Source organism: Schistocerca gregaria, chromosome 5 (assembly GCF_023897955.1).
Source record: "Schistocerca gregaria isolate iqSchGreg1 chromosome 5, iqSchGreg1.2, whole genome shotgun sequence".
NCBI classification, from domain to species: Eukaryota; Metazoa; Arthropoda; class Insecta; order Orthoptera; family Acrididae; genus Schistocerca; species Schistocerca gregaria.
Genome location: NC_064924.1, coordinates 19,141,156 through 19,213,244, shown reverse-complemented (window position 1 = coordinate 19,213,244; position 72,089 = coordinate 19,141,156).

Sequence of the window (72,089 nt, the reverse complement as noted above, 5' to 3'; positions counted from 1 at the left end):
TTGTGTTCAATCCCGATGCAATTTCTGTTTTTCATCAACACTGTGATAGTCCACAGATTACAGAACGCCTCCAGATGTTCATCGAAAACTACTACTGGTCTCCCAGGGAACGAACAAACCGTAGACTGTTTCAGACATTACTCCCATGGAGGAAAGTGCGTACGGTGACTGTTGTATTCAATCCCGATGCAATTTCTGTGTTTCATCAACAGTCTGATTGTCCACAGATTACAGAATGCCTTCAGATGTGCGTCGGAAACTACTACTGGTCTTCCAGGGAACGATCAAAGCGTAGCCTGCTTGAGAATTACTCCCATGGAGGAAAGTGCAGATGGTGACTGTTGTATTCAATCCCGATGCAATTTCTGTGTTTCATCAAGACTCTGATAGTCCACAGATTACAGAATGCCTCCAGATGTGCATCGGAAACTACTACTGGTCTTCCAGGGAACGATGAAAGCGTAAACTCTTTGAGACATTACTCCCATGGAGAAAAGTGCGCACGGTGACTGTTGTATTCAATCGCGATGCAATTTCTGTGTTTCATCAACACTCTGATAGTCCACAAATTACAGAATTTATCTAGATGTGCATCGTTAACTACTACTGGTCTTCCAGGGAACAATAAAGGCGTAGACTCTTTGAGACATTACTCCCACAGAGGAAAGTCCGCATGGTGACGGTTGCATTCAATCCCGAGGCAATTTCTGTGATTCATCAACACTTTGAAGGTCCACAGATTACAGATTGTCTCCATATGTGCGTCGGAAACTACTACTGATCTTCCTAGGAACGATCAAAACGTAGACTGTTTGAGAATTACTTCCATGGAGGAAAGAGCGCATGGTAACTGTTGTATTCAATCCCGATGCAATTTCTGTTTTTCATCAACACTGTGATAGTCCACAGATTACAGAACGCCTCCAGATGTTCATCGAAAACTACTACTGGTCTCCCAGGGAACGAACAAACCGTAGACTGTTTCAGACATTACTCCCACGGAGGAAAGTGCGTATGGTGACTGTTGTATTCATTCCCGATGCATTTTCTGTGTTTCATTAACACTCTGATAGTCCACAGATTACAGAATGCCTCCAGATGTGCATCGGAATCTACTACTGGCCTTACAGGGAACGATCAAAGCGTAGACTGGTTGAGACATTTCTCACATGGAGGAAAGGGCGCATGGTCACTGTTGTATTCCATCCCGATGCAATTTCTGTGTTTCATCAACACTCTGATAGTCCACAGGTTACAGATTGCCTCCAGATGTGCAACGGAAACTACGAATGGTCTTCCTGGGTACGATCACAGCGTAGACTGTTTGAGACATTACTCCCATGGAGAAATGTGCGGATGGTTACTGTTGTATTCAATCACGATGCAATTTCTGTGTTTCATTAACAGTCTGATAGTCCACAGGTTACAGAATGCCTCCAGATGTGCAACGGAAACTACTACTGGTCTTCCTGGGAACGATCACAGCGTAGACTGTTTGAGACATTACTCCCATGGAGAAAAGTGCGAATGGTGACTGTTGTATTCAATTCCGATGCAATTTCTGTGTTTCGTCAACAGTCTTATAGTCCACAGATTACAGAATGCCACCAGATGTGAATCGGAAACTACTACTGGTCTTCCAGGGAACGATCAAAGCGTAGACTGTTTGAGACATTACTCCCATGGAGAAAAGTGCGCATGGTGACTGTTGTAATCAATTCCGAAGCAATTTCTGTGTTTTGTCAACAGTCTGATAACCACAGATTACAGAATGCCTCCAGATGTGCATCGGAAACTTCTAGTGGACTTCTATTGAACGATCAAAGCGTAGACTGTTTGAGACATTACTCCCATGGAGGAAAGTGCGCATGGTGACTGTTGTTTTCAATCCTTATGCAATTTCTGTGTTTCATAAACACTCTGACAGTCCACAGAATACAGATTGCCACCAGATGTGCATCTAAACTACTACTGGTCTTTCTGGGAAAGATCAAAGCGTAGACTGAGACATTACTCACATGGAGGAATGTGTGTATGGTGACTGTTATATTCAATCGCGATGCAATTTCTGTGTTTCATTAACACTCTGATAGTCCACAGATTACTGATTGCCTCCAGATGTGCATCGGAAGTTACTACTCGTCTTCCTGGGAACGATCAAAGCGTAGACTGTTTCAGACATTACTGCCATGAAGGAAAGTGCGCATGGTGACTATTGTATTCAGTCATTGTACAATTTCTGTGTTTCATCAACAATCTGATAGTCCACAGAATACAGATTGCCTCCAGATGTGCATCGAAAACAACTACTGGTCTTTCTGGGAACGATCAAAGCGTAGACTGTTAGACACATTACACCCATGGAGGAAAGTGTGCATGGTGACTGTTATATTCAATCGCGATGCAATTTCTGTGTTTCATCAACACTCTGATAGTCCACAGATTACTGATTGACTCCAGATGTGCATCGGAAACTACTACTGGTCTTCAAGGGAACGATCAAATCGTAGCCTGCTTGAGAATTACTCACATGGAGGAAAGTGCGGATGGTGATTGTTGTATTCACACCCGATGCAATTTCTGTGTTACTTTAACACTTTGAAGGTCCACAGATTACAGAATGCCTCCAGATGTGCATCGGAAACTACTACTGGTCTCCCAGGGAACGAACAAATCGTAGACTGTTTCAGACATTACTCCCATGGAGGAATGTGCGCATAATGACTGTTGTGTTCAATACCGAGGCAATTTCTGTGTTTCATCAACACTTTGAAGGTCCACAGATTACAGAATGCCTCCAAATGTGCATCGGAAACTACTACTGGTCTTACAGGGACCGATCAAAGCGTAGACTGTTTGAGAATTACTCCCATGGAGGAAACTGCGCATGGTGACAGTTGTATTCAGTCCCGATGCAATTTTTGTGTTTCATCAACACTCTGATACGCCACAGATTGCAGAATGCCTCCAGATGTGCTTCGGAAGTTACTACTGGTCTTCAAGGGAACGATCAAAGAGTAAACTCTTTGAGACATTACTCCCATGGAGGAAAGTGCCTATGGAGACTGTTGTATTCAATCCCGATGCATTTTCTGTGTTTCATCAACACTCTGATAGTCCACAGGTTACAGAATGCCTCCAGATGTGCAACGGAAACTACTACTGGTTTTCCTGGGAACGATCACAGCGTAGGCTGCTTGAGACATTACTCCCATGGAGAAAAGTGCGAATGGTGACTGTTGTATTCAATTCCGATGCAATTTCTGTGTTTTGTCAACAGTCTGATATTCCACAGATTACAGAATGCCTCCAGATGTACATCGGAAACTACTACTGAACTTCTATTGAACGATCAAAGCGTAGACTGTTTGAGACATTACTCACACGGAGGAAAGTGCGCATGGTGACTGTTGTATTCAATCCCGATGCAATTCTAGTGTTTCATCAACACTCTGATAGTCCACAGATTACAGAATGCCTCCAGACGTGCATAGGAGACTACTACTGGTCTTCCAGGGAACGATCAAATAGTAGACTGTTAGAGACATTACTCCCATGGAGGAAAGTGTGGATGGTGATTGTTGTATTCATCACGAGGCAATTTCTGTGTTTCATCAACACTTTGAAGGTTTACAGATATAGAATGACTCCAGATGTGCATCGGAAACTACTTCTGGTCTTCCAGGGAACGATCAAAGCGTAGACTGTTTCAGACATTACTCAAATGGAGGAAAGTGCGCATGGTGACTGTTGTATTCAATACCGATGCAATTTCTGTGTTTCATCGACACTTTGAAGGTCCACGGATTACAGAATGCCTCCAGATGTGCATCAGAAACTACTACTGGTCTTGCAGATAACGATCAAATCGTAGCCTGCTTGAGAATTACTCCCAAGGAGGAAAGTGCGGATGGTGACTGTTGTATTCACTCCCGATGCAATTTCTGTGTTACATCTACACTTTGAAGATCCACAGATTACAGAATGCCTCCAGATGTGCATCGGAAACTACTACTGGTCTCCCAGGGAACGAACAAATCGTAGACTGTTTCAGACATTACTCCCATGGAGGAAAGTGCGCATGGTGACTGTTGTATTCAATACCGAGGCAATTTCTGTGTTTCATCAACACTTTGAAGGTCCACATATTACAGAATGCCTCCTGATGTGCATCGGAAACTACTACTGGTCTTCCAGGGACCGATCAAAGCGTAGACTGTTTGAGAATTACTCCCATGGAGGAAAGTGCGCATAGTGACTGTTGTGTTCAATCCCGATGCAATTTCTGTGTTTCATCAACACTCTGATAAGCCACAGATTGCAGAATGCCTCCAGATGTGCATCGGAAGTTACTACTGGTCTTCCAGGGAACGATCAAAGAGTAAACTCTTTGAGACATTACTCCCATGGAGGAAAGTGCCCATGGAGACTGTTGTATTCAATCCTTATGCATTTTCTGTGTTTCATCAACACTCTGATAGTCCACAGGTTACAGATTGCCTCCAGATGTGCAACGGAAACTACTACTGGTTTTCCCTGGTACGATCACAGCGTTGACTGTTTGAGACATTACTCCCATGGAGAAATGTGCGCATGGTGACTGTTGTATTGAATTCCGATTAAATTTCTGTGTTTCTTCAACAGTCTGATAGTCCACAGATCACAGAATGCCTAAAGATGTGAATCGGAAACTTTTACTGGTCTTCCAGCCAACGATCAAAACGTAGACTGTTTAAGACATTACTCCCATGGAGAAAAGTGCGCATGGTGACTGTTGTATTCAATTCCGATGCAATTTCTGTGTTTCATCAACATTCTGATAGTCCACAGATTACAGAATGCCTCCAGATGTGCATCGGAAAGTAATACTGGTCTTCCAGGGAACGATCAAAGCGTGTACCGTTTGATACATTACTCCCATGGAGGAAAGTTCGCATGGTGACTATTGTATTCAATCCTTGTACAATTTCTGTGTTTCATCAACAATCTGATAGTCCACAGAATACAGATTGCCTCCATATGTGCATCGAAAACTACTACTGGCCTTTCTGGGAACGATCAAAGCGTAGACTGTTTGAGACATTACTCCCATGGAGTAAAGTTTGCATGGTGACTGTTATATTCAGTCGCGATGCAATTTCTGTGTTTCATCAACACTCTGATAGTCCACAGATTACTGATTGCCTCCAGATGTGCATCGGAAACTACTACTCGTCTTTTGGGAACGATCAAAGCGTAGACAGTTTGAGACATTACTCCCATGGAGGAAAGTGCGGATGGTTACTGTTGTATTCAATCCCGATGCAATTTCTGTGTTTCATCAACAGTCTGATAGTCCACAGGTTACAGAACGCCTCCAGATGTGCAACGGAAACTACTACTGGTCTTCCATGGAACGATCAAAGCGTAGACTGTTTGAGACATTACTCCCATGGAGAAAAGTGCGCATGGTGACTGTTGTATTCAATTCCGGTGCAATTTCTGTGTTTTGTCAACAGTCTGATAATCCACAGATTGCAGAATGCCTCCAGATGTGCATCGGAAACTACTAGTGGACTTCTATTGGACGATCAAAGCGTAGACTGTTTGAGACATTACTCCCATGGAGGAAAGTGCGGATGGTTACTGTTGTATTCAATCCCGATGCAATTTCTGTGTTTAATCAACAGTCTGATAGTCCACGGATTACAGAATGCCTCCAGATGTGCATCGGAAACTACTACTGGTCTTCCAGGGAACGATCAAATCGTAGCCTGCTTGAGAATTACTCACAAGGAGGAAAGTGCTAATGGTGACTGTTGTATTCACTCCCGATGCAAGTTCTGTGTTACATCAACACTTTGAAGGTCCACAGATTACAGAATGCCTCCAGATGTGCATCTGAAACTACTACTGGTCTCCCAGGGAACGAACAAATCGTAGACTGTTTCAGACATTACTACCATGGAGGAAAGTGCGCATGTTGACTGTTGTATTCAATACCGAGGCAATTTCTGTGTTTCATCAACACTTTGAAGGTCCACAGATTACAGAATGCCTCCTGATGTGCATCGGAAACTACTACTGGTCCTCCAGGGACCGATCAAAGCGTAGACTGTTTGAGAATTACTCCCATGGAGGAAAGTGCGCATGGTGACTGTTGTGTTCAATCCCGATGCAATTTCTGTGTTTCATCAACACTCTGATAAGCCACAGATTGCAGAATGCCTCCAGATGTGCATCGGAAGTTACTACTGGTCTTCCAGGGAACGATCAAAGAGTAAACTCTTTGAGACATTACTCCCATGGAGGAAAGTGCCCATGGAGACTTTTGTATTCAATCCCGATGCATTTTCTGTGTTTCATCAACACTCTGATAGTCCACAGGTTACAGAATGCCTCCAGATGTGCAACGGAAACTACTACTGGTTTTCCTGGGTACGATCACAGCGTTGACTGTTTAAGAAATTACTCCCATGGAGAAAAGTGCGCATGGTGACTGTTGTATTCAATTCCGATGCAATTTCTGTGTTTCATCAACATTCTGATAGTCCACAGATTACAGAATGCCTTCAGATGTGCATCGGAAAGTAATACTGGTCTTCCAGGGAACGATCAAAGCGTGTACCGTTTGAGACATTACTCCCATGGAGGAAAGTGCGCATGGTGACTATTGTATTCAATCCTTGTACAATTTCTGTGTTTCATCAACAATCTGATAGTCCACAGAATACAGATTGCCTCCATATGAGCATCGAAAACTACTACTGGTCTTTCTGGGAACGATCAAAGCGTAGACTGTTTGAGACATTACTCCCATGGAGTAAAGTGTGCATGGTGACTGTTATATTCAATCGCGATGCAATTTCTGTGTTTCATCAACACTCTGATAGTCCACAGATTACTGATTGCCTCCAGATGTGCATCGGAAACTACTACTCGTCTTTTGGGAACGATCAAAGCGTAGACTGTTTGAGAAATTACTCCCATGGAGAAAAGTGCGCATGGTGACTGTTGTATTCAATTCCGATGCAATTTCTGTGTTTTGTCAACAGTCTGACAATCCACAGATTGCAGAATGCCTCCAGACGTGCATCGGAAACTACTAGTGGACTTCTATTGGACGATCAAAGCGTAGACTCTTTGAGACATTACTCCCATGGAGGAAAGTGCGCATGGTGACTGTTGTTTTCAATCCTTATGCTATTTCTGTGTTTCATCAACAATCTGATAGTCCACAGAATACAGATTGCCTCCAGATGTGCATCGAAAACTACTACTTGTCTTCCTGGGAACGATAAAAGCGTAGACTGTTTGAGACATTACTCCCATGGAGGAAGTGCGGATGGTGATTGTTGTATTCAATCCCGATGCAATTTCTGTGTTTCATCAACATTATGATAGTTCACAGTTTACGGAATGCCTTCAGATGTGCATCGGAAACTACTACTGGTCTTCCAGGGAACGATCAAATCGTAGCCTGTTGAGAATTAATCCCAAGGAGGAAAGTGCGGATGGTGACTGTTGTATTCACTCCCGATGCAATTTCTGTGTTACATCAACCCTTTGAAGATCCACAGATTACAGAATGCCTCCAGATGTGCATCGGAAACTACTACTGGTCTCCCAGGGATCGAACAAATCGTAGACTGTTTCAGACATTACTCCCATGGAGGAAAGTGCGCATGGTGACTGTTGTATTCAATACCGAGGCAATTTCTGTGTTTCATCAAAACTTTATAGGTCCACAGATTACAGAATGCCTCCTGATGTGAATCGGAAACTACTACTGGTCTTCCAGGGACCGATCAACGCGTAGACTGTTTGAGAATTACTCCCATGGAGGAAAGTGCGCATGGTGACTGTTGTGTTCAATCCCGATGCAATTTCTGTGTTTCATCAACACTCTGATACGCCTCAGATTGCAGAATGCCTCCAGATGTGCAACGGAAACTACTACTGGTCTTCCTGGGTACGATCACAACGTAGACTGTTTGAGACATTACTCCCATGGAGAAATGTGCGTATGGTTACTGTTGTATTCAATCACGTTGCAATTTCTGTGTTTCATCAACAGTCTGATAGTCCACAGGTTACAGAATGCCTCCAGATGTGCAACGGATACTACTACTGGTCTTCCTGGGAACGATCACAGCGTGGACTGTTAGAGACATTACTCCTATGGAGAAAAGTGCGCATGGTGACTGTTGTATTCAATTCCGATGCAATTTCTGTGTTTCATCAACAGTCTGATAGTCCACAGATTACAGAATGCCTTCAGATGTGCATCGGAAACTACTACTGGTCTCCCAGGGAACGAACAAATCGTAGACTGTTTCAGACATTACTCCCATGGAGGAAAGTGCGGATGGTGACTGTTGTATTCAATCCCGATGCAATTTCTGTGTTTCATCAACAGTCTGATAGTCCACAGATTACAGAATGCCTTCAGATGTGCATCGGAAACTACTACTGGTCTTCAAGGGAACGATCAAATCGTAGCCTGCTTGAGAATTACTCACATGGAGGAAAGTGCGGATGGTGATTGTTGTATTCACTCCCGATGCAATATTTGTGTTACTTTAACACTTTGAAGGTCCACAGGTTACAGAATGACTCCCGATGTGCAACGGAAACTACTACTGGTTTTCCTGGGAATGATCACATCGTAGGCTGTTTGAGACATTACTCCCATGGAGAAAAGTGCGCATGGTGACTGTTGTATTCAATTCCGATGCAATTTCTGTGTTTCGTCAACAGTCTTATAGTCCACAGATTTCAGAATGCCTCCAGATGTGAATCGGAAACTACTACTGGTCTTCCAGGGAACGATCAAAGCGTAGACTGTTTGAGACATTACTCCCATGGAGAAAAGTGCGCATGGTGACTGTTGTATTCAATTCCGATGCAATTTCTGTGTTTTGTCAACAGTCTGATAATCCACAGATTACAGAATGCCTCCAGATGTGCATCGGAAACTACTACTGGACTTCTAATGAACGATCAAAGCGTAGACTGTCTGAGACATTACTCCCATGGAGGAAAGTGCGCATGGTGACTGTTGTATTGAATCCCGATGCAATTCTAGTGTTTCATCAACACTCTGATAGTCCACAGATTAGAGAATGCCTCCAGATGTGCATAGGAAACTACTACTGGTCTTCCAGGTAACGATCAAATAGTAGACTGTTTGAGACTTTACTCCCATGGAGGAAAGTGCGGATGGTGATTGTTGTATTCATCACGATGCAATTTCTGTGTTTCATCAACACTTTGAAGGTCCACAGATATAGAATGACTCCAGATGTGCATCGGAAACTACTTCTGGTCTTCCAGGGAACGATCAAAGCGTAGACTGTTTCCGACATTACTCCCATGGAGGAAAGTGCGCATGGTGACAGTTGTATTCAATACCGATGCAATTTCTGTGTTTCATCGACACTTTGAAGGTCCACGGATTACAGAATGCCTCCAGATGTGCATCGGAAACTACTACTGGTCTTCCAGGGAACGATCAAATCGTAGCCTGCTTGAGGATTACTCCCAAGGAGGAAAGTGCGGATTGGACTGTTGTATTCACTCCCGATGCAATTTCTGTGTTACATCAACACTTTGAAGACCTACAGATTACAGAATGCCTCCAGATGTGCATCGGAAACTACTACTGGTCTCCCAGGGAACGAACAAATCGTAGACTGTTTCAGACATTACTCCCATGGAGGAAAGTGCGCATGGTGACTGTTGTATTCAATACCGAGGCACTTTCTGTGTTTCATCAACACTTTGAAGGTCCACAGATTACAGAATGCCTCCTGATGTGCATCGGAAACTACTACTGGTCTTCCAGGGACCGATCAACGCGTAGACTGTTTGAGAATTACTCCCATGGAGGAAAGTGCGCATGGTGACTGTTGTGTTCAATCCCGATGCAATATCTGTGTTTCATCAACACTCTGATAAGCCACAGATTGCAGAATGCCTCCAGATGTGCTTCGGAAGTTACTACTGGTCTTCCAGGGAACGATCAAAGAGTAAACTCTTTGAGACTTTACTCCCATGGAGGAAAGTGCCCATGGAGACTGTTGTATTCAATCCCGATGCATTTTCTGTGTTTCATCAACACTCTGATAGTCCACAGGTTACAGAATGCCTCCAGATGTGCAACGGAAACTACTACTCGTTTTCCTGGGTACGATCACAGCGTTGACTGTTTGAGACATTACTCGAATGGAGAAATGTGCGCATGGTGACTGTTGTATTCAATTCCAAATCAATTTCTGTGTTTCTTCAACAGTCTGATAGTCCACAGATCACAGAATGCCTAAAGATGTGAATCGGAAACTACTACTGGTCTTCCAGGGAACGATCAAATCGTAGACGTTTTAAGACATTACTCCCATGGAGGAAAGTGCGCATAGTAACTGTTGTATTCAATCCCGATGCAATTTCCGTGTTTCATCAACTCTCTGATACTCCACAGATTACAAAATGCCACCAGATGTGCATCGGAAACTACTACTGGTCTTCCAGGGAACGATCAAAGCGTAGAATGTTTGAGACATTACTCCCATGGAGTAAAGTGTGCATGGAGACTGTTATATTCAATCGCGATGCAATTTCTGTGTTTCATCAACAGTCTGATAGTCCACAGAATACAGATTGCCTCCATATGTGCAACGGAAACTACTACTGGTCCTCCTGGGAACGATCACAGCGTAGACTGTTTGAGACATTACTCCCATGGAGGAAAGTGCGGATGGTGATTGTTGTATTCATCACGATGCAATTTCTGTGTTTCATCAACACTTTGAAGGTCCACAGATATAGAATGACTCCAGATGTGCATCGGAAACTACTTCTGGTCTTCCAGGGAACGATCAAAGCGTAGACTGTTTCCGACATTACTCCCATGGAGGAAAGTGCGCATGGTGACAGTTGTATTCAATACCGATGCAATTTCTGTGTTTCATCGACACTTTGAAGGTCCACGGATTACAGAATGCCTCCAGATGTGCATCGGAAACTACTACTGGTCTTCCAGGGAACGATCAAATCGTAGCCTGCTTGAGGATTACTCCCAAGGAGGAAAGTGCGGATTGGACTGTTGTATTCACTCCCGATGCAATTTCTGTGTTACATCAACACTTTGAAGACCTACAGATTACAGAATGCCTCCAGATGTGCATCGGAAACTACTACTGGTCTCCCAGGGAACGAACAAATCGTAGACTGTTTCAGACATTACTCCCATGGAGGAAAGTGCGCATGGTGACTGTTGTATTCAATACCGAGGCACTTTCTGTGTTTCATCAACACTTTGAAGGTCCACAGATTACAGAATGCCTCCTGATGTGCATCGGAAACTACTACTGGTCTTCCAGGGACCGATCAACGCGTAGACTGTTTGAGAATTACTCCCATGGAGGAAAGTGCGCATGGTGACTGTTGTGTTCAATCCCGATGCAATATCTGTGTTTCATCAACACTCTGATAAGCCACAGATTGCAGAATGCCTCCAGATGTGCTTCGGAAGTTACTACTGGTCTTCCAGGGAACGATCAAAGAGTAAACTCTTTGAGACTTTACTCCCATGGAGGAAAGTGCCCATGGAGACTGTTGTATTCAATCCCGATGCATTTTCTGTGTTTCATCAACACTCTGATAGTCCACAGGTTACAGAATGCCTCCAGATGTGCAACGGAAACTACTACTCGTTTTCCTGGGTACGATCACAGCGTTGACTGTTTGAGACATTACTCGAATGGAGAAATGTGCGCATGGTGACTGTTGTATTCAATTCCAAATCAATTTCTGTGTTTCTTCAACAGTCTGATAGTCCACAGATCACAGAATGCCTAAAGATGTGAATCGGAAACTACTACTGGTCTTCCAGGGAACGATCAAATCGTAGACGTTTTAAGACATTACTCCCATGGAGGAAAGTGCGCATAGTAACTGTTGTATTCAATCCCGATGCAATTTCCGTGTTTCATCAACTCTCTGATACTCCACAGATTACAAAATGCCACCAGATGTGCATCGGAAACTACTACTGGTCTTCCAGGGAACGATCAAAGCGTAGAATGTTTGAGACATTACTCCCATGGAGTAAAGTGTGCATGGAGACTGTTATATTCAATCGCGATGCAATTTCTGTGTTTCATCAACAGTCTGATAGTCCACAGAATACAGATTGCCTCCATATGTGCAACGGAAACTACTACTGGTCCTCCTGGGAACGATCACAGCGTAGACTGTTTGAGACATTACTCCCATGGAGAAAAGTGCGCATGGTGACTGTTGTATTCAATTCCGATGCAATTTCTGTGTTTCGTCAACAGTCTTATAGTCCACAGATTTCAGAATGCCTCCAGATGTGAATCGGAAACTACTACTGGTCTTCCAGGGAACGATCAAAGCGTAGACTGTTTGAGACATTACTCCCATGGAGAAAAGTGCGCATGGTGACTGTTGTATTCAATTCCGATGCAATTTCTGTGTTTTGTCAACAGTCTGATAATCCACAGATTACAGAATGCCTCCAGATGTGCATCGGAAACTACTACTGGACTTCTAATGAACGATCAAAGCGTAGACTGTCTGAGACATTACTCCCATGGAGGAAAGTGCGCATGGTGACTGTTGTATTGAATCCCGATGCAATTCTAGTGTTTCATCAACACTCTGATAGTCCACAGATTAGAGAATGCCTCCAGATGTGCATAGGAAACTACTACTGGTCTTCCAGGTAACGATCAAATAGTAGACTGTTTGAGACTTTACTCCCATGGAGGAAAGTGCGGATGGTGATTGTTGTATTCATCACGATGCAATTTCTGTGTTTCATCAACACTTTGAAGGTCCACAGATATAGAATGACTCCAGATGTGCATCGGAAACTACTTCTGGTCTTCCAGGGAACGATCAAAGCGTAGACTGTTTCCGACATTACTCCCATGGAGGAAAGTGCGCATGGTGACAGTTGTATTCAATACCGATGCAATTTCTGTGTTTCATCGACACTTTGAAGGTCCACGGATTACAGAATGCCTCCAGATGTGCATCGGAAACTACTACTGGTCTTCCAGGGAACGATCAAATCGTAGCCTGCTTGAGGATTACTCCCAAGGAGGAAAGTGCGGATTGGACTGTTGTATTCACTCCCGATGCAATTTCTGTGTTACATCAACACTTTGAAGACCTACAGATTACAGAATGCCTCCAGATGTGCATCGGAAACTACTACTGGTCTCCCAGGGAACGAACAAATCGTAGACTGTTTCAGACATTACTCCCATGGAGGAAAGTGCGCATGGTGACTGTTGTATTCAATACCGAGGCACTTTCTGTGTTTCATCAACACTTTGAAGGTCCACAGATTACAGAATGCCTCCTGATGTGCATCGGAAACTACTACTGGTCTTCCAGGGACCGATCAACGCGTAGACTGTTTGAGAATTACTCCCATGGAGGAAAGTGCGCATGGTGACTGTTGTGTTCAATCCCGATGCAATATCTGTGTTTCATCAACACTCTGATAAGCCACAGATTGCAGAATGCCTCCAGATGTGCTTCGGAAGTTACTACTGGTCTTCCAGGGAACGATCAAAGAGTAAACTCTTTGAGACTTTACTCCCATGGAGGAAAGTGCCCATGGAGACTGTTGTATTCAATCCCGATGCATTTTCTGTGTTTCATCAACACTCTGATAGTCCACAGGTTACAGAATGCCTCCAGATGTGCAACGGAAACTACTACTCGTTTTCCTGGGTACGATCACAGCGTTGACTGTTTGAGACATTACTCGAATGGAGAAATGTGCGCATGGTGACTGTTGTATTCAATTCCAAATCAATTTCTGTGTTTCTTCAACAGTCTGATAGTCCACAGATCACAGAATGCCTAAAGATGTGAATCGGAAACTACTACTGGTCTTCCAGGGAACGATCAAATCGTAGACGTTTTAAGACATTACTCCCATGGAGGAAAGTGCGCATAGTAACTGTTGTATTCAATCCCGATGCAATTTCCGTGTTTCATCAACTCTCTGATACTCCACAGATTACAAAATGCCACCAGATGTGCATCGGAAACTACTACTGGTCTTCCAGGGAACGATCAAAGCGTAGAATGTTTGAGACATTACTCCCATGGAGTAAAGTGTGCATGGAGACTGTTATATTCAATCGCGATGCAATTTCTGTGTTTCATCAACAGTCTGATAGTCCACAGAATACAGATTGCCTCCATATGTGCAACGGAAACTACTACTGGTCCTCCTGGGAACGATCACAGCGTAGACTGTTTGAGACATTACTCCCATGGAGAAAAGTGCGCATGGTGACTGTTGTATTCAATTCCGATGCAATTTCTGTGTTTCGTCAACAGTCTTATAGTCCACGGATTACAGATTGCCACCAGATGTGAATCGGAAACTACTACTGGTCTTCCAGGGAACGATCAAAGCGTAGACTGTTTGAGACATTACTCCCATGGAGAAAAGTGCGCATGGGGACTGTTGTATTCAATTCCGATGCAATTTCTGTGTTTTGTCAACAGTCTGATAATCCACAGATTACAGAATGCCTCCAGATGTGCATCGGAAACTACTACTGGACTTCTATTGGACGATCAAAGCGTAGACTGTTTGAGACATTACCCCCATGGAGGAAAGTGCGCATGGTGACTGTTGTTTTCAATCCCTATGCAATTTCTGTGTTTCATCAACACTCTGATAGTCCACAGATTACTGATTGCCTCCAGATGTGCATCGGAAACTACTACTCGTCTTCCTGGGAACGATCAAAGCGTAGACTGTTTCAGACATTACTGCCATGGAGGAAAGTGCGGATATTGACTGTTGTATTCAATCCCGATGCAATTTCTGTGTTTCATCAACATTCTGATAGTCCACAGATTACAGATTGCCTCCAGATGTGCATCGGAAAGTAATACTGGTCTTCCAAGGAACGATCAAAGCGTGTACCGATTGAGACATTACTCCCATGGAGGAAAGTGCGCATGGTGATTATTGTATTCAATCATTGTACAATTTCTGTGTTTCATCAACAATCTGATAGTCCACAGAATACAGATTGCCTCCAGATGTGCATCGAAAACAACTACTGGTCTTTCTGGGAACGATCAAAGCGTAGACTGTTTGAGACATTATTCCCATGGAGGAAAGTGCGGATGGTGACTGCTGTATTCAATCCCGATGCAATTTCTGTGTTTCATCAACAGTCTGATAGTCCACAGTTTACAGAATGCCTTCCAATGTGCATCGGAAACTACTACTGGTCTTCAAGGGAACGATCAAATGGTAGCCTGCTTGAGAATAACTCCCATGGTGGAAAGTGTGCATGGTGACTGTTGTATTCATTCCCGATGCAATTTCTGTGTTTCATCAACACTCTGATACGCCACAGATTGCAGAATGCCTCCAGATGTGCATCGGAAGTTACTACTGGTCTTCCAGGGAACGATCAAAAAGTAAACTCTTTGAGACATTACTCCCATGGAGGAAAGTGCCTATGGAGACTGTTGTATTCAATCCCGATGCATTTTCTGTGTTTCATGAACACTCTGATAGTCCACAGATTACGCAATGAATCCAGATGTGCATCGGTAACTACTACTGGTCTTCCAGGGAACGATCAATGCTTCGACTGTTTCAGACATTACTCCCATGGAGGAAAGTGCGCATGGTGACTGTTGTATTCAATCCCGATGCAAATTCTGTGTTTCATCAACACTCTGATATGCCACAGATTGCAGAATGCCTCCAGATGTGCATCGGAAGTTACTACTGGTCTTCCAGTGAACGATCAAAAAGTAAACTCTTTGAGACATTACTCCCATGGAGGACAGTGCCTATGGAGACTGTTGTATTCAATCCCGATGCATTTTCTGTGTTTCACCAACACTCTGATAGTCCACAGGTTACAGAATGCCTCCAGATGTGCAACGGAAACTACTACTGGTCTTCCTGGGAACGATCACAGCGTAGACTGTTTGAGACATTACCCCCATGGAGCAAAGTGCGCATGGTGACTGTTGTATTCAATTCCGATGCAATTTCTGTGTTTTGTCAACAGTCTTATAGTCCACAGATTACAGAATGCCTCCAGATGTGAATCGGAAACTACTACTGGTCTTCCATTGAACGATCAAAGCGTAGACTGTTTGAGACATTATTCCCATGGAGAAAAGTGCGCATGGTGACTGTTGTATTCAATTCCGATGCAATTTCTGCGTTTTGTCAACAGTCTGATAATCCACAGATTACAGAATGCCTCCTGAAGAGCATCTGAAACTACTACTGGACTTCTATTGAACGATCAAAGCGTAGACTGTTTGAGACATTACTCACATGGAGGAAAGTGCGCATGGTGACTATTGTATTCAATCCCGATGCAATTCTAGTGTTTCATCAACACTCTGATAGTCCACAGATTACAGAATGCCTCCAGATGTGGATCGGTAACTACTACTGGTGTTCAAGGGAACGATGAAAGCGTAGACTGTTTGAGACACTACTCCCATGGAGGAAAGTGCGCATGGTGAATGTTGTATTCAATCCCAATGCAATTTCTGTGTTTCATGAACACTCTGATAGTCCACAGATTACGCAATGAATCCAGATGTGCATCGGTAACTACTACAGGTCTTCCAGGGAACGATCAAAGCTTAGACTGTTTCAGACATTACTCCCATGGAGGAAAGTGCGCATGGTGACTGTTGTATTCAATCCCGATGCAATTTCTGTGTTTCATCGACACTTTGAAGGTCCACGCATTACAGAATGCCTCCAGATGTGCATCGGAAACTACTACTGGTCTTCCAGGGAACGATCAAAGCGTAGACTGTTTGAAACATTGCTCCCATGGAGGAAAGTGCGCATGGTGACTGTTGTATTCAATCCCGATGCAATTTCTGTGTTTCATGAACACTCTGATAGTCTACAGATTACAGAATGAATCCAGATGTGCATCGGTAACTACTACTGGTCTTCCAGGGAACGAACAAAGCGTATATTGTTTGAGACATTACTGCCATGAAGGAAGGTGCACATGGTGACTGTTGTATTCAATCCCGATCCAATTTCTGTGTTTCATCAACACTCTGATAGTCCGCAGATTACAGAATGCCTCCAGATGTGCAGCGGAAACTGCTACTAGACTTCCAGGGAACGATCAAAGCGTAGACTGTTTGAGACATTACTCCCATTCAGGAAAGTGCGCATGGTGACTGTTGTATTCAATCCCGATGCAATTACTGTGTTTCATCAATACTCTGATAGTCCACAGATTACAGAATGCCTCCAGATGTGCATCGGAAACTACCACTGGTCTTCCAGGGAACGATCAAAGCGTAGACTGTTTGAGACATTACTCCCATGGAGGAAAGTGCGCATGGTGACTGTTGTATTCAACCCCGATGCAATTTCTGTGTTTCATCAACACTCTGATAGTCCACAGATTACAGAATGCATCCAGATGTGCAGCGGAAACTGCTACTAGTCTTCCAGGGAACGATCAAAGCGTAGACTTGTTTGAGACATTTCTCACGTGGAGGAAAGTGCGCATGGTGACTGTTGTATTCAATCACGATGCAATTTCTGTGTTTCATCAATACTCTGATAGTCCACAGATTACAGAATGCCTCCAGATGTGCAACGGAAACTACCACTGGTGTTCTAGGGAACGATCACAGCGTAGACTGTTTGAGACATTACTCACATGGAGGAAAGTGCGCATGGTGACTGTTGTATTCAATCCCGATGCAATTCTAGTGTTTCATCAACACTCTGATAGTCCACAGATTACAGAATGCCTCCAGATGTGGATCGGTAACTACTACTGGTGTTCAAGGGAACGATGAAAGCGTAGACTGTTTGAGACATTACTCCCATGGAGGAAAGTGCGCATGGTGACTGTTGTATTCAACCCTGATGCAATTTCTGTGTTTCATCAACACTCTGATAGTCCACAGATTACAGAATGCCTCCAGATGTGCAGCGGAAACTGCTACTAGTCTTCCAGGGAACGATCAAAGCGTAGACTTGTTTGAGACATTTCTCACGTGGGGGAAAGTGCGCATGGTGACTGTTGTATTCAATCACGATGCAATTTCTGTGTTTCATCTATACTCTGATAGTCCACAGATTACAGATTGCCTCCAGATGTGCAACGGAAACTACCACTGGTCCTCTAGGGAACGATCACAGCGTAGACTGTTTGACACATTACTCACATGGAGGAAATTGTGCATGGTGACTCTTGTATTCAATCCCGATGCAATTCTTGTGTTTCATCAACACTCTGATAGTCCACAGATTACAGAATGTCTCCAGATGTGGATCGGTAACTACCACTGGTCTTCCAGGGAACGATCAAAGCTTAGACTGTTTCAGACATTACTCCCATGGAGGAAAGTGCGCATGGTGACTGTTGTATTCAATTCCGATGCAATTTCTGTGTTTCATCGACACTTTGAAGGTCCACGGATTACAGAATGCCTCCAGATGTGCATCGGAAACTACTACTGGTCTTCCAGGGAACGATCAAAGCGTAGACTGTTTGAAACATTGCTCCCATGGAGGAAAGTGCTTATGGTGACTGTTGTATTCAATCCCGATGCAATTTCTGTGTTTCATGAACACTCTGATAGTCCACAGATTACAGAATGAATCCAGATGTGCATCGGTAACTACTACTGGTCTTCCATTGAACGATCAAAGCGTATATTGTTTGAGACATTACTGCCATGAAGGAAAGTGCAAATGGTGACTGTTGTATTCAATCCCGATCCAATTTCTGTGTTTCATCAACACTCTGATAGTCCACAGATTACAGAATGCCTCCAGATGTGCAGCGGAAACTGCTACTAGTCTTCCAGGGAACGATCAAAGCGTAGACTGTTTGAGACATTTCTCCCATTCAGGAAAGTGCGCATGGTGACTGTTGTATTCAATCCCGATGCAATTACTGTGTTTCATCAATACTCTGATAGTCCACAGATTACAGAATGCCTCCAGATGTGCATCGGAAACTACCCCTGGTCTTCCAGGGAACGATCAAAGCGTAGACTGTTTGAGACATTACTCACATGGAGGAAAGTGCGCATGGTGACTGTTGTATTCAACCCCGATGCAATTTCTGTGTTTCATCAACACTCTGATAGTCCACAGATTACAGAATGCCTCCAGATGTGCAGCGGAAACTGCTACTAGTCTTCCAGGGAACGATCAAAGCGTAGACTTGTTTGAGACATTTCTCACGTGGAGGAAAGTGCGCATGGTGACTGTTGTATTCAATCACGATGCAATTTCTGTGTTTCATCAATACTCTGATAGTCCACACATTACAGAATGCCTCCAGATGTGCAACGGAAACTACCACTGGTCTTCTAGGGAACGATCACAGCGTAGACTGTTTGAGACATTACTCACATGGAGGAAAGTGCTCATGGTGACTGTTGTATTCAATCCCGATGCAATTCTAGTGTTTCATTAACACTCTGATTGTCCACAGATTACAGAATGCCTCCAGATGTGGATCGGTAACTACTACTGGTGTTCAAGGGAACGATGAAAGCGTAGACTGATTGAGACATTACACCCATGGAGGCAAGTGCGCATGGTGAATGTTGTATTCAATCCCAATGCAATTTCTGTGTTTCATGAACACTCTGATAGTCCACAGATTACGCAATGAATCCAGATGTGCATCGGTAACTACTACTGGTCTTCCAGGGAATGATCAATGCTTAGACTGTTTCAGACATTACTCCCATGGAGGAAAGTGCGTATGGTGACTGTTGTATTCAATCCCGATGCAATTTCTGTGTTTCATCAACACTCTGATATGCCACAGATTGCAGAATGCCTCCAGATGTGCATCGGAAGTTACTACTGGTCTTCCAGTGAACGATCAAAAAGTAAACTCTTTGAGACATTACCATCATGGAGGACAGTGCCTATGGAGACTGTTGTATTCAATCCCGATGCATTTTCTGTGTTTCACCAACACTCTGATAGTCCACAGGTTACAGAATGCCTCCAGATGTGCAACGGAAACTACTACTGGTCTTCCTGGGAACGACCACAGCGTAGACTGTTTGAGACATTACCCCCATGGAGAAAAGTGCGCATGGTGACTGTTGTATTCAATTCCGATGCAATTTCTGTGTTTTGTCAACAGCCTTATAGTCCACAGATTACAGAATGCCTCCAAATGTGAATCGGAAACTACTACTGGTCTTCCATTGAACGATCAAAGCGTAGACTGTTTGACACATTACTCCCATGGAGAAAAGTGCTCATGGTGACTGTTGTATTCAATTCCGATGCAATTTCTGCGTTTTGTCAACAGTCTGATAATCCACAGATTACAGAATGCCTCCTGAAGAGCATCTGAAACTACTACTGGACTTCTAGTGAACGATCAAAGCGTAGACTGTTTGAGACATTACTCACATGGAGGAAAGTGCGCATGGTGACTGTTGTATTCAATCCCGATGCAATTCTAGTGTTTCATCAAAACTCTGATAGTCCACAGATTACAGAATGCCTCCAGATGTGGATCGGTAACTACTACTGGTGTTCAAGGGAACGATGAAAGCGTAGACTGTTTGAGACATTACTCCCATGGAGGAAAGTGCGCATGGTAAATGTTGTATTCAATCCCAATGCAATTTCTGTGTTTCATGAACACTCTGATAGTCCACAGATTACGCAATGAATCCAGATGTGCATCGGTAACTACTACTGGTCTTCCAGGGAACGATCAAAGCTTAGACTGTTTCAGACATTACTCCCATGGAGGAAAGTGCGCATGGTGACTGTTGTATTCAATCCCGATGCAATTTCTGTGTTTCATGAACACTCTCATAGTCCACAGATTACAGAATGAATCCAGATGTGCATCGGTAACTACTACTGGTCTTCCAGGGAACGATCAAAGCGTATATTGTTTGAGACATTACTGCCATGAAGGAAAGTGCACATGGTTACTGTTGTATTCAATCACGATCCAATTTCTGTGTTTCATCAACACTCTGATAGTCCACAGATTACAGAATGCCTCCAGATGTGCAGCGGAAACTGCTACTAGTCTTCCAGGGAACGATCAAAGCGTAGACTGTTTGAGATATTACTCCCATTCAGGAAAGCTCGCATGGTGACTGTTGTATTCAATCCCGATGCAATTACTGTGTTTCATCAATACTCTGATAGTCCACAGATAACAGAATGCCTCCAGATGTGCATCGGAAACTACCACTGGTCTTCCAGGGAACGATCAAAGCGTAGACTGTTTGAGACATTACTCCCATGGAGGAAAGTGCGCATGGTGACTGTTGTATTCAACCCCGATGCAATTTCTGTGTTTCATCAACACTCTGATAGTCCACAGATTACAGAATGCCTCCAGATGTGCAGCGGAAACTGCTACTAGTCTTCCAGGGAACGATCAAAGCGTAGACTTGTTTGAGACATTTCTCACGTGGAGGAAAGTGCGCATGGTGACTGTTGTATTCAATCACGATGCAATTTCTGTGTTTCATCAATACTCTGATAGTCCACAGATTACAGAATGCCTCCAGATGTACATCGGAAACTACCACTGGTCTTCTAGGGAACGATCAAAGCGTAGACTGTTTGAGACATTACTCCCATGGAGGAAAGTGCACATGTTGACTGTTGTATTCAATCACGATGCAATTTCTGTGTTTCATCAACAGTCAGATAGTCCACAGATTAAAGATTGCCTCCAGATGTGCATCGGAAACTACTACTGGTCTTCCAGGAACGATCAAAGCGTAGACTGTTTCATACATTACTCCCATGGAGGAAAGTGCGGATGTTGACTGTTGTATTCAATCCCGATGCAATTTCTGTGTTTCATCAACACTCTGATAGTCCACAGATTACAGATTATCTCCAGATGTGCATAGGAAACTACTACTGGTCTTCCTGTCAACGATGAAAGCGTAGACTGTTTCAGACAATAACTCCCATGGAGGAAAGTGCGGATGGTGACTGTTGTATTCAATCCCGATGCAATTTCTGTGTTTCTTCAACACTTTTAAGGCCTACAGAGTACAGAATGACTCCAGATGTGCAACGGACACTACTACTGGTCTTCCAGGAAACGATCAAAGCGTAGACTGTTTCAGACATTACTGTCATGGAGGAAAGTGCGGATGGTGACTGTTGTATTCAATACCGATGCAATTCTAGTGTTTCATCATCACTCTGATAGTCCACAGAATACAGATTGCCTCCAGATGTGCATAGAAAACTATTACTGGTCTTTCTGGGAACGATCAAAGCGTAGACTGTTTGAGACATTACTCTCATGGAGGAAAGTGTGCATGGTGACTGTTATATTCAATCGCGATGCAATTTCTGTGTTTCATCAACACTCTGATAGTCCACAGATTACTGATTGCCTCCAGATGTGCATCGGAAACTACTACTCGTCTTACTGGGAACGATCAAAGCGTAGACTGTTTGAGACATTAGTCCCATGGAGGAAAGTGCGGATGGTGACTGTTGTATTGAATCCCGATGCAATTTCTGTGTTACATCAACAGTCTGATAGTCCACAGATTACAGAATGCCTTCAGATGTGCATCGGAAACTACTATTGGTCTTCAAGGGAATGATCAAATCGTAGCCTGCTTGAGAATTACTCCCATGGAGGAAAGTGCGGATGGTGATTGTTGTATTCACTCCCGATGCAATTTCTGTGTTACATCACCACTTTGAAGGTCCACAGATTACAGAATGCCTCCAGATGTGCATCGGAAACTACTACTGGTCTCCCAGGGAACGAACAAATCCTAGACTCTTTCAGACATTACTCCCATGGAGGAAAGTGCGCATGGTGACTGTTGTATTCAATACCGAGGCAATTTCTGTGTTTCATCAACACTTTGAACGTCCACAGATTACAGAATGCCTCCAGATGTGCATCGGAAACTACTACTGGTCTTTCAGGGACCGATCAAATCGTAGACTGTTTGAGAATTACTCCCATGGAGGAAATTGCGCATGGTGACTGTTGTATTCAATCCCGATGCAATTTCTGTGTTTCATCAACACTCTGATACGCCACAGATTGCAGAATGCCTCCAGATGTGCATCGGAAGTTACTACTGGTCTTCCAGGGAACGATCAAAGAGTAAACTCTTTGAGACATTACTCCCATGGAGGAAAGTGCGCATGGTGACTGTTGTATTCAATTCCGATGCAATTTCTGTGTATCGTCAACAGTCTTATAGTCCACAGATTACAGAATGCCTCCAGAAGTGAATCGGAAACTACTACTGGTCTTCCAGCGAACGATCAAAGCGTTGACTGTTTGAGACATTACCCCCATGGAGAAAAGTGCGCATGGTGACTGTTGTATTCAATTCCGATGCAATTTCTGTGTTTTGTCAACAGCCTTATAGTCCACAGATTACAGAATGCCTCCAGATGTGAATCGGAAACTACTACTGGTCTTCCAGGGAACGATCAAAGCGTAGACTGTTTGAGACATTACTCCCATGGAGGAAAGTGCGCATGGTGACTGTTGTATTGAATCCCGATGCAATTCTAGTGTTTCATCAACACTCTGATAGTCCACAGATTAGAGAATGCCTCCAGATGTGCATAGGAAACTACTACTGGCCTTCCAGGGAACGATCAAATGGTAGACTGTTTGAGACATTACTCCCATGGAGGAAAGTGCGAATGGTGACTGTTGAATCAATCACTATGCAATTTCTGTGTTTCATCAACACTTTGAAGGTCCATAGACAAAGAATGACTCCAAATGTGCATCGGAAACTACTTCTGGTCTTCCAGGGAACGATCAAAACGTAGACTGTTTCAGACATTACTCCCATGGAGGAAAGTGCGCATGGTGACTGTTGTATTCAATACCGATGCAATTTCTGTGTTTCATCGACACTTTGAAGGTCCACGGATTACAGAATGCCTCCAGATGTGCATCGGAAACTACTACTGGTCTTCCAGGGAACGATCAAAACGTAGACTGTTTGAAACATTGCTCCCATGGAGGAAAGTGCGCATGGTGACTGTGGTATTCAATCCCGATGCAATTTCTGTGTTTCATCAACACTCTGATAGTCCAAAGATTACAGAATGCCTCCAGATGTGCATCGGTAACTACTACTGGTGTTCAAGGGAACGATCAAATCGTAGACTGTTTGAGAATTACTCCCATGGAGGAAATTGCGCATGGTGACTGTTGTATTCAATCCCGATGCAATTTCTGTGTTTCATCAACACTCTGATACGCCACAGATTGCAGAATGCCTCCAGATGTGCATCGGAAGTTACTACTGGTCTTCCAGGGAACGATCAAAGAGTAAACTCTTTGAGACATTACTCCCATGGAGGAAAGTGCCCATGGAGACTGTTGTATTCAATCCCGATGCATTTTCTGTGTTTCATCAACACTCTGATAGTCCACAGGTTACAGAATGCCTCCAGATGTGCATCGGTAACTACTACTGGTCTTCCTGGGAACGATCACAGCGTAGACTGTTTGAGACATTACTCCCATGGAGAAAAGTGCGCATGGTGACTGTTGTATTCAATTCCGATGCAATTTCTGTGTATCGTCAACAGTCTTATAGTCCACAGATTACAGAATGCCTCCAGAAGTGAATCGGAAACTACTACTGGTCTTCCAGCGAACGATCAAAGCGTTGACTGTTTGAGACATTACTCCCATGGAGAAAAGTGCGCATGGTGACTGTTGTATTCAATTCCGATGCAATTTCTGTGTTTTGTCAACAGTCTGATAATCCACAGATTACAGAATGCCTCCAGATGTGCATCGGAAACTACTACTGGACTTCTAATGAACGATCAAAGCGTAGACTGTCTGAGACATTACTCCCATGGAGGAAAGTGCGCATGGTGACTGTTGTATTGAATCCCGATGCAATTCTAGTGTTTCATCAACACTCTGATAGTCCACAGATTAGAGAATGCCTCCAGATGTGCATAGGAAACTACTACTGGCCTTCCAGGGAACGATCAAATGGTAGACTGTTTGAGACATTACTCCCATGGAGGAAAGTGCGAATGGTGACTGTTGAATCAATCACAATGCAATTTCTGTGTTTCATCAACACTTTGAAGGTCCACAGATTACAGAATGCCTCCAGATGTGCATCGGAAACTACTACTGGTCTCCCAGGGAACGAACAAATCCTAGACTCTTTCAGACATTACTCCCATGGAGGAAAGTGCGCATGGTGACTGTTGTATTCAATACCGAGGCAATTTCTGTGTTTCATCAACACTTTGAACGTCCACAGATTACAGAATGCCTCCAGATGTGCATCGGAAACTACTACTGGTCTTCCAGGGACCGATCAAATCGTAGACTGTTTGAGAATTACTCCCATGGAGGAAATTGCGCATGGTGACTGTTGTATTCAATCCCGATGCAATTTCTGTGTTTCATCAACACTCTGATACGCCACAGATTGCAGAATGCCTCCAGATGTGCATCGGAAGTTACTACTGGTCTTCCAGGGAACGATCAAAGAGTAAACTCTTTGAGACATTACTCCCATGGAGGAAAGTGCCCATGGAGACTGTTGTATTCAATCCCGATGCATTTTCTGTGTTTCATCAACACTCTGATAGTCCACAGGTTACAGAATGCCTCCAGACGTGCATCGGAAACTACTACTGGTCTTCCTGGGAACGATCACAGCGTAGACTGTTTGAGACATTACTCCCATGGAGAAAAGTGCGCATGGTGACTGTTGTATTCAATTCCGATGCAATTTCTGTGTATCGTCAACAGTCTTATAGTCCACAGATTACAGAATGCCTCCAGAAGTGAATCGGAAACTACTACTGGTCTTCCAGCGAACGATCAAAGCGTTGACTGTTTGAGACATTACCCCCATGGAGAAAAGTGCGCATGGTGACTGTTGTATTCAATTCCGATGCAATTTCTGTGTTTTGTCAACAGCCTTATAGTCCACAGATTACAGAATGCCTCCAGATGTGAATCGGAAACTACTACTGGTCTTCCAGGGAACGATCAAAGCGTAGACTGTTTGAGACATTACTCCCATGGAGGAAAGTGCGCATGGTGACTGTTGTATTGAATCCCGATGCAATTCTAGTGTTTCATCAACACTCTGATAGTCCACAGATTAGAGAATGCCTCCAGATGTGCATAGGAAACTACTACTGGCCTTCCAGGGAACGATCAAATGGTAGACTGTTTGAGACATTACTCCCATGGAGGAAAGTGCGAATGGTGACTGTTGAATCAATCACAATGCAATTTCTGTGTTTCATCAACACTTTGAAGGTCCATAGACAAAGAATGACTCCAAATGTGCATCGGAAACTACTTCTGGTCTTCCAGGGAACGATCAAAACGTAGACTGTTTCAGACATTACTCCCATGGAGGAAAGTGCGCATGGTGACTGTTGTATTCAATACCGATGCAATTTCTGTGTTTCATCGACACTTTGAAGGTCCACGGATTACAGAATGCCTCCAGATGTGCATCGGAAACTACTACTGGTCTTCCAGGGAACGATCAAAACGTAGACTGTTTGAAACATTGCTCCCATGGAGGAAAGTGCGCATGGTGACTGTGGTATTCAATCCCGATGCAATTTCTGTGTTTCATCAACACTCTGATAGTCCAAAGATTACAGAATGCCTCCAGATGTGCATCGGTAACTACTACTGGTGTTCAAGGGAACGATCAAATCGTAGACTGTTTGAGAATTACTCCCATGGAGGAAATTGCGCATGGTGACTGTTGTATTCAATCCCGATGCAATTTCTGTGTTTCATCAACACTCTGATACGCCACAGATTGCAGAATGCCTCCAGATGTGCATCGGAAGTTACTACTGGTCTTCCAGGGAACGATCAAAGAGTAAACTCTTTGAGACATTACTCCCATGGAGGAAAGTGCCCATGGAGACTGTTGTATTCAATCCCGATGCATTTTCTGTGTTTCATCAACACTCTGATAGTCCACAGGTTACAGAATGCCTCCAGATGTGCATCGGAAACTACTACTGGTCTTCCTGGGAACGATCACAGCGTAGACTGTTTGAGACATTACTCCCATGGAGAAAAGTGCGCATGGTGACTGTTGTATTCAATTCCGATGCAATTTCTGTGTATCGTCAACAGTCTTATAGTCCACAGATTACAGAATGCCTCCAGAAGTGAATCGGAAACTACTACTGGTCTTCCAGCGAACGATCAAAGCGTTGACTGTTTGAGACATTACTCCCATGGAGAAAAGTGCGCATGGTGACTGTTGTATTCAATTCCGATGCAATTTCTGTGTTTTGTCAACAGTCTGATAATCCACAGATTACAGAATGCCTCCAGATGTGCATCGGAAACTACTACTGGACTTCTAATGAACGATCAAAGCGTAGACTGTCTGAGACATTACTCCCATGGAGGAAAGTGCGCATGGTGACTGTTGTATTGAATCCCGATGCAATTCTAGTGTTTCATCAACACTCTGATAGTCCACAGACTAGAGAATGCCTCCAGATGTGCATAGGAAACTACTACTGGCCTTCCAGGGAACGATCAAATGGTAGACTGTTTGAGACATTACTCCCATGGAGGAAAGTGCGAATGGTGACTGTTGAATCAATCACAATGCAATTTCTGTGTTTCATCAACACTTTGAAGGTCCATAGATAAAGAATGACTCCAGATGTGCATCGGAAACTACTTCTGGTCTTCCAGGGAACGATCAAAACGTAGACTGTTTCAGACATTACTCCCATGGAGGAAAGTGCGCATGGTGACTGTTGTATTCAATACCGATGCAATTTCTGTGTTTCATCGACACTTTGAAGGTCCACGGATTACAGAATGCCTCCAGATGTGCATCGGAAACTACTACTGGTCTTCCAGGGAACGATCAAAACGTAGACTGTTTGAAACATTGCTCCCATGGAGGAAAGTGCGCATGGTGACTGTGGTATTCAATCCCGATGCAATTTCTGTGTTTCATCAACACTCTGATAGTCCAAAGATTACAGAATGCCTCCAGATGTGCATCGGTAACTACTACTGGTGTTCAAGGGAACGATGAAAGCGTAGACTGTTTGAGACATTACTCCCATGGAGGAAAGTGCGCATGGTGACTGTTGTATTCAATCCCAATGCAATTTCTGTGTTTCATGAACACTCTGATAGTCCACAGATTACAGATTGAATCCAGATGTGCATTGGTAACTACAATTGGTCTTCCAGGGTACGATCAAAGCGTAGACTGTTTGAGACATTACTCCCATCGAGGAAAGTGCGGATGGTTTCTGTTGTATTCAATCCCGATGCAATATCTGTGTTTCATCAACACTTTCAAGGTCCACGGAGTACAGAATGCCTCCAGATGTGCAACGGAAACTACTACGGGTCTTCCAGGGAACGGTCATAGTGTAGAATGTTTGAGACATTACTCCCATGGAGGAAAGTGCGCATGGTGACTGTTGTATTCATTCCTGATGCATTATCTGTGTTTCATCAACACTCTGATAGTCCACAGAATACTGAATGCCTCCAGATGTGCATCGGAAACTACTACTGGTCTTCCTGGGATCGATCAAAGCGTAGATTGTTTGATACATTACTCCCATGAAGGAAAGTGCACATGGTGAATGTTGTAATCAATCCCGAAGCAATTTCTGTGTTTCATCAACACTCTGAAAGTCCACAATTTACAGAATGCTTCCAGATGTGCATCGGAAACTACTTCTGAGCTTCCTGGGATCGATCAAAGCGTAGACTGTTTGAGACATTACTCCCATGGAGGAAAGTGCGAATGGTGACTGTTGTTTTCAATCCCGATGCAATTTCTGTGTTTCATCAATACTCTGATAGTCCACAGGTTACAGAATGCCTCCAGATGTGCATCGGAAACTACCACTGGTCTTCCAGGGAACGATCAAAGCGCAGACTGTTTGAGACATTACTCCCATGGAGGAAAGTGCGCATGGTGACTGTTGTATTCAACCGCGATGCAATTTCTGTGTTTCATCAACACTCTGATAGTCCACAGATTACAGAATGCCTCCAGATGTGCTGCGGAAACTGCTACTGGCCCTCCAGGGAACGATCAAAGCGTAGACTTGTTTGAGACATTTCTCATGTTTAGGAAAGTGCGCATGGTGACTTTTGTATTCAATCCCGATGCAATATCTGTGTTTCATCAACACTTTGAAGGTCCACAGAGTACAGAATGCCTCCAGATGTGCAACGGAAGCTACTACTGGTCTTCCAGGGAACGTTCAAAGAATAGACTGTTTCATACATTACTCCCATGGAGGAAAGTGCGGATGGTGACTGTTGTATTCAATCCCGATGCAATTTCTGTGTTTCATCAACATTCTGATAGTCCACAGATTACAGAATGCCTCCAGATGTGCAAGGGAAAGTAATACTGGTCTTCCAGGGAACGATCAAAGCGTGTACCGTTTGAGACATTACTCCCATGGAGGAAAGTGCGCATGGTGACTATTGTATTCAATCCTTATGCAATTTCTGTGTTTCATCAACACTCTGATAGTCCACAGATTACAGATTATCTCCAGATGTGCATCGGAAACTACTACTGGTCTTCCAGGCAACGATCAAAGCGTAAACACTTTGAGACATTACTCCTATGGAGGAAAGTGCGCATGGTGACTGTTGTATTCATTCCCCTATGCATTTTCTGTGTTTCATCAACACTCTGATAGTCCACAGATTACAGAATGCCTCCAGATGTTCATCGGTAACTACTACTGGTCTTCCTGGGAACGATCAAAGCGTAGACAGTTTGAGACATTACTCCCATGGAGGAAAGTGCGCATGGTGAGTGTTGTATTCATTGCCGATGCATTATCTGTGTTTCATCAACACTCTGATAGTCCACAGATTACAGAATGCCTCCAGATGTGCATCGGAAACTACCACTGGTCTTCCAGGGACAGATCAAAGCGTAGATTGTTTGAGACATTACTCCCATGGAGGAAAGTGCGCATGGTGACTGTTGTATTCAACCACGATGCAATTTCTGTGTTTCATCAACACTCTGATAGTCCACAGATTACAGAATGCCTCCAGATGTGCAGCGGAAACTGCTACTGGCCTTCCAGGGAACGATCAAAGCGTAGACTTGTTTGAGACATTTCTCATGTGGAGGAAAGTGCGCATGGTGACTGTTGTATTCAATCCCGATGCAATATCTGTGTTTCATCAACACTTTGAAGGTCCACAGAGTACAGAATGCCTCCAGATGTGCAACGGAAACTACTACTGGTCTTCCAGGGAACGATCAAAGCGTAGACTGTTTCATACATTACTCCCATGGAGGAAAGTGCGGATGTTGACTGTTGTATTCAATCCCGATGCAATTTCTGTGTTTCATCAACACTCTGATAGTCCACAGATTACAGATTATCTCCAGATGTGCAACGGACACTACTACTGGTCTTCCAGGAAACGATCAAAGCGTGTACCGTTTGAGACATTACTCCCATGGAGGAAAGTGCGCATGGTAACTATTGTATTCAATCCTTATGCAATTTCTGTGTTTCATGTACAATCTGATAGTCCACAGAATACATATTTTCTCCAAATGTGCATCGAAAACTACTACTGGTCTTTCTGGGAACGATCAAAGCGTAGACTGTTTGAGACATTACTCCCATTAAGGAAAGTGTGCATGGTGACTGTTATATTCAATCCCGATGCAATTTCGATGTTTCATCAAAACTCTGATAGTCCACAGGTTACTGATTGCCTCCAGATGTGCACCGGAAACTACTACTGGTCTTCCTGGGAACGATCAAACCGTAGACTGTTTGAGACATTACTCCCATGGAGGAAAGTGCGGATGGTGACAGTTGTATTCAATCCCGATGCAATTTCTGTGTTTCATCAACACTCTGATAGTCCACAGATTACAGAATGGCTCCAGATGTGCATCGGGAACTGCTACTGGTCTTCCTGGGAACGATCAAAGCGTAGACTGTTTGAGACATTACTCCCATGGAGGAAAGTGCTTATGGTAACTGTTGTATTCAACCCCGATGCAATTTCTGTGTTTCATCAACACTCTGATAGTCCACAGATTCCAGAATGCCTCCATATGTGCAGCGGAAACTGCTATAGGCCTTCCAGGGAACAATGAAAGCGTAGACTGGTTGAGACATTTCTCACGTGGAGGAAAGTGCGCATGGTGACTGTTGTATTCAGTCCCGATGCAATTTCTGTGTTTCATCAGTACTCTGATAGTCCACAGATTAATGATTGCCTCCAGATGTGCATCTCAAACTACTACTCGTCTTCCTGGGAACGATCAAAGCGTAGACTGTTTGAGACATTACTCCCATGGTGGAAAGTGCGGATGGTTACTGTTGTATTCAATCCCGATGCAATTTCTGTGTTTCATCAACACTCTGATAGTCCACAGATTACAGAATGCCTCCAGATGTGCATCGGAAACTACTACTGGTCTTCCAGGGAACGATCAAAGCGTAAACACTTTGAGACATTACTCCTATGGAGGAAAGTGCGCATGGTGATTGTTGTATTCATTCCCAATGCATTTTCTGTGTTTCATCAACACTCTGATAGTCCACAGATTACAGAATGCCTCCAGATGTGCATCGGTAACTACTACTGGTCTTCCTGGGAACGATCAAAGCTTAGACTGTTTGAGACATTACTCCCATGGAGGAAAGTGCGCATGGTGACTGTTGTATTCATTCCCGATGCATTATCTGTGTTTCATCAACACTCTGATAGTCCACAGATTACAGAATGCCTCCAGACGTGCAGCGGAAACTACTACTGGCCTTTCAGGGAACAATCAAAGCGTAGACTGGTTGAGACATTTCTCACGTGGAGGAAAGTGCGCATGGTGACTGTTGTATTCAATCCCGATACAATTTCTGTGTTTCATCAACACTCTGATAGTCCACAGATTACTGATTGCCTCCAGATGTGCATCGGAAACTACTACTCGTCTTCCTGGGAATGATCAAAGCGTAGACTGTTTGAGACATTACTCCCATGGAGGAAAGTGCGGATGGTGACTGTTGTATTCAATCCCGATGCAATTTCTGTGTTTCATCAACACTCTGATAGTCCACAGATTACAGAATGCCTCCAGATGTGCATCGGAAACTACCACTGGTCTTCCAGGGAACGATCAAAGCGTAGACTGTTTGAGACATTACTCCCATGGAGGAAAGTGCGCATGGTGACTGTTGTATTCAACCGCGATGCAATTTCTGTGTTTCATCAACACTCTGATAGTCCACAGATTACAGAATGCCTCCAGATGTGCATCGGAAACTACTGCTGGTCTTCCTGGTAACGATCAATGCGTAGACTGTTTGAGACATAACTCCCATGGAGGAAAGTGTGCATGGTGACAGTTATATTCAATCCCGATGCAATTTCTGTGTTTCATCAACACTCTGATAGTCCACAGATTACTGATTGCCTCCAGATGTGCAACGGAAACTACTACTGGTCTTCCTGGGAACGATCAATGCGTAGACTGTTTGAGACATTACTCCCATGGAGGAAAGTGCGGATGGTGACAGTTGTATTCAATCCCGATGCAATTTCTGTGTTTCATCAACACTCTGATAGTCCACAGATTACAGAATGCCTCCAGATGTGCATCGGAAACTACTACTGGTCTTCCAGGGAACGATCAAAACGTAAACACTTCGAGACAATACTTCTATGGAGGAAAGTGCGCATGGTGACTGTTGTATTCATTCCCGATGCATTTTCTGTGTTTCATCAACACTCTGATAGTCCACAGATTACAGAATGGCTCCAGATGTGCATCGGGAACTACTACTGGTCTTCCTGGGAACGATCAAAGCGTAGACTGTTTGAGACATTACTCCCATGGAGGAAAGTGCGCATGGTGACTGTTGTATTCAACCCCGATGCAATTTCTGTCTTTCATCAATACTCTGATAGTCCACAGATTACTGATTGCCTCCAGATGTGCATCGGAAACTACTACTCGTCTTCCTGGGAACGATCAAAGCGTAGACTTTTGAGACATTACTCCCATGGAGGAAAGTGCGGATGGTTACTGTTGTATTCAATCCCGATGCAATTTCTGTGTTTCATCAACACTCTGATAGTCCACAGAATACAGAATGCCTCCAGATGTGCATCGGAAACTACTAGTGGTCTTCCAGGGAACGATCAAAGCGTAAACACTTTAAGACATTACTCCTATGGAGGAATGTGCGCATGGTGACTGTTGTATTCATTCCCGATGCATTTTCTGTGTTTCATCAACACTCTGGTAGTTCACAGATTACAGAATGCCTCCAGATGTGCATCGGTAACTACTACTGGTCTTCCTGGGAACGATCAAAGCGTAGACTATTTGAGACATTACTCCCATGGAGGAAAGTGCGCATGGTGACTGTTGTATTCATTCCCGATGAATTATCTGTGTTTCATCAACACTCTGTTAGTCCACAGATTACAGAATGCCTCCAGATGTGCATCGGAAACTACTACTGGTCTTCCTGGGATCGATCAAAGCGTAGATTGTTTGAGACATTACTCCCATGAAGGAAAGTGCACATGGTGACTGTTGTATTCAATCCCGATGCAATTTCTGTGTTTCATCAACACTCTGATAGTCCACAGATTACAGAATGCTTCCAGATGTGCATCGGAAACCACTTCTGAGCTTCCTGGGAACGATCAGAGCGTAGACTGTTTGAGACATTACTCCCATTCAGGAAAGTGCGCATGGTGACTGTTGTATTCAATCCCGATGCAATTTCTGTGTTTCATCAATAATCTGATAGTCCACAGATTACAGAATGGATCCAGATGTGCATCGGAAACTACCACTGGTCTTCCAGGGAACGATCAAAGCGTAGACTGTTTGAGACATTACTCCCATGGAGGAAAGTGCGCATGGTGACTGTTGTATTCAACCGCGATGCAATTTCTGTGTTTCATCAACACTCTGATAGTCCACAGATTACAGAATGCCTCCAGATGTGCAGCGGAAACTGCTACTGGCCTTCCAGGGAACGATCAAAGCGTAGACTTGTTTGAGACATTTCTCATGTGGAGGAAAGTGCGCATGGTGACTGTTGTATTCAATCCCTATGCAATTTCTGTGTTTCATCAATACTCTGATAGTCCACAGATTACAGAATGCCTCCAGATGTACATCGGAAACTACCACTGGTCTTCCAGGGAACGATGAAAGCGTAGACTGTTTGAGACATTATTCCCATGGAGGAAAGTGCACATGGTGACTGTTGTATTCAATCACGATGCAATTTCTGTGTTTCGTCAACAGTCAGATAGTCCACAGATTACAGATTGCCTCCAGATGTGCATCGGAAACTACTACTGTTCATCCAGGAACGATCAAAGCGTAGACTGTTTCAGACATTACTCCCACGGAGGAAAGTGCGGATGGTGACTGTTGTATTCACTCCCGATGCAATATCTGTGTTTCATCAACACTTTGAAGGTCCACATAGTACAGAATGCCTCCAGATGTGCAACGGAATCTACTACTGGTCTTCCAGGGAACGATCAAAGCGTGTACCGTTTGAGACATTACTCCCATGGAGGAAAGTGATCATGGTGACTATTGTATTCAATCCTTATGCAATTTCTGTGTTTCATCTACAATCTGATAGTCCACAGAATACAGATTGGCTCCAGATGTGCATCGAAAACTACTACTCGTCTTCCTGGGAATGATCAAAGCGTAGACTGTTTGAGACATTACTCCCGTGGAGGAAAGTGCGGATGGTGACTGTTGTATTCAATCCCGATGCAATTTCTGTGGTTCATCAACACTCTGATAGTCCACAGATTACAGAATGCCTCCAGATGTGCATCGTAAACTACTACTGGTCTTCCAGGGAACGATCAAAGCGTAAACACTTTGAGACATTACTCCTATGGAGGAAAGTGGGCATGGTGACTGTTGTGTTCATTCCCAATGCATTTTCTGTGTTTCATCAGCACTCTGATAATCCACAGATTACAGAATGGCTCCAGATGTGCATCGTGAACTACTACTGGTCTTCCTGGGAACTATCAAACCGTAGACTGTTTGAGACATTACTCCCATGGAGGAGAGTGCGCATGGTGACTCTTGTATTCAACCCCGATGTAATTTCTGTGTTTCATCAACACTCTGATATTCCACAGATTCCAGAATGCCTCCAGATGTGCAGCGGAAACTGCTACTGGCCTTCCAGGGAACAATCAAAGCGTAGACTGGTTGAGACATTTCTCACGTGGAGGAAAGTGCGCATTGTGACTGTTGTATTCAATCCCGATACAATTTCTGTGTTTCATCAATACTCTGATAGTCCACAGATTACTGATTGCCTCCTGATGTGCATCGGAAACTACTACTGGTCCTCCAGGGAACGATCAAAGCGTAAACACTTTGAGACATTACTCCTATGGAGGAAAGTGCGCATGGTGACTGTTGTATTCATTCCCGATGCATTTTCTGTGTTTCATCAACACTCTGATAGTCCAGAGATTACAGAATGGCTCCAGATGTGCATCGTGAACTACTACTGGTCTTCCTGGGAACTATCAAAGCGTAGACTGTTTGAGACATTACTCCCATGGAGGAGAGTGCGCATGGTGACTCTTGTATTCAACCCCGATGTAATTTCTGTGTTTCATCAACACTCTGATAGTCCACAGATTCCAGAATGCCTCCAGATGTGCAGCGGAAACTGCTACTGGACTTCCAGGGAACAATCAAAGCGTAGACTGGTTGAGACATTTCTCACGTGGAGGGAAGTGCGCATTGTGACTCTTGTATTCAATCCCGATACAATTTCTGTGTTTCATCAATACTCTGATAGTCCACAGATTACTGATTGCCTCCTGATGTGCATCGGAAACTACTACTCGTCTTCCAGGGAACGATGAAAGCGTAAACACTTTGAGACATTACTCCTATGGAGGAAAGTGCGCATGGTGACTGTTGTATTCATTCCCGATGCATTTTCTGTGTTTCATCAACACTCTGATAGTCCACAGATTACAGAATGCCTCCAGATGTGCATCGGTAACTATTACTGGTCTTCCTGGGAACGATCAAAGCGTAGACTGTTTGAGACATTACTCCCATGGAGGAAAGTGCGCATGGTGACTCTTGTATTCATTCCCGATGCATTATCTGTGTTCCATCAACACTCTGATAGTCCACAGATTACAGAATGCCTCCAGATGTGCACCGGAAACTACTACTGGTCTTCCTGGGATCGATCAAAGAGTAGATTGTTTGAGACATTACTCCCATGAAGGAAAGTGCACATGGTGACTGTTGTATTCAATCCCGATGCAATTTCTGTGTTTCATCAACACTCTGATAGTCCACAGATTACAGATTGCCTCCAGATGTGCATCGGAACTACTTCTGAGCTTCCTGGGAACGATCAAAGCGTAGACTGTTTGAGACATTTCTCATGTGGAGGAAAGTGCGCATGGTGACTGTTGTATTCAATCACGATGCAATTTCTGTGTTTCATCAACAGTCAGATAGTCCACAGATTACAGATTGCCTCCAGATGTGCATCGGAAAAGACTTCTGAGCTTCCTGGGAACGATCAAAGCGTAGACTGTTTCAGACATTACTCCCATGGAGGAAAGTGCGGATGGTGACTGTTGTATTCACTCCCGATGCAATATCTGTGTTTCATCAACACTTTGAAGGTCCACAGAGTACAGAATGCCTCCAGATGTGCAACGGAAACTAGTACTGGTCTTCCATGGAACGATCAAAGCGTAGACTATTTCATACATTTCTCCCATGGAGGAAAGTGCGCAGGGTGACTGTAGGAATTCAATCCCGATGCAATAACTGTGTTTCATCAATACTCTGATAGTCCACAGATTACTGATTGCCTCCAGATGTGCATCGGAAACTACTACTCGTCTTCCTGGGAACGATCAAAGCGTAGACTGTTTGAGACATTACTCCCATGGAGGAAAGTGCGGATGGTGACTGTTGTATTCAATCCCGATGCAATTTCTGTGTTTCATCAACACTCTGATAGTCCACAGATTACAGAATGCCTCCAGATGTGCATCGGAAACTACTACTGGTCTTCCATTGAACGATCAAAGCCTAAACACTTTGAGACATTACTCCTATGGAGGAAAGTGCGGATGGTGACTGTTTTATTCATTCCCAAAGCATTTTCTGTGTTTTATCAACTCTCTGATAGTCCACAGATTACAGAATGCCTCCAGATGTGCATCGGTAACTACTACTGGTCTTCCTGGGAACGATCAAAGCGTAGACTGTTTGAGACATTACTCCCATGGAGGAAAGTGCGCATGGTGACTGTTGTATTCATTCCCGATGCATTATCTGTGTTTCATCAACACTCTGATAGTCCACAGATTACTGATTGCCTCCAGATGTGCATCGGAAACTACTTCTGAGCTTCCTGGGATCGATCAAAGCGTAGCCTGTTTGAGACATTACTCCCATTCAGGAAAGTGCGCATGGTGACTGTTGTATTCAATCCCGATGCAATTTCTGTGTTTCATCAATACTCTGATAGTCCACAGATTACAGAATGCCTCCAGATGTGCATCGGAAACTACCACTGGTCTTCCAGGGAACGATCAAAGCGTAGACAGTTTGAGACATTACTCCCAAGGAGGAAAGTGCGCATGGTGACTGTTGTATTCAACCCCGATGCAATTTCTGTGTTTCATCAACACTCTGATAGTCCACAGATTACAGAATGGCTCCAGATGTGCATCGGGAACTACTACTGGTCTTCCTGGGAACGATCAAAGAGTAGACTGTTTGAGACATTACTCCCATGGAGGAAAGTGCGGATGGTGACTGTTGTATTCAATCCCGATGCAATTTCTGTGTTTCATCAACACTTTGATAGTCCACAGATTACAGAATGCCTCCAGATGTGCATCGGAAACTACTACTGGTCTTCCAGGGAACGATCAAAGCGTAAACACTTTGAGACATTACTCCTATGGAGGAAAGTGCGCATGGTGACTGTTGTATTCATTCCCGATGCATTTTATGTGTTTCATCAACACTCTGATAGTCCACAGATTACAGAATGGCTCCAGATGTGCATCGGGAACTATTACTGGTCTTCCTGGGAACGATCAAAGCGTAGACTGTTTGAGACATTAATCCCATGGAGGAAAGTGCGCATAGTGGCTGTTGTATTCAACCCCGATGTAATTTCTGTGTTTCATCAACAGTCTGATAGACCACAGATTCCAGAATGCCTCCAGATGTGCAGCGGAAACTGCTACTGGCCTTCCAGGGAACAATCAAAGCGTAGACTGGTTGAGACATTTCTCACGTGGAGGGAAGTGCGCATGGTGACTGTTGTAATCAATCCCGATGCAATTTCTGTGTTTCGTCAATACTCTGATAGTCCACAGATTTCTGATTGCCTCCAGATGTGCATTGGAAACTACTACTCGTCTTACTGGGAACGATCAAAGCGTAGACTGTTTGAGACATTACTCCCATGGAGGAAAGTGCGGATGGTGACTGTTGTATTCAATCCCGATGCAATTTCTGTGTTTCATCAACACTCTGATAGTCCACAGATTACAGAGTGCCTCCAGATGTGCATCGGAAACTACTGCTGGTCTTCCAGGGAACGATCAAAGCGTAAACACTTTGAGACATTACTCCTATGGAGGAAAGTGCGCATGAAGACTGTTGTATTCATTCCCGATGCATTTTCTGTGTTTAATCAACACTCTGATAGTCCACAGATTACAGAATGCCTCCAGATGTGCATCGGTAACTACTACTGGTCTTCCTGGGATCGATCAAAGCGTAGACTGTTTGAGACATTACTCCCATGGAATAAAGTGCGCATGGTGACTGTTGTATTCATTCCCGATGCATTATCTGTGTTTCATCGACACTCTGATAGTCCACAGATTACAGAATGCCTCCAGATGTGCATCGGAAACTACCACTGGTCTTCCAGGGAACGATCGAAGCGTAGACTGTTTGAGACATTACTCCCATGGAGGAAAGTGCGAATGGTGACTGTTGTATTCAACCCTGATGCAATTTCTGTGTTTCATCAACACTCTGATAGTCCACAGATTACAGAATGCCTCCAGATGTGCAGCGGAAACTGCTACTGGCCTTCCAGGGAACGATCAAAGCGTAGACTTGTTTGAGACATTTCTCATGTGGAGGTAAGTGCGCATGGTGACTGTTGTATTGAATCCCGATGAAATTTCTGTGTATGATTAATACTCTGATAGTCCACAGATTACAGAATGCCTCCAGATGTACATCGGAAACTACCACTGGTCTTCCAGTGAACGATCAAAGCGTAGACTGTTTGGGACACTACTCCCATGGAGGAAAGTGCACATGGTGACTGTTGTATTCAATCACGATGCAATTTCTGTGTTTCATCAACAGTCAGATAGTCCACAGATTACAGATTGCCTCCAGATGTGCATCGGAAACTACTACTGGTCTTCCAGGAACGATCAAAGCGTAGACTGTTTCAGACATTACTCCCATTGAGGAAAGTGCGGATGGTGACAGTTGTATTCACTCCCGATGCAATATCTGTGTTTCATCAACACTTTGAAGGTCCACAGAGTACAGAATGCCTCCAGATGTGCAACGGAAACTAGTACTGGTCTTCCAGGGAACGATCAAAGCGTAGACTGTTTGAGACATTACTCCCATTCAGGAAAGTGCGCATGGTGACTGTTGTATTCAATCCCGATGCAATTTCTGTGTTTCATCAATACTCTGATAGTCCACAGTTTACAGAATGCCTCCAGATGTGCATCGGAAACTACCACTGGTCTTCCAGGGAACGATCAAAGCGTAGACAGTTTGAGACATTACTCCCATGGACGAAAGTGCGCATGGTGACTGTTGTATTCAATCCCGATGCAATTTCTGTGTTTCATCAACACTTTGATAGTCCACAGATTACAGAATGCCTCCAGATGTGCATCGGAAACTACTACTGGTCTTCCAGGGAACGATCAAAGCGTAAACACTTTGAGACATTACTCCTATGGAGGAAAGTGCGCATGGTGACTGTTGTATTCATTCCCGATGCATTTTATGTGTTTCATCAACACTCTGATAGTCCACAGATTACAGAATGGCTCCAGATGTGCATCGGGAACTATTACTGGTCTTCCTGGGAACGATCAAAGCGTAGACTGTTTGAGACATTAATCCCATGGAGGAAAGTGCGCATGGTGGCTGTTGTATTCAACCCCGATGTAATTTCTGTGTTTCATCAACAGTCTGATAGTCCACAGATTCCAGAATGCCTCCAGATGTGCATCGGTAACTACTACTGGTCTTCCTGGGATCGATCAAAGCGTAGACTGTTTGAGACATTACTCCCATGGAGGAAAGTGCGCATGGTGACTGTTGTATTCATTCCCGATGCATTATCTGTGTTTCATCGACACTCTGATAGTCCACAGATTACAGAATGCCTCCAGATGTGCATCGGAAACTACCACTGGTCTTCCAGGGAACGATCGAAGCGTAGACTGTTTGAGACATTACTCCCATTGAGGAAAGTGCGAATGGTGACTGTTGTATTCAACCCTGATGCAATTTCTGTGTTTCATCAACACTCTGAGAGTCCACAGATTACAGAATGCCTCCAGATGTGCAGCGGAAACTGCTACTGGCCTTCCAGGGAACGATCAAAGCGTAGACTTGTTTGAGACATTTCTCATGTGGAGGAAAGTGCGCATGGTGACTGTTGTATTGAATCCCGATGAAATTTCTGTGTATCATTAATACTCTGATAGTCCACAGATTACAGAATGCCTCCAGATGTACATCGGAAACTACCACTGGTCTTCCAGTGAACGATCAAAGCGTAGACTGTTTGGGACACTACTCCCATGGAGGAAAGTGCACATGGTGACTGTTGTATTCAATCACGATGCAATTTCTGTGTTTCATCAACAGTCAGATAGTCCACAGATTACAGATTGCCTCCAGATGTGCATCGGAAACTACTACTGGTCTTCCAGGAACGATCAAAGCGTAGACTGTTTCAGACATTACTCCCATGGAGGAAAGTGCGGATGGTGACAGTTGTATTCACTCCCGATGCAATATCTGTGTTTCATCAACACTTTGAAGGTCCACAGAGTACAGAATGCCTCCAGATGTGCAACGGAAACTAGTACTGGTCTTCCATGGAACGATCAAAGCGTAGACTGTTTCATACATTACTCCCATGGAGGAAAGGGCGGATGTTGACTGTTGTATTCAATACCGATGCAATTTCTGTGTTTCATCAACACTCTGATAGTGCACAGATTACAGATTATCTCCAGATGTGCATCGGAAACTACTACTGGTCTTCCAGGGAACGATCAAAGCGTAAACACTTAGAGACATTACTCCTATGCAGGAAAGTGCGCATGGTGACTGTTGTATTCATTCCTGATGCATTTTATGTGTTTCATCAACACTCTGATAGTCCACAGATTACAGAATGGCTCCAGATGTGCATCGGGAACTATTACTGGTCTTCCTGGGAACGATCAAAGCGTTGACTGTTTGAGACATTAATCCCATGGAGGAAAGTGCGCATGGTGGCTGTTGTATTCAACCCCGATGTAATTACTGTGTTTCATCAACAGTCTGATAGTCCACAGATTCCAGAATGCCTCCAGATGTGCAGCGGAAACTGCTACTGGCCTTCCAGGGAACAATCAAAGCGTAGACTGGTTGAGACATTTCTCACGTGGAGGGAAGTGCGCATGGTGACTGTTGTATTCAATCCCGATGCAATTTCTGTGTTTCGTCAATACTCTGATAGTCCACAGATTTCTGATTGCCTCCTGATGTGCATTGGAAACTACTACTCGTCTTATTGGGAACGATCAAAGCGTAGACTGTTTGAGACATTACTCCCATGGAGGAAAGTGCGGATGGTGACTGTTGTATTCAATCCCGATGCAATTTCTGTGTTTCATCAACACTCTGATAGTCCACAGATTACAGAGTGCCTCCAGATGTGCATCGGAAACTACTGCTGGTCTTCCAGGGAACGATCAAAGCGTAAACACTTTGAGACATTACTCCTATGGAGGAAAGTGCGCATGAAGACTGTTGTATTCATTCCCGATGCATTTTCTGTGTTTCATCAACACTCTGATAGTCCACAGATTACAGAATGCCTCCAGATGTGCATCGGTAACTACTACTGGTCTTCCTGGGATCGATCAAAGCGTAGACTGTTTGAGACATTACTCCCATGGAGGAAAGTGCGCATGGTGACTGTTGTATTCATTCCCGATGCATTATCTGTGTTTCATCGACACTCTGATAGTCCACAGATTACAGAATGCCTCCAGATGTGCATCGGAAACTACCACTGGTCTTCCAGGGAACGATCGAAGCGTAGACTGTTTGAGACATTACTCCCATTGAGGAAAGTGCGAATGGTGACTGTTGTATTCAACCCTGATGCAATTTCTGTGTTTCATCAACACTCTGAGAGTCCACAGATTACAGAATGCCTCCAGATGTGCAGCGGAAACTGCTACTGGCCTTCCAGGGAACGATCAAAGCGTAGACTTGTTTGAGACATTTCTCATGTGGAGGAAAGTGCGCATGGTGACTGTTGTATTGAATCCCGATGAAATTTCTGTGTATCATTAATACTCTGATAGTCCACAGATTACAGAATGCCTCCAGATGTACATCGGAAACTACCACTGGTCTTCCAGTGAACGATCAAAGCGTAGACTGTTTGGGACACTACTCCCATGGAGGAAAGTGCACATGGTGACTGTTGTATTCAATCACGATGCAATTTCTGTGTTTCATCAACAGTCAGATAGTCCACAGATTACAGATTGCCTCCAGATGTGCATCGGAAACTACTACTGGTCTTCCAGGAACGATCAAAGCGTAGACTGTTTCAGACATTACTCCCATGGAGGAAAGTGCGGATGGTGACAGTTGTATTCACTCCCGATGCAATATCTGTGTTTCATCAACACTTTGAAGGTCCACAGAGTACAGAATGCCTCCAGATGTGCAACGGAAACTAGTACTGGTCTTCCATGGAACGATCAAAGCGTAGACTGTTTCATACATTACTCCCATGGAGGAAAGGGCGGATGTTGACTGTTGTATTCAATACCGATGCAATTTCTGTGTTTCATCAACACTCTGATAGTGCACAGATTACAGATTATCTCCAGATGTGCATCGGAAACTACTACTGGTCTTCCAGGGAACGATCAAAGCGTAAACACTTAGAGACATTACTCCTATGCAGGAAAGTGCGCATGGTGACTGTTGTATTCATTCCTGATGCATTTTATGTGTTTCATCAACACTCTGATAGTCCACAGATTACAGAATGGCTCCAGATGTGCATCGGGAACTATTACTGGTCTTCCTGGGAACGATCAAAGCGTTGACTGTTTGAGACATTAATCCCATGGAGGAAAGTGCGCATGGTGGCTGTTGTATTCAACCCCGATGTAATTACTGTGTTTCATCAACAGTCTGATAGTCCACAGATTCCAGAATGCCTCCAGATGTGCAGCGGAAACTGCTACTGGCCTTCCAGGGAACAATCAAAGCGTAGACTGGTTGAGACATTTCTCACGTGGAGGGAAGTGCGCATGGTGACTGTTGTATTCAATCCCGATGCAATTTCTGTGTTTCGTCAATACTCTGATAGTCCACAGATTTCTGATTGCCTCCTGATGTGCATTGGAAACTACTACTCGTCTTATTGGGAACGATCAAAGCGTAGACTGTTTGAGACATTACTCCCATGGAGGAAAGTGCGGATGGTGACTGTTGTATTCAATCCCGATGCAATTTCTGTGTTTCATCAACACTCTGATAGTCCACAGATTACAGAGTGCCTCCAGATGTGCATCGGAAACTACTGCTGGTCTTCCAGGGAACGATCAAAGCGTAAACAATTTGAGACATTACTCCTATGGAGGAAAGTGCGCATGAAGACTGTTGTATTCATTCCCGATGCATTTTCTGTGTTTCATCAACACTCTGATAGTCCACAGATTACAGAATGCCTCCAGATGTGCATCGGTAACTACTACTGGTCTTCCTGGGATCGATCAAAGCGTAGACTGTTTGAGACATTACTCCCATGGAGGAAAGTGCGCATGGTGACTGTTGTATTCATTCCCGATGCATTATCTGTGTTTCATCGACACTCTGATAGTCCACAGATTACAGAATGCCTCCAGATGTGCATCGGAAACTACCACTGGTCTTCCAGGGAACGATCTAAGCGTAGACTGTTTGAGACATTACTCCCATGGAGGAAAGTGCGAATGGTGACTGTTGTATTCAACCCTGATGCAATTTCTGTGTTTCATCAACACTCTGAGAGTCCACAGATTACAGAATGCCTCCAGATGGGCAGCGGAAACTGCTACTGGCCTTCCAGGGAACGATCAAAGCGTAGACTTGTTTGAGACATTTCTCATGTGGAGGAAAGTGCGCATGGTGACTGTTGTATTGAATCCCGATGAAATTTCTGTGTATCATTAATACTCTGATAGTCCACAGATTACAGAATGCCTCCAGATGTACATCGGAAACTACCACTGGTCTTCCAGTGAACGATCAAAGCGTAGACTGTTTGGGACACTACTCCCATGGAGGAAAGTGCACATGGTGACTGTTGTATTCAATCACGATGCAATTTCTGTGTTTCATCAACAGTCAGATAGTCCACAGATTACAGATTGCCTCCAGATGTGCATCGGGAACTACTACTGGTCTTCCAGGAACGATCAAAGCGTAGACTGTTTCAGACATTACTCCCATGGAGGAAAGTGCGGATGGTGACAGTTGTATTCACTCCCGATGCAATATCTGTGCTTCATCAACACTTTGAAGGTCCACAGAGTACAGAATGCATCCAGATGTGCAACGGAAACTAGTACTGGTCTTCCATGGAACGATCAAAGCATAGACTGTTTCATACATTACTCCCATGGAGGAAAGGGCGGATGTTGACTGTTGTATTCAATACCGATGCAATTTCTGTGTTTCATCAACACTCTGATAGTGCACAGATTACAGATTATCTCCAGATGTGCATCAGAAACTACTACTGGTCTTCCTGTCAACGATCAAATCGTAGTCTGTTTCAGACAATAACTACCATGGAGGAAAGTGCGGATGGTGACTGTTGTATTCAATCCCGATGCAATTTCTGTGTTTCTTCAACACCTTTAAGGTCTACAGAGTACAGAATGACTCCAGATGTGCAACGGACACTACTACTGGTCTTCCAGGAAACGATCAAAGCGTAGACTGTTTCAGACATTACTGCCATGGAGGAAAGTGCGGATGGTGACTGTTATATTCAATCCCGATGCAATTTCTGTGTTTCATCAACATTCTGATAGTCCACAGATTAATGAATGCCTCCAGATGTGCAAGGGAAAGTAATACTGGTCTTCCAGGGAATGATCAAAGCGTTTACCGTTTGAGACATTACTCCCATTTAGGAAAGTGCGCATGGTGACTATTGTATTCATCCTTATGCAATTTCTGTGTTTCATCAACAATCTGATAGTCCACAGAATACAGATTGCCTCCAGATGTGCATCGAAAACTACTACTGGTCTTTCTGGGAACGATCAAAGAGTAGACTGTTTGAGACATTACTCCCATGGAGGAAAGTGCGGATGGTGACTGTTGTATTCAATCCCGATGCAATTTCTGTGTTTCATCAACACTCTGATAGTCCACAGATTACAGAATGCCTCCAGATGTGCATCGGAAACTACTACTGGTCTTCCAGTTAACGATCAAAGCGTAAACACTTTGAGACATTACACCTATGGAGGAAAGTGCGCATGGTGACTGTTGTATTCATTCCCGATGCATTTTCTGTGTTTTAGTCCACAGATTACAGAATGGCTACAGATGTGCATCGAGAACTACTACTGGTCTTCCTGGGCACGATCAAAGCGTAGACTGTTTGAGACATTACTCCCATGGAGGAAAGTGCGCATGGTGAATGTTGTATTCAACCCCGATGCGATTTCTGTGCTTCATCAACACTCTGATAGTCCACAGATTCCAGAATGCCTCCAGATGTGTATCGGAAACTACTACTGGTCTTCCAGGGAACGATCAAAGCGTAGACTGGTTGAGACATTTCTCCCATGGAGGAAAGTGCGGATGGTGACTGTTGTATTCACTCCCGATGCTATATCTGTGTTTCATCAACACCTTGAAGGTCCACAGAGTACAGATTGCCTCCAGATGTGCAACGGAAACTACTACTGGTCTTCCAGGGAACGATCAAAGCGTAGACTGTTTCAACATTACTCCCATGGAGGAAAGTGCGGATGTTGACTGTTGTATTCAATACCGATGCAATTTCTGTGTTTCATCAACACTCTGATAGTCCACAGATTACAGAATGCCTCCAGATGTGTATCGGAAACTACTACTGGTCTTCCAGGGAACGATCAAAGCCTAAACACTTTGAGACATTACTCCTATGGAGGAAAGTGCGCATGGTGACTGTTGTATTCATTCCCGATGCATTTTCTGTGTTTCATCAACACTCTGATAGTCAACAGATTACAGAATGCCTCCAGATGTGCATCGGGAACTACTACTGGTCTTCCTGGGAAGGATCAAAGCGTAGACTGTTTGAGACATTACTCCCATGAAGGAAAGTGTACATGGTGACTGTTGTATTCAATCCCGATGCAATTTCTGTGTTTCATCAACACTCTGATAGTCCACAGATTACAGAATGCCACCAGATGTGCATCGGAAACTCCTTCTGGTCTTTCAGGGAACGATCAAAGCGTAGACTTTTTGAGACATTACTCCCATTCAGGAATGTGCGCATGGTAACTGTTGCATTCAATCCCGATGCAATTTCTGTGTTTCATCAATACTCTGATAGTCCACAGAATATAGAATGCCACCAGATGTGCATCGGAAACTACCACTGGTCTTCCAGAGAACGACCAAAGCGTAGACTGTTTGAGACATTACTCCCACGGAGGGAAGTGCGAATGGTGACTGTTGTATTCAAACCCGATGCAATTTCTGTGTTTCATCAACACTCTGATAGTTTACAGAATACTGATTGCCTCCAGATGTGCATCGGAAACTACTACTGGTCTTCCTGGGAACGATCAAAGCGTTTACTGTTTCAGACATTACTTCCATGGAGGAAAGTGTGCATGGTGACTGTTGTATTCAATCCCGATGCAATTTCTGAGATTCATCAACACTTTGAAGGTCATCAGGTTACAGAATGCCTCCAGATGTGCACCGGAAACTACTACTGGTCTTAATGGGAACGATCAAAACATAGAGTGTTTGAGACATTACTGCCATGGAGGAAAGTGCGAATGGTGACTGTTGTATTCACTCCCGATGCAATTTCTGTGTTTCACCAACATTTCGAAGGTCCACAGATTACAGAATATCTCCAGATGTGCATCGGATGCTACTACTGGTCTTCCAGGGAACGATCAAAGCGTAGACTATTTGAGACATTACTCCCATGGAGCAAAGTGCGGATGGTGACTGTTGTATTCACTCTCAAAGCAATATCTGTGTTTCATCAACACTTTGAAGATCCACAGGTTACAGAATGCCTCCAGATGTGCATCGGAAACTACTATTGGTCTTAATGGGAACGATCAAAGCGTAGAGTGTTTGAGACATTGATCCCATGGAGGAAAGTGCGGATGGTGACTGTGGTATTCAATCCCGACGCTATTTCTGTGTTTCATCAACACTCTGATAGTTCACAGATTACAGAATGCCACCAGATGTGCATCGGAAACTACTACTGGTCTTCCAGGGAACGATCAAAGCGTAGACTGTTTGAGAAATACTCCCATGGAGGAAAGTGCGCAAGGTGACTGTTGTATTCAATCCCGATGCAATTTCTGTGTTTCATCAACACTCTGATAGTTCGCAGATTACAGAATGCCACCAGATGTGCATCGGAAACTACTACTGGTCTTAGTGGGAACGATCAAAGCGTAGAGTGTTTGAGACATTACTCCCATGGAGGAAAGTGCGCATGGTGACTGTTGTATTCAATCCCGATGCAATTTCTGTGTTTCATCAACACTCTGATAGTCCACAGATTACAGAATGCCTCCAGATGTGCATCGGAAACTACTACTGGTCTTCCAGTTAACGATCAAAGCGTAAACACTTTGAGACATTACACCTATGGAGGAAAGTGCGCATGGTGACTGTTGTATTCATTCCCGATGCATTTTCTGTGTTTTAGTCCACAGATTACAGAATGGCTACAGATGTGCATCGGGAACTACTACTGGTCTTCCTGGGCACGATCAAAGCGTAGACTGTTTGAGACATTACTCCCATGGAGGAAAGTGCGCATGGTGAATGTTGTATTCAACCCCGATGCGATTTCTGTGTTTCATCAACACTCTGATAGTCCACAGATTCCAGAATGCCTCCAGATGTGCAGCGGACACTGCTACTGGCCTTCCAGGGAACAATCAAAGCGTAGACTGGTTGAGACATTTCTCCCATGGAGGAAAGTGCGGATGGTGACTGTTGTATTCACTCCCGATGCTATATCTGTGTTTCATCAACACCTTGAAGGTCCACAGAGTACAGATTGCCTCCAGATGTGCAACGGAAACTAATACTGGTCTTCCAGGGAACGATCAAAGCGTAGACTGTTTCATACATTACCCCCATGGAGGAAAGTGCGGATGTTGACTGTTGTATTCAATACCGATGCAATTTCTGTGTTTCATCAACACTCTGATAGTCCACAGATTACAAATTATCTCCAGATGTGCATCGGAAACTACAACTGGTCTTCCTTTCAACGATCAAAGCGTAGACTGTTTCAGACTATAACTCCATTGGAGGAAAGTGCGGATGGTGACTGTTGTATTCAATCCCGATGCAATTTCTGTGTTTCTTCAACACCTTTAAGGTCTACAGAGTACAGAATGACTCCAGATGTGCAACGGACACTACTACTGCTCTTCCAGGAAACGATCAAAGCGTAGACTGTTTCAGACATTACTGCCATGGAGGAAAGTGCGGATGGTGACTGTTGTATTCAATCCCGATGAAATATCTGTATTTCATCAACATTCTGATAGTCCACAGATTACAGAATGCCTCCAGATGTGCAAGGGAAAGTAATACTGGTCTTCCAGGGAACGATCAAAGCGTGTACCGTTTGAGACATTACTCCCATGGAGGAAAGTGCGGATGGTGACTGTTCTATTCAATCCCGATGCAATTTCAATGTGTTTCGTCAACACTCTGATAGTCCACAGATTACAGAATGCCTCCAGATGTGTATCGGAAACTACTACTGGTCTTCCAGGGAACGATCAAAGCGTAAACACTTTGAGACATTACTCCTATGGAGGAAAGTGCGCATGGTGACTGTTGTATTCATTCCCGATGCATTTTCTGTGTTTCTTCAACACTCTGATAGCCCACAGATTACAGATTGTCACCAGGTGTGCATCGGGAACTACTACTGGTCTTCCAGGGAACGATCAAAGCGTAGACTGTTTCAACATTACTCCCATGGAGGAAAGTGCGGATGTTGACAGTTGTATTCAATCCCGATGCAATTTCTGTGTTTCATCAACGCTCTGATAGTCCACAGATTACAGATTGTCTCCAGATGTGCATCGGAAACTACTACTGGTCTTCCTGTCAACGATCAAAGCGTAAACTGTTTCAGACATTACTCCCATTGAGGAAAGTGAGGATGGTGACTGTTGTATTCAATCCCGATGCAATTTCTGTGTTTCTTCAACACTTTTAAGGTCTACAGAGTACAGAATGACTCCAGATGTGCAACAGACACTACTACTGGTTTTCCAGGAAACGATCAAAGCGTAGACTGTTTCAGACATTACTGCCATGGAGGAAAGTGCGGATGGTGACTGTTCTATTCAATCCCGATGCAATTTCTGTGTTTCATCAACATTCTGATAGTCCACAGATTACAGAATGCCTCCAGATGTGCAAGGGAAAGTAATACTGGTCTTCCAGGGAACGATCAAAGCGTGTACCGTTTGAGACATTACTCCCATGGAGGAAAGTGCGGATGGTGACTGTTGTATTCAATCCCGATGCAATTTCTGTGTTTCATCAACACTCTGATAGTCCACAGATTACAGAATGCCTCCAGATGTGCATCGGAAACTACTACTGGTCTTCCAGGGAACGATCAAAGCCTAAACACTTTGAGACATTACTCCTATGGAGGATATTGCGCATGGTGACTGTTGTATTCATTCCCGATGCATTTTCTGTGTTTCATCAACACTCTGATAGTCCACAGATTACAGAATGCCTCCAGATGTGCATCGGGAACTACTACTGGTCTTCCTGGGAAGGATCAAAGCGTAGACTGTTTGAGACATTACTCCCATTCAGGAATGTGCGCATGGTAACTGTTGCATTCAATCCCGATGCAATTTCTGTGTTTCATCAATACTCTGATAGTCCACAGAATATAGAATGCCACCAGATGTGCATCGGAAACTACCACTGGTCTTCCAGAGAACGACCAAAGCGTAGACTGTTTGAGACATTACTCCCACGGAGGGAAGTGCGAATGGTGACTGTTGTATTCAAACCCGATGCAATTTCTGTGTTTCATCAACACTCTGATAGTTTACAGAATACTGATTGCCTCCAGATGTGCATCGGAAACTACTACTGGTCTTCCTGGGAACGATCAAAGCGTTGACTGTTTCAGACATTACTTCCATGGAGGAAAGTGTGCATGGTGACTGTTGTATTCAATCCCGATGCAATTTCTGAGATTCATCAACACTTTGAAGGTCATCAGGTTACAGAATGCCTCCAGATGTGCATCGGAAACTACTACTGGTCTTAATGGGAACGATCAAAACATAGAGTGTTTGAGACATTACTGCCATGGAGGAAAGTGCGAATGGTGACTGTTGTATTCACTCCCGATGCAATTTCTGTGTTTCACCAACATTTCGAAGGTCCACAGATTACAGAATATCTCCAGATGTGCATCGGATGCTACTACTGGTCTTCCAGGGAACGATCAAAGCGTAGACTATTTGAGACATTACTCCCATGGAGCAAAGTGCGGATGGTGACTGTTGTATTCACTCTCAAAGCAATATCTGTGTTTCATCAACACTTTGAAGATCCACAGGTTACAGAATGCCTCCAGATGTGCATCGGAAACTACTATTGGTCTTAATGGGAACGATCAAAGCGTAGAGTGTTTGAGACATTACTCCCATGGAGGAAAGTGCGGATGGTGACTGTGGTATTCAATCCCGACGCAATTTCTGTGTTTCATCAACACTCTGATAGTTCACAGTTTACAGAATGCCACCAGATGTGCATCGGAAACTACTACTGGTCTTCCAGGGAATGATCAAAGCGTAGACTGTTTGAGAAATACTCCCATGGAGGAAAGTGCGCAAGGTGACTCTTCTATTCAATCCCGATGCAATTTCTGTGTTTCATCAACACTCTGATAGTTCGCAGATTACAGAATGCCACCAGATGTGCATCGGAAACTACTACTGGTCTTAGTGGGAACGATCAAAGCGTAGAGTGTTTGAGACATTATTGCCATGGAGGAAAGTGCGCATGGTGACTGTTGTATTCAATCCCGATGCAATTTCTGTGTTTCATCAACACCCTGATAGTCCACAGATTACAGATTGTCCTCAGATGTGCATCGGAAACTACTACTGGTCTTCCTGGAAACGATCAAAGCGTAGACTGTTTGAGAAATACTCCCATGGAGGAAAGTGCGGATGGTAATTGTTGTATTCACTCCCGACGCAATATCTGTGTTTCATCAACACTTTGAAGGTCCACAGGTTACAGAATGCCTCCAGATGTGCATCGGAAACTACTATTGGTCTTAATGGGAACGATCAAACCGTAGGGTGTTTGAGACATTACTGCCATGGAGGAAAGTTCGGATGGTGACTGTGGTATTCAATCCCGATGCAATTTCTGTGTTTCATCAACACTCTGATAGTTCGCAGATTACAGAATGCCACCAGATGTGCATCGGAAACTACTACTGGTCTTAGTGGGAACGATCAAAGCGTAGAGTGTTTGAGACATTACTCCCATGGAGGAAAGTGCGCATGGTGACTGTTGTATTCAATCCCGATGCAATTTCTGTGTTTCATCAACACTCTGATAGGCCACAGATTACAGATAGTCCTCAGATGTGCATCGGAAACTACTACTGGTCTTCCTGGGAACGATCAAATCGTAGACTGTTTGAGACATTACACCCATGGAGGAAAGTGTGCATGGTGACTGTTGTATTCAGTTCCAATGCAATTTCTGTGTTTCGTCAACGCTTTGAAAGTCCACAAATTACAGAATGCCTCCAGATGTGCATCGGAATCTACTACTGGTCTTCCAGGGAACGAGCAAAGCGTAGACTCTTTCAGACATTACTCCCATGGAGGAAAGTGCGCATGGTGAATGTTGCATTTAATCCCGATGCAATTTCTGTGTTTCGTCAACACTTTGAAGGTCTACACGTTACAGATTGCCTCCAGATGTGCATCGGAAACTACTACTGGTCTACCAGGGAAAGATCAAAGCGTAGACTGTTTGAGACATTACTCCCATGGAGGAAAGTGCGTATTGTGGCTGTTGAATTCACTCCCGATAGAATTTGTGTGTTTCATCAACAGTCTGATAGTCCACAGATTACAGAATGCCACCAGATGTGCATCGGAAACTACTTCGGGTCTTCCTGGGAACGATCAAAGCGTAGACTGTTTGAGACATTACTCCCATGAAGAAGAGTGCACATGGTGACTGTTGTATTCAATCCCGATGCAATTTCTGTGTTTCATCAACCCTCAGATGTGCATCGGAAACTACTACTGGTCTTCCAGGGATTGATCATAGCGTAGACTGTTTGAGACATTACTCCCATGGAGGAAAATGCGAATGGTGACTGTTGTACTCAGTCCCGATACAATTTCTGTGTTTCGTCAACGCTCTGATAGTCCACAGATTACAGAATGCCTCCAGATGTGCATCGGAAAGTACTACTGGTCTTAATGGGAACAATCAAAGCGTAGAGTGTTTGAGACATTACTGCCATGGAGGAAAATGCTGATGGTGACTGTTGTATTCACTCCCGATGCAATTTCTGTGTTTCATCAACACTTTGAAGGTCCACAGATTACATAATGCCTCCAGATGTACATCGGAAGCTACTACTGGTCTTCCAGGGAACGATCACATCGTAGACCGTTTGAGACATTACTCCCATTTAGGAAAGTGCGGATGGTGACTGTTGTATTCACTCCCGATGCAATATCTGTGTTTCATCAACACCTTTAAGGTCCACAGGTTACAGAATGCCTCCAGATGTGCATCGGAAACTTCTATTGGTTTTAATGGGAAAGATCAAAGCGTAGAGTGTTTGAGACATTACTCCCATGGAGGAAAGTGCGGATGGTGACTGTATTATTCAATTCCGATGCAATTTCTGTGTTTCATCAACACTCTGATAGTTCACAGATTACAGAATGCCACCAGATGTGCATCGGAACCTACTGCTGGTCTTCCTCGGAACGATCAAAGCGTCGCCTGTTTGAGAAATACTCCCATGGAGGAAAGTGCGCATGGTGACTGTTGTATTCAATCCCGATGCAATTTCTGTGTTTCATCAACACTCTGATAGTTCGCAGATTACAGAATGCCCCCAGATGTGCATCGGAAGCTACTACTGGTCTTAGTGGGAACGATCAAAGCGTAGAGTGTTTGAGACATTACTCCCGTGGAGGAAAGTGTGCATGGTGACTGTTGTATTCAATCCCGATGCAATTTCTGTGTTTCATCAACACTCTGATAGGCCACAGATTACAGATTGTCCTCAGATGTGCATCGGAAACTACTACTGGTCTTCCTGGGAACGATCAAATCGTAGACTGTTTGACACATTACACCCATGGAGGAAAGTGTGCGTGGTGACTGTTGTATTCAGTTCCGATGCAATTTCTGTGTTTCATCAACGCTTTGAAGGTCCACAAATTACAGAATGCCTCCAGATGTGCATCGGAAACTACTACTGGTCTTCCAGGGAACGATCAAAGCGTAGACTCTTTTAGACATTACTCCCATGGAGGAAAGTGCGCATGGTGAATGTTGTATTTAATCCCGATGCAATTTCTGTGTTTCGTCAATACATTGAAGGTCCACAGGTTACAGATTGCCTCCAGATGTGCATCGGAATCTACTACTGGTCTTCCAGGGAACGAGCAAAGCGTAGACTCTTTCAGACATTACTCCCATGGAGGAAAGTGCGCATGGTGAATGTTGCATTTAATCCCGATGCAATTTCTGTGTTTCGTCAACACTTTGAAGGTCTACACGTTACAGATTGCCTCCAGATGTGCATCGGAAACTACTACTGGTCTACCAGGGAAAGATCAAAGCGTAGACTGTTTGAGACATTACTCCCATGGAGGAAAGTGCGTATTGTGGCTGTTGAATTCACTCCCGATAGAATTTGTGTGTTTCATCAACAGTCTGATAGTCCACAGATTACAGAATGCCACCAGATGTGCATCGGAAACTACTTCGGGTCTTCCTGGGAACGATCAAAGCGTAGACTGTTTGAGACATTACTCCCATGAAGAAGAGTGCACATGGTGACTGTTGTATTCAATCCCTATGCAATTTCTGTGTTTCATCAACACTCTGATAGTCCACAGATTACAGAACCCTCCAGAAGTGCATCGGAAACTACTTCTGGTCTTCCAGGGAACGATCAAAGCGTAGACTGATTGAGATATTACTCCCATTCAGGAAAGTGCGCATGGTGACTGTTGTATTCAATCCCGATGCAATTTCTGTGTTTCATCAACCCTCAGATGTGCATCGGAAACTACTACTGGTCTTCCAGGGATTGATCATAGCGTAGACTGTTTGAGACATTACTCCCATGGAGGAAAATGCGAATGGTGACTGTTGTACTCAGTCCCGATACAATTTCTGTGTTTCTTCAACGCTCTGATAGTCCACAGATTACAGAATGCCTCCAGATGTGCATCGGAAAGTACTACTGGTCTTAATGGGAACAATCAAAGCGTAGAGTGTTTGAGACATTACTGCCATGGAGGAAAATGCTGATGGTGACTGTTGTATTCACTGCCGATGCAATTTCTGTGTTTCATCAACACTTTGAAGGTCCACAGATTACATAATGCCTCCAGATGTACATCGGAAGCTACTACTGGTCTTCCAGGGAACGATCACATCGTAGACCGTTTGAGACATTACTCCCATTTAGGAAAGTGCGGATGGTGACTGTTGTATTCACTCCCGATGCAATATCTGTGTTTCATCAACACCTTTAAGGTCCACAGGTTACAGAATGCCTCCAGATGTGCATCGGAAACTTCTATTGGTTTTAATGGGAAAGATCAAAGCGTAGAGTGTTTGAGACATTACTCCCATGGAGGAAAGTGCGGATGGTGACTGTATTATTCAATTCCGATGCAATTTCTGTGTTTCATCAACACTCTGATAGTTCACAGATTACAGAATGCCACCAGATGTGCATCGGAACCTACTGCTGGTCTTCCTCGGAACGATCAAAGCGTCGCCTGTTTGAGAAATACTCCCATGGAGGAAAGTGCGCATGGTGACTGTTGTATTCAATCCCGATGCAATTTCTGTGTTTCATCAACACTCTGATAGTTCGCAGATTACAGAATGCCCCCAGATGTGCATCGGAAGCTACTACTGGTCTTAGTGGGAACGATCAAAGCGTAGAGTGTTTGAGACATTACTCCCGTGGAGGAAAGTGTGCATGGTGACTGTTGTATTCAATCCCGATGCAATTTCTGTGTTTCATCAACACTCTGATAGGCCACAGATTACAGATTGTCCTCAGATGTGCATCGGAAACTACTACTGGTCTTCCTGGGAACGATCAAATCGTAGACTGTTTGACACATTACACCCATGGAGGAAAGTGTGCGTGGTGACTGTTGTATTCAGTTCCGATGCAATTTCTGTGTTTCATCAACGCTTTGAAGGTCCACAAATTACAGAATGCCTCCAGATGTGCATCGGAAACTACTACTGGTCTTCCAGGGAACGATCAAAGCGTAGACTCTTTTAGACATTACTCCCATGGAGGAAAGTGCGCATGGTGAATGTTGTATTTAATCCCGATGCAATTTCTGTGTTTCGTCAATACATTGAAGGTCCACAGGTTACAGATTGCCTCCAGATGTGCATCGGAAACTACTACTGGTCTTCCAGGGAACGATCAAAGCGTAGACTGTTTGAGACATTACTCCCATGGAGGAAAGTGCGTATTGTGGCTGTTGTATTCACTCCCGATAGAATTTGTGTGTTTCATCAACACTCTGATAGTCCACAGATTACAGAATGCCACCAGATGTGCATCGGAAACTAATACTGGTCTTCCAGGGAACGATCAAAGCGTAAACTCTTTGAGACATTACTCCTATGGAAGAAAGTGCGCATGGTGACTGTTGTATTCATTCCCGATACATTTTCTGTGTTTCATCAACACTCTGATAGTCCTCAGATTATAGAATGCCTCCAGATGTGCATCGGAAACTACTTCGGGTCTTCCTGGGAACGATCAAAGCGTAGACTGTTTGAGACATTACTCCCATGGAGGAAAGTGCGAATGGTTACTGATGTACTCAGTCCCGATGCAATTTCTGTGTTTCATCAACACTTTGAAGGTCCGCAGATTACAGAATGCCTCCAGATGTGCAACGGAAACTACTACTGGTCTTCCAGGGAACGATCAAATCGTAGACTGTTTGAGATATTACTCCCATTCAGGAAAGTGCGCATTTTGACTGTTGTATTCAATCCCGATGCAATTTCTGTGTCTCATCAACACTTTGAAGGTCCACAGATTACAGAATGGCTCCAGATGTGCATCGGAAACTACTACTGGTCTTCCAGGGAACGATCAAAGCGTAGAGTGTTTGAGACATTACTCCCATGGAGGAAAGTGCGGATGGTGACTGTATTATTCAATCCCGATGCAATTTCTGTGTTTCATCAACACTCTGATAGTTCACAGATTACAGAATGCCACCAGATGTGCATCGGATACTACTGCTGGTCTTCCTCGGAACGATCAAAGCGTAGACTGTTTGAGAAATACTCCCATGGAGGAAAGTGCGCATGGTGACTGTTGTATTCAATCCCGATGCAATTTCTGTGTTTCATCAACACTCTGATAGTTCGCAGATTACATAATGCCACCAGATGTGCATCGGAAGCTACTACTGGTCTTAGTAGTGAACGATCAAAGCGTAGAGTGTTTGAGACATTACTCCCATGGAGGAAAGTACGCATGGAGACTGTTGTATTCAATCCCGATGCAAATTCTGTGTTTCATCAGCACTCTGATAGTCCACAGATTACAGATTGTCCTCAGATGTGCATCGTAAACTACTACTGGTCTTCCTGGGAACGATCAAAGCGTAGACTGTTTGTGAAATACTCCCATGGAGGAAAGTGCGGATGGTGACTGTTGTATTCACTCCCGATGCAATATCTGAGTTTCATCAACACTTTGAAGGTCCACAGGTTACAGAATGCCTCCAGATGTGCATCGGAAACTACTACTGGTCTTAGTGGGGACGATCAAAGCGTAGAGTGTTTGAGACATTACTCCCATGTAGGAAAGTGCGGATGGTGACTGTATTATTCAATCCCGATGCAATTTCTGTGTTTCATCAACTCTCTGATAGTTCGCAGATTACAGAATGCCACCAGATGTGCATCGGAAACTACTACTGGTCTTAGTGGGAACGATCAAAGCGTAGAGTGTTTGAGACATTACTCCCATGGAGGAAAGTTCGGATGGTGACTGTTGTATTCAATCCCGATGCAATTTCTGTGTTTCATCAACACTCTGATAGGCCACAGATTACAGATTGTCCTCAGATGTGCATCGGAAACTACTACCTGTCTTCCAGGGAACGAGCAAAGCGTAGACTCTTTCAGACATTACTCCCATGGAGGAAAGTGCGCATGGTGAATGTTGTATTTAATCCCGATGCAATTTCTGTGTTTCGTCAACACTTTGAAGGTCTACAGGTTACAGATTGCCTCCAGATGTGCATCGGAAACTACTACTGGTCTTCCATCGAACGATCAAAGCGTAGACTGTTTGAGACATTACTCACATGGAGGAAAATGAGTATTGTGGCTGTTGTATTCAGTCCCGATGGAATTTTTGTGTTTCATCAACACTCTGATAGTCCACAGATTACAGAATGCCACCAGATGTGCATCGGAAACTACTACTGGTCTTCCAGGGAACGATCAAAGCGTAAACTCTTTGAGACATTACTCCTATGGAGGAAAGTGCGCATGGTGACTGTTGTATTCATTCCCGATGCATTTTCTGTGTTTCATCAACACTCTGATAGTCCACAGATTACAGAATGCCTCCAGATGTGCATCGGAAACTACTTCGGGTCTTCCTGGGAACGATCAAAGCGTAGACTGTTTGAGACATTACTCCCATGAAGGAGAGTGCACATGGTGACTGTTGTATTCAATCCCTATCCAATTTCTGTGTTTCATCAACACTCTGATAGTCCACAGATTACAGAATGCCTCCAGATGTGCATCGGAAACTACTTCGGGTCTTCCTGGGAACGATCAAAGCGTAGACTGTTTGAGACATTACTCCCATGAAGGAGAGTGCACATGGTGACTGTTGTATTCAATCCCTATGCAATTTCTGTGTTTCATCAAAACTCTGTTAGTCCTCAGATTATAGAATGCCTCCAGATGTGCATCGGATACTACTACTGGTCATCCAGGGAACGATCAAAGCGTAGACTGTTTGAGACATTACTCCCATGGAGGAGAGTGCGCATGGTGATTGATAGACCACAGATTATAGAATGCCTCCAGATGTGCATCGGAATCTACTAGTGGTCTTCCAGGGATCGATCAAAGCGTAGACTGTTTGAGACATTACTCCCATGGAGGAAAGTGCGAATGATTACTGTTGTACTCAGTCCCGATGCAATTGCTGTGTTTCATCAACACTCTGATAGTCCACAGATTACAGAATGCCTCCAGATGTGCATCGGAAAGTACTACTGGTCTTCCAGGGAACGATCAAGTCGTGGATTGTTTGAGACATTACTCCCGTGAGGGTAATTGCGCATGGTGACTGTTGTATTCAATCCCGATGCAATTTCTGTGCTTCATCAACAGTCTGATAGTCCACAGATTACAGATTGCCCTCAGATGTGCATCGGAAACTACTACTGGTCTTCCAGGGAATGATCATAGCGTAGACTGTTTGAGACATTACTGCCATGGCGGAAAATGCGAATGGTGACTGTTGTACTCAGTCCCGATGCAATTTCTGTGTTTCATCAACGCTCTGATAGTCCACAGATTACAGAATGCCTCCAGATGTGCATCTTAAAGTACTACTGGTCTTCCAGGGAACGATCAAAGCGTAGACTGTTTGAGAAATACTCCCATGGAGTAAAGTGCGGATGGTGACTGTTGTATTCACTCCCGACACCATATCTGTGTTTCATCAACACTCAGAAGGTCCACAGGTTACAGAATGCCTCCAGATGTGCATCGGAAACTACTACTGGTCTTAGTGGGAACGATCAAAACGTAGAGTGTTTGAGACATTACTCCCACGGAGGAAAGTGCGCATGGTGACTGTTGTATTCAATCCTGATGCAATTTCTGAGTTTCATCAACACTCTGATAGTAAACAGATTACAGATTGTCTCCAGATGTGCATCGGAAACTACTACTGTTCTTCCTGGGAACGATCAAAGCGTAGACTGTTTCAGACATTACTGACATGGAGGAAAGTGCGGATGGTGACTGTTGTATTCAATCCCGATGCAATTTCTGTGATTCATCAACACTTTTAAAGTCCACAGATTACAGAATTCCTCCAGATGTGCATCGGAAACTACTACTGGTCTTCCAGGGAACGATCAAAGCGTGGACTGTTTGAGAAATACTCCCATGGAGGAAAGTGCGCATGGTTACTGTTGTATTCAATCCCGATGCAATTTCTGTGTTTCATCAACACTCTGATAGGTCACAGATTACAGATTGCCCCGGATGTGCATCGGAAACTACTACTGGACTTCCAGGGAACTATCAAAGCGTAGACTGTTTGAGACATTACTCCCATGGAGGAAAGTGCGTATTGTGGCTGTTGTATTCACTCCCGATGGAATTTTTGTGTTTCATCAACACTCTGATAGTCCACAGATTACAGAATGCCACCAGATGTGCATCGGAAACTACTACTGGTCTTCCATGGAACGATCAAAGCGAAAACTCTTTGAGACATTACTCCTATGGAGGAAAGTGCGCATGGTGACTCTTGTATTCCTTCCCGATGCATTTTCTGTGTTACATCAGCACTCTGATAGTCCACAGATTACAGAATGCCTAAAGATGTGCATCGGAAACTACTTCGGGTCTTCCTGGGAACGCTTAAAGCGTAGACTGTTTGAGACATTACTCCCATGAAGGAGAGTGCACATGGTGACTGTTGTATTAAATCCCGATGCAAATTCTGTGTTTCATCAACAGTCTGATAGACCACAGATTATAGAATGCCTCCAGATGTGCATCGGAAACTACTAGTGCTCTTCCAGGGATCGATCAAAGCGTAGACTGTTTGAGACATTACTCCCATGGAGGAAAGTGCGAATGGTTACTGATGTACTCAGTCCCGATGCAATTTCTGTGTTTCATCAACACTCTGATAGTCCACAAATTAAGAATGCCTCCAGATGTGCATCGGAAAGTACTACTGGTCTTCCAGGGAACGATCAAGGCGTTGACTGTTTGAGACATTACTCCCATGGAGGTAAGTGCGCATGGTGACTGTTGTATTCAATCCCGATGCAATTTCTGTGTTTCATCAACAGTCTAATACCCCACAGATTACAGATTGCCCTCAGATGTGCATCGGAAACTACTACTGGTCTTTCAGGGAACGATCATAGCGTAGACTGTTAGAGACATTACTCCCATCGAGGAAAATGCGGTTGGTGACTGTTGTACTCAGTCCCGATGCAATTTCTGTGTTTCATCAACGCTTTGATAGTCCACAGATTACAGAATGCCTCCAGATGTGCATCGGAAAGTACTACTGGTCTTCCAGGGAACGATCAAGGCGTGGATTGTTTGAGACATTACCCCCATGGAGGAAAGTGCGCATGGTGACTGTTGTATTCAATCCCGATGCAATTTCTGTGTTTCATCAACAGTCTGATAGTCCACAGATTACAGATTGCCCTCAGATGTGCATCGGAAACTACTACTGGTCTTCCAGGGAATGATCATAGCGTAGACTGTTTGAGACATTACTCCCATGGCGGAAAATGCGAATGGTGACTGTTGTACTCAGTCCGGATGCAATTTCTGTGTTTCATCAACGCTCTGATAGTCCACAGATTACAGAATGCCTCCAGATGTGCATCGGAAAGTACTACTGGTCTTCCAGGAAACGATCAAAGCGTAGACTGTTTGAGAAATACTCCCATGGAGTAAAGTGCGGATGGTGACTGTTGTATTCACTCCCGACACCATATCTGTGTTTCATCACCACTTTGAAGGTCCACAGGTTACAGAATGCCTCCAGATGTGCATCGGAAACTACTACTGGTCTTAGTGGGAACGATCAAAGCGTAGAGTGTTTGAGACATTACTCCCATGGAGGAAAGTGCGGATGGTGACTGTATTATTCAATCCCGATGCAATTTCTGTGTTTCATCAACACTCTGATAGTTCACAGATTACAGAATGCCACCAGATGTGCATCGGAAACTACTACTGGTCTTCCAGGGTACGATCAAAGCGTAGACTGTTTGAGAAATACTCCCATGGAGGAAAGTGCGCATGGTGACTGTTATATTCAATCCCGATGCAATTTCTGTGTTTCATCAACACTCTGATAGTTCGCAGATTACAGAATGCCACCAGATGTGCATCGGAAAGTACTACTGGTCTTAGTGGGAACGATCAAAGCGTAGAGTGTTTGGGACATTACTCCCATGGAGGAAATTGCGCATGGTGATTGTTGTATACAATCCCGATGCAAATTCTGTGTTTCATCAACACTCTGATAGGCCACAGAATACAGATTGTCCTCATATGTGCATCGGAAACTACTACTGGTCTTCCTGGGAACGATCAAATCGTAGACTGTTTCAGACATTACTCCCATGGAGGAAAGTGTGCATGGTGACTGTTGCATTCAGTTCCGATGCAATTTCTGTGTTTCATCAACACTTTGAAGGTCCACAAATTACAGAATACCTCCAGATGTGCATCGGAAACTAATACTGGTCTTCCAGGGAACGAGCAAAGCGTAGACTCTTTCAGACATTACTCCCATGGAGGAAAGTGCGCATGGTGAATGTTGTATTTAATCCCGATGCAGTTTCTGTGTTTCGTCAACACTTTGAAGGTCCACAGGTTACAGATTGCCTCCAGATGTGCATCGGAAACTACTACTGGTCTTCCAGGGAACGATCATAGCATAGACCGTTTGAGACATTACTCCCATGGAGGAAAGTGCGTATTGTGGCTGTTGTATTCACTCCCGATGGAGTTTTTGTGTTTCATCAACACTCTGATAGTCCACAGATTACAGAATGCCACCAGATGTGCATCGGAAACTACTACTGGTCTTCCAGGGAACGATCAAAGCGTAAACTCTTTGAGACATTACTCCTATTGAGGAAAGTGTGCATGGTGACTGATAGACCACAGATTATAGAATGCCTCCAGATGTGCATCGGAATCTACTAGTGGTCTTCCAGGGATCGATCAAAGCGTAGACTGTTTGAGACATTACTCCCATGGAGGAAAGTGCGAATGATTACTGTTGTACTCAGTCCCGATGCAATTGCTGTGTTTCATCAACACTCTGATAGTCCACAGATTACAGAATGCCTCCAGATGTGCATCGGAAAGTACTACTGGTCTTCCAGGGAACGATCAAGGCGTGGATTGTTTGAGACATTACTCCCATGGAGGAAAGTGCGCATGGTGACTGTTGTATTCAATCCCGATGCAATTTCTGTGTTTCATCAACAGTCTGATAGTCCACAGATTACAGATTGCCTTCAGATGTGCATCGGAAACTACTACTGGTCTTCCAGGGAATGATCATAGCGTAGACTGTTTGAGACATTACTCCCATGGCGGAAAATGCGAATGGTGACTGTTGTACTCAGTCCCGATGCAATTTCTGTGTTTCATCAACGCTCTGATAGTCCACAGATTACAGAATGCCTCCAGATGTGCATCGGAAAGTACTACTGGTCTTCCAGGGAACGATCAAAGCGTAGACTGTTTGAGAAATACTCCCATGGAGTAAAGTGCGGATGGTGACTGTTGTATTCACTCCCGACACCATATCTGTGTTTCATCAACACTTTGAAGGTCCACAGGTTACAGAATGCCTCCAGATGTGCATCGGAAACTACTACTGGTCTTAGTGGGAACGATCAAAGCGTAGAGTGTTTGAGACATTACTCCCACGGAGGAAACTGCGCATGGTGACTGTTGTATTCAATCCTGATGCAATTTCTGTGTTTCATCAACACTCTGATAGTAAACAGATTACAGATTGTCTCCAGATGTGCATCGGAAACTACTACTGTTCTTCCTGGGAACGATCAAAGCGTAGACTGTTTCAGACATTACTGACATGGAGGAAAGTGCGGATGGTGACTGTTGTATTCAATCCCGATGCAATTTCTGTGATTCATCAACACTTTTAAAGTCCACAGATTACAGAATTCCTCCAGATGTGCATCGGAAACTACTACTGGTCTTCCAGGGAACGATCAAAGCGTAGACTGTTTGAGAAATACTCCCATGGAGGAAAGTGCGCATGGTTACTGTTGTATTCAATCCCGATGCAATTTCTGTGTTTCATCAACACTCTGATAGGTCACAGATTACAGATTGCCCCGGATGTGCATCGGAAACTACTACTGGACTTCCAGGGAACTATCAAAGCGTAGACTGTTTGAGACATTACTCCCATGGAGGAAAGTGCGTATTGTGGTTGTTGTATTCACTCCCGATGGAATTTTTGTGTTTCATCAACACTCTGATAGTCCACAGATTACAGAATGCCACCAGATGTGCATCGGAAACTACTACTGGTCTTCCATGGAACGATCAAAGCGTAAACTCTTTGAGACATTACTCCTATGGAGGAAAGTGCGCATGGTGACTCTTGTATTCCTTCCCAATGCATTTTCTGTGTTACATCAACACTCTGATAGTCCACAGATTACAGAATGCCTAAAGATGTGCATCGGAAACTACTTCGGGTCTTCCTGGGAACGCTTAAAGCGTAGACTGTTTGAGACATTACTCCCATGAAGGAGAGTGCACATGGTGACTGTTGTATTAAATCCCGATGCAAATTCTGTGTTTCATCAACAGTCTGATAGACCACAGATTATAGAATGCCTCCAGATGTGCATCGGAAACTACTAGTGCTCTTCCAGGGATCGATCAAAGCGTAGACTGTTTGAGACATTACTCCCATGGAGGAAAGAGCGAATGGTTACTGATGTACTCAGTCCCGATGCAATTTCTGTGTTTCATCAACACTCTGATAGTCCACAAATTAAGAATGCCTCCAGATGTGCATCGGAAAGTACTACTGGTCTTCCAGGGAACGATCAAGGCGTTGACTGTTTGAGACATTACTCCCATGGAGGTAAGTGCGCTTGGTGACTGTTGTATTCAATCCCGATGCAATTTCTGTGTTTCATCAACAGTCTAATACTCCACAGATTACAGATTGCCCTCAGATGTGCATCGGAAACTACTACTGGTCTTCCAGGGAACGATCATAGCGTAGACTGTTAGAGACATTACTCCCATCGAAAAAAATGCGGTTGGTGACTGTTGTACTCAGTCCCGATGCAATTTCTGTGTTTCATCAACGCTCTGATAGTCCACAGATTACAGAATGCCTCCAGATGTGCATCGGAAAGTACTACTGGTCTTCCAGGGAACGATCAAGGCGTGGATTGTTTGAGACATTACTCCCATGGAGGAAAGTGCGCATGGTGACTGTTGTATTCAATCCCGATGCAATTTCTGTGTTTCATCAACAGTCTGATAGTCCACAGATTACAGATTGCCCTCAGATGTGCATCGGAAACTACTACTGGTCTTCCAGGGAATGATCATAGCGTAGACTGTTTGAGACATTACTCCCATGGCGGAAAATGCGAATGGTGACTGTTGTACTCAGTCCCGATGCAATTTCTGTGTTTCATCAACGCTCTGATAGTCCACAGATTACAGAATGCCTCCAGATGTGCATCGGAAAGTACTACTGGTCTTCCAGGGGACGATCAAAGCGTAGACTGTTTGAGAAATACTCCCATGGAGTAAAGTGCGGATGGTGACTGTTGTATTCACTCCCGACACCATATCTGTGTTTCATCAACACTTTGAAGGTCCACAGGTTACAGAATGCCTCCAGATGTGCATCGGAAACTACTACTGGTCTTAGTGGGAACGATCAAAGCGTAGAGTGTTTGAGACATTACTCCAACGGAGGAAACTGCGCATGGTGACTGTTGTATTCAATCCTGATGCAATTTCTGTGTTTCATCAACACTCTGATAGTAAACAGATTACAGATTGTCTCCAGATGTGCATCGGAAACTACTACTGTTCTTCCTGGGAACGATCAAAGCGTAGACTGTTTCAGACATTACTGACATGGAGGAAAGTGCGGATGGTGACTGTTGTATTCAATCCCGATGCAATTTCTGTGATTCATCAACACTTTTAAAGTCCACAGATTACAGAATTCCTCCAGATGTGCATCGGAAACTACTACTGGTCTTCCAGGGAACGATCAAAGCGTAGACTGTTTGAGAAATACTCCCATGGAGGAAAGTGCGCATGGTAACTGTTGTATTCAATCCCGATGCAATTTCTGTGTTTCATCAACACTCTGATAGGTCACAGATTACAGATTGCCCCAGATGTGCATCGGAAACTACTACTGGACTTCCAGGGAACTATCAAAGCGTAGACTGTTTGAGACATTACTCCCATGGAGGAAAGTGCGTATTGTGGCTGTTGTATTCACTCCCGATGGAATTTTTGTGTATCATCAACACTCTGATAGTCCACAGATTACAGAATGCCACCAGATGTGCATCGGAAACTACTACTGGTCTTCCATGGAACGATCAAAGCGTAAACTCTTTGAGACATTACTCCTATGGAGGAAATTGCGCATGGTGACTCTTGTATTCCTCCCCGATGCATTTTCTGTGTTACATCAACACTCTGATAGTCCACAGATTACAGAATGCCTAAAGATGTGCATCGGAAACTACTTCGGGTCTTCCTGGGAACGCTTAAAGCGTAGACTGTTTGAGACATTACTCCCATGAAGGAGAGTGCACATGGTGACTGTTGTATTAAATCCCGAGGCAATTTCTGTGTATCATCAACAGTCTGATAGACCACAGATTATAGAATGCCTCCAGATTTGCATCGGAAACTACTAGTGGTCTTCCAGGGATCGATCAAAGCGTAGACTGTTTGACACATTACTCCCATGGAGGAAAGTGCAAATGGTTACTGTTGTACTCAGTCCCGTTGCAATTGCTGTGTTTCATCAACACTCTGATAGTCCACAGATTACAGATTGCCCTCAGATGTGCATCGGAAACTACTACTAGTCTTCCAGGGAACGATCATAGCGTAGACTGTTTGAGACATTACTCCCATGGAGGAAAGTGCGCATGGTGACTGTCGTATTCAATCCCGATGCAATTTATGTGTTTCATCAACACTCTGATAGTCCACAGATTACAGAATGCCTCCAGATGTGCATCGGAAACTACTACTGGTCTTCCAGGGAACGAGCAAAGCGTAGACTCTTTCAGGCATTACTCCCATGGAGGAAAGTGCGCATGGTGAATGTTGTATTTAATCCCGATGCAATTTCTGTGTTTCGTCAACAGTATGATGGTCCACAGGTAACAGATTGCCTCCAGATGTGAATCGGAAACTACAACTGGTCTTCCAGGGAACGATCAAAGCGTAAACTCTTTGAGACATTACTCCTATGGAGGAAAGTGCGCATGGTGACTGTTGTATTCATTCCCGATGCATTTTCTGTGTTTCATCAACACTCTGATAGTCCGCAGATTACAGAATGCCTCCAGATGTGCATCGGAAACTACTTCTGGTCTTCCTGGGAACGATCAAAGCGTAGACTGTTTGAGACACTACCCCCATGAAGGAGAGTGCACATGGTGACTGTTGTATTCAATCCCTATGCAATTTCTGTGATTCATCAACACTCTGATAGTCCACAGATTACAGAATCCCTCCAGATGTGCATCGGAAACTACTTCTGGTCTTCCAGGGAACGATCAAAGCGTAGACTGTTTGAGATATTACTCCCATTCAGGAAAGTGCGCATGGTGACTGTTGTATTCAATCCCGATGCAATTTCTGTGTTTCATCAATACTCTGATAGTCCACAGATTACAGAATGCCTCCATTTGTGCATCGGAAACTACTACTGGTCTTCCGGGGAACGATCAAAGCGTAGACTGTTTCAGACATTACTCCCATGGAGGAAAGTGTGCATGGTGACTGTTGTATTCAATCCCGATGCAATTTCTGTGTTTCATCAGCAATTTGAAGGCCACAGATTACAGAATGCCTCCAGATGTGCATCGGAAACTACTACTGGTCTTCCAGGGAACGATCAAAGCCTATACTGTTTGAGACATTACTCCCATGGAGGAGAGTGCGCATGGTGACTGTTGTATTCAATCCCGAAGCAACTTCTGTGTTTCATCAACAGTCTGATAGACCACAGATTATAGAATGCCTCCAGATGTGTATCGGAAACTACTAGTGGTCTTCCAGGGACCTATCAAAACGTAGACTGTTTCAGACATTACTCCCATGGAGTAAAGTGCGAATGGTGACTGTTGTACTCAGTCCCGATGCAAATGCTGTGTTTCATCAACACTCTGATAGTCCACAGATTACAGAATGATTCCAAATGTGCATCGGAAAGTACAACTGGTCTTCCAGGGAACGATCAAGGCGTGGACTGTTTGAGACATTACTTCCAGGGAGGAAAGTGCGCATGGTGACTGTTGTATTCAATCCCGAAGCAATTTCTGTGTTTCATCAACAGTCTGATAGACCACAGATTACAGAATGCCTCCAGATGTGCATCGGAAACTACTTCGGGTCTTCCTGGGAACGATCTAATCGTAGACTGTTTGAGACATTTTTCCCATGAAGGAGAGTGCACATGGTGACTGTTGTATTCAATCCCTATGCAATTTCTGTGTTTCATCAACACTCTGATAGTCCACAGATTACAGAAGCCCTCCAGATGTGCATCGGAAACTACTTCTGGTCTTCCAGGGAACGATCAAAGCGTAGACTGATTGAGATATTACTCCCATTCAGGAAAGTGCGCATGGTGACTTTTGTATTTAACCCCGATGCAGTTTCTGTGTTTCATCAATACTCTGATAGTCCACAGATTACAGAATGCCTCCAGATCTGCGTCGGATACTACTACTGGTCATCCAGGGAACGATCAAATCGTAGACTGTATCAGACATTACTCCCATGGAGGAAAGTGTGCATGGTGACTGTTGCATTCAATCCCGATGCAATTTCTGTGTTTCATCAACACTCTGATCGTCCACAGATTACAGATTGCATCCAGATGTGCATCGGAAACTACTACTGGTCTTCCAGGGAACGATCAAAGCGTAGACTGTTTGAGACATTACTCCCATGGAGGAGAGTGAGCATGGTGACTGTTGTATTCAATCCCGAGGATATTTCTGTGTATCATCAACAGTCTGATAGACCACAGATTATAGAATGCCTCCAGATTTGCATCGGAAACTACTAGTGGTCTTCCAGGGATCGATCAAAGCGTAGACTGTTTGAGACATTACTCCCATGGAGGAAAGTGCAAATGGTTACTGTTGTACTCAGTCCCGTTGCAATTGCTGTGTTTCATCAACACTCTGATAGTCCACAGATTAGAGATTGCCCTCAGATGTGCATCGGAAACTACTACTGGTCTTCCAGGGAACGATCATAGCGTAGACTGTTTGAGACATTACTCCCATGGAGGAAAGTGCGAATAGTGACTGTTGTATTCAACCCCGATGCAATTTCTGTGTTTCATCAACACTCTGATAGTCCATAGATTACAGAATGTCTCCAGATGTGCATCGGAAAGTACTACTGGTCTTCCAGGGAACGAGCAAAGCGTAGACTCTTTCAGGCATTACTCCCATGGAGGAAAGTGCGCATGGTGACTGTTGTATTCAATCCCGATGCAATTTCTGTGTTTCATCAACACTCTGATAGTTCGCAGATTACAGAATCCCTCCAGATGTGCATCGGAAACTACTACTGGTCTTCCGGGGAACGGTCAAAGCGTAGACTGTTTCAGACGTTACTCCCATGGAGGAAAGTGTGCATGGTGACTGTTGTATTCAATCCCGATGCAATTTCTGTGTTTCATCAGCAATTCGAAGGCCACAGATTACAGAATGCCTCCAGATGTGCATCGGAAACTACTACTGGTCTTCCAGGGAACGATCAAAGCGGATACTGTTTGAGACATTACTCCCATGGAGGAGAGTGCGCATGGTGACTGTTGTACTCAGTCCCGATGCAAATGCGGTGTTTCATCAACACTCTGATAGTCCACAGATTACAGAATGCCTCCAAATGTGCATCGGAAAGTACTACTGGTCTTCCAGGGAACGATCAAGGCGTGGACTGTTTGAGACATTACTTCCAGGGAGGAAAGTGCGCATGGTGACTGTTGTATTCAATCCCGATGCAATTTCTGAGTTTCGTCAACACTTTGAAGGTCACAGATTACAGATTGCCTCCAGATGTGCATCGGAAACTACTACTGGTCTTCAAGGGAACGATCAAAGCGTAGACTGTTAGAGACATTACTCCCATGGAGGTAAGTGCGCATTGTGACTGTTGTATTCAATCGCGATGCAATTTCAGTGTTTCATCAACACTCTGAGAGTGCACAGATTACTGAATGCCTCCAGATGTGCATCGGGAACTACTACTGGCCTTCTGGGGAACGATCAAAGCGTAGACTGTTTGACACATTACTCCTATGGAGGAAAGTGCGCATTGTGACTGTTGTATTCACTCCCGATGGAAGTTTTGTGTTTCTTCAACACTCTGATAGTCCACAGATTATAGAACGCCTCCAGATGTGCATCGGAAACTACTAGTGGTCTTCCAGGGATCGATCAAATCGTAGACTGTTTGAGACATTACTCCCATGGAGGAAAGTGTGCATGGTGACTGTTGTATTCAATTCCGATGCAATTTCTGTGTTTCATCAACACTTTGAAGGTCCACAAATTACAGAATGCCTCCAGATGTGCATCGGAAACTACTACGGGTCTTCCGTGGAACGATCAAAGCGTAGACTGTTTCAGACATTATTCCCATAGAGGAAAGTGCGCATGGTGAATGTTGTATTTAATCCCGATGCAATTTCTGAGTTTCGTCAACACTTTGAAGGTCCACAGATTACAGGTTGCCTCCAGATGTGCATCGGAAACTACTACTGGTCTTCCAGGGAACGATCAAAGCGTAGACTGTTCGAGACATTACTCCCATGGAGGAAAGTGCGCATGGTGAATGTTGTATTTAATCGCAATCCAATTTCTGAGTTTCGTCAACACTTTGAAGGTCCACAGGTTACAGATTGCCTCCAGATGTGCATCAGAAACTACTACTGGTTTTCCAGGGAACGATCAAAGCGTAGACTGTTTGACATTACTCCTATGGAGGAAAGTGCGCATGTGACTGTTGTACTCACTCCTGTTGGAATTTTTGTGTTTCATCAGCACTCTGATAGTCCACAGATTACAGAATGCCACCAGCAGTGCAACGGAAACTACTACTGGTCTTCCACGGAACGATCAAAGCGCAGACTGTTTGAGACATTACTCCCGTGGAGGAAAGTGCGCATGGTGAATGTTGTATTTAATCGCAATCCAATTTCTGAGTTTCGTCAACACTTTGAAGGTCCACAGATTACAGAATGCCACCAGCAGTGCATCGGAAACTACTACTGGTCTTCCAGGGAACGATCAAAGCGTAGACTGTTTGAGATATTACTCCCATTCAGGAAAGTGCGCATGGTGACTGTTGTATTCAATCCCGATGCAATTTCTGTGTTTCATCAATACTCTGATAGTCCACAGATTACAGAATGCTTCCATTTGTGCATCGGAAACTACTACTGGACTTCCGGGGAACGATCAAAGCGTAGACTGTTTCAGACATTACTCCCATGGAGGAGAGTGCGCATGGTGACTGTTGTACTCAGTCCCGATGCAATTTCTGTGTTTCATCAACACTTTGATGGTCCACAAACTACAGAATGCCTCCAGATGTGCATCGGAAACTACTACTGGTCTTAATGGTAACGATCAAAGCGTAGACTGTTTCAGACATTACTCCCATGGAGGAAAGTCTGCATGGTGACTGTTGTATTCAATCCGATGCAATTTCTGTGTTTCATCAACACTTTGAAGTGCTACAGATTACAGAATGCCTCCAGATGTGCATCGAAAACTACTACTGGTCTTGCAGGGAACGATCAAAGCGTAGACTGTTTGAGTCATTACTCCCATGGAGGAACGTGTGGATGGTGACTGTCGTACTCACTCCCGATACATATTCTGTGTTTCATCAACACTTTGAAGGTCCACAGAGTACAGAATGCCTCCAGATGTGCATCAGAAACTACTACTGGTCTTCCAAGGAACGATCAAAACGTAGACTGTTTGAGACATTACTCCCATGGAGGAAAGTGCGAATGGTGACTGTTG